This window comes from Cryptomeria japonica, chromosome 6, assembly GCF_030272615.1.
Source record: "Cryptomeria japonica chromosome 6, Sugi_1.0, whole genome shotgun sequence".
NCBI classification, from domain to species: Eukaryota; Viridiplantae; Streptophyta; class Pinopsida; order Cupressales; family Cupressaceae; genus Cryptomeria; species Cryptomeria japonica.
The window spans coordinates 667824930-667897018 of NC_081410.1; the positions used below are offsets into that span (position 1 = coordinate 667824930).

General features: G+C 35.1%; 4 protein-coding genes across 4 annotated transcripts; all 4 read right to left on the reverse strand.

The window, feature by feature from the left end:
• Positions 1-1128: 1128 nt before the first annotated feature.
• LOC131041254 (G-type lectin S-receptor-like serine/threonine-protein kinase At2g19130) lies at positions 1129-2157 on the reverse strand. The gene has a single exon (XM_059222261.1). The coding sequence runs from the start codon at positions 2155-2157 to the stop codon at positions 1129-1131; it is 1029 nt and encodes a 342-aa protein (XP_059078244.1).
• On the reverse strand, positions 1959-3836 carry LOC131043694 (G-type lectin S-receptor-like serine/threonine-protein kinase At2g19130). The gene is made up of 3 exons (XM_059222262.1): positions 3151-3836; positions 2777-3066; positions 1959-2741 (listed from the first exon to the last, which is right to left on the reverse strand). Exons 1-3 carry the CDS (start codon positions 3548-3550, stop codon positions 2163-2165), a joined length of 1269 nt encoding a protein of 422 aa, XP_059078245.1. The 5' UTR covers positions 3551-3836; the 3' UTR covers positions 1959-2162.
• A 35777-nt stretch (positions 3837-39613) lies between these two features.
• LOC131043729 (G-type lectin S-receptor-like serine/threonine-protein kinase At2g19130) lies at positions 39614-40883 on the reverse strand. Its single transcript, XM_059207075.1, has one exon. It carries the CDS (start codon positions 40866-40868, stop codon positions 39669-39671), a length of 1200 nt encoding a protein of 399 aa, XP_059063058.1. The 5' UTR covers positions 40869-40883; the 3' UTR covers positions 39614-39668.
• Positions 40884-40940: 57 nt separating this feature from the next.
• LOC131856018 (G-type lectin S-receptor-like serine/threonine-protein kinase At2g19130) lies at positions 40941-41814 on the reverse strand. The gene has a single exon (XM_059207076.1). It carries the CDS (start codon positions 41592-41594, stop codon positions 40941-40943), a length of 654 nt encoding a protein of 217 aa, XP_059063059.1. The 5' UTR covers positions 41595-41814.
• Between the last annotated feature and the right edge of the window lie 30275 nt (positions 41815-72089).

Sequence of the window (72089 nt, forward strand, 5' to 3'; positions counted from 1 at the left end):
CAAATTTATAATATAATATTTTATAGATATTAAAGAGCACATTGCATACTTTCTATATAACACAAATGTTTATATTTAAGTAATATTAAAAAATATGGAATTTATGAACCTACACTATGATTGGCCCGAAGAAATTTATAAATGGTGAAGAACAAATGCCACTGCATGGTGAGTAAAAATCCTAAATATCTAGGGTTTTGAATACTCATGGGCATTAAAAATGTGTATGTGTCAAAGCTACTCACTATGCATTAAACGTGGAACAAATTGTAATAATGGTAATGTCAGAGGAGTACATGATGAAATGATAATTTAAAAATTAAATAAAAATAATTATGCAACGGCAGTTACCAATAGAATTACAAATAAATATCATTTTTCTTATTATAAAAATATAAAAAAATAAAAACTATACAATTCCAAATAACTATTTTTAAATACACTAATATGATTGGTCAGATAATAAAACAAATTGTGTTCAACGATTGCATTCCTGAGTTTGAAGCAAACAATATCCGAGACAAAATATGCAAATGGACAAGTCAACACAAGAACCAATCAAGGTCGAACCAAAATCAAGGTTGAACCAATCGTGTAATGTTTCTATTTCGATTTTTAATACAGTGCAGTGATCCTACCTCATGTCATGATGCACTCAACAAGGTAAACAATGTTGGTCGAACAAAACAACAGATCGCAGCGACAACCAGAACAAAGCATAAAGTAAGGCAGGAATCCTGAACGTTTCCAGAGGTTTCATAGTAGTTTCAGAAGTCTCTACTTAGAATTAAGTTTTATTTTTTATAAATAAAATTAGTGGCAGTGTCCAATAGAAATTAGGATAAATAATTTTATACTAATTATTAAATTTGTTTAAAATCAAAACATTTTTTAAAAAAAATGAAATTCAAAAATACTTCAATTTAATTGGACAGTCTAAATTAACAAATGCATTCAACGGATGCTATAGTATCCTCCCAGCATGACAAGAACTAATAAATAATCCCACTACCAAAATAAACATATTAATTATTATTAAATTTACATCTACATGTTAACTAACGTTGAAGCTTTAAAAACCTACCTCCAGAATGTGCCCCGCTTACACTATGCTATCATATAATAACATCAGCTCTCACTACCGCTGTCAGTGTCGCTTCGGTCTCCTTGCTTGTCCATAAGCGCAGAGCGCTGGATCTGTGGAATTTGAGGCTGCATCTTCCCTTCCAGCATTAGGACCACTTGCCCCATGCTTGGCCTCACCTCCTCATCCTTTTCAATGCATAACAACCCTACAATACTTGCTCTTCTCACCTCTTCAATATCTCTCTCCTCTGCAATACCCTCCTGCACAATATTAATCATGTTCCCATTACAAATTTGTGCTGCAGTCCACGCTGGAAAGTAATACTGACTGGAATCTTGCACAGTTAAATCAAGATTCCTTCGCCCGGAAATGATTTCCAGGAGAGTCATACCAAAACTGTATACATCAACCTTGGGAGTGATGGGAAGACCGGAGATCCACTCTGGAGCCAAATACCCTCTCTTTCCTCTCGTTGTTGTCAGGACGCGGCTGAAATCTCTACCCAAAAGCTTTGCCAACCCGAAGTCGGCCAACTTGGGTGAAAAGTTATTGTCCAGAAGAATATTTTCTGGCTTCACATCGCAGTGAATGATGCAATCTCTGCATTCTTCGTGGAGATAAAGTAATCCTCTTGCGGTGCCTAACGCGATCTCAAATCGGTTCTTCCAGTCGAGTACCTTCTGTTTACCTTTAGAATTACTTGACAAGAGTAAGGAATTCAGAGAGCCGTTGAGCATGTAATCATAAATCAGAAACCTTCTGGATCCTTCTGCGCAAAACCCTCGAAGCCTGACCAAATTCTTATGTTGTATTTCTCCAAGAGAACTGATTTCTGCTCGGAATTGTTTCTCATCTTGTCTTGAACCCTCCTTCTTTACGGCGACAAGTGTACCGTCTATTAGGTATCCTTTGAACACCGTGCCGAATCCTCCGCTCCCCAGCTTAGACCTGAAATTCCTAGTTGCAATCTTCAACTCCATGTAGCTAAACATTCTAAGAAAAGAGTAGGAGGGATCGGCAAGCCTCTCCATCGATCGTAGCTGAAGCGTCTGCCGATGCCTCTGCCACATTATAATTAAAAAGATACCCAATGCAACGGCGAGAGCACCAACAATAATTGTAGTTGCGTTTTTTTGGAGGAGGATTTCTTAGTCTTCGGAAGTGCAGAGGCAGCTACTCGAATAAAAACATTTGAATTGCTTTTTGGTGGAAGAGACGTACGCATATTTAACAAATGTCCGTACCAGATTTGGCAGAGTCCTGAAGATAGATTGAAAGTAAATGCAGTGCACGAGCAGTTGAGGAGCAAGACTTTCTGGCAATCTTCCTTTGTGGTTACAGGGTATGAGGAAGCGGAATCAGCGTCAGGAAACGTGACACTGGGCTCCAGGAATCCGTCGCTGCTGCCATTTTCGGCAACACAGTTTAACGGGCTCTGTCGAACACAGCCACTTGACCACGAGTCTCGCGAATACCAGGCTCGAGTGTCTTTGGGAGTGAACCCTTCCACGCAGCTGCAGAACTGAAGATTGTTGGAGTTGCAGATTCCGTAAGCGCCGCACAAACCATATACGGCACATTGATCTCTCGGTTGAGACCAGAGGAGGGTCCATTTAGCGTCATCAAGCAGAGCATATAATTGCATTCTTGATAGCTATCGATGTATATAGCTATCGATGTATATGTGACGGAACGCGAGAGCACATTCTTGATAGCTATCGATGTATATGTGACATGGAAACCAGAGTTGATAATTTCAACGCTGATATTGTATAAGGCTTTGTTTGACATTTCTGGAATTTGACTGAAAACATTGCCATCCCAAGGTCCGCTTGCCCAATACTCTACAGAATTGTTCCATTTTAGCACTAATTGTTTGACCCCAGATGATGGATCCACTTGATAAGAGAAAAGCCCAGGAGCAGGATCCAGTGAACTTTTCCAAGAGACTAGTTTTTTCTGTCCACCGAACCTCATACCTGGCAAAAACGTGTCAACAGGATAGTCGAAACTCTGCCAAACAGTTTCAGATTTATTGTCATTACTGAGCATTACAAAATTACCAGAATCTAATATCAAAGCCTGGGAAGGCTTCTTGGTCACATTCACCGACCAAAGAGATGCACCCGTTGCGTCGAACAGTCCCAGATCACCTTCTTCTGACAGCTTCAAAACGCCACATCTGTTTCTCGCAGGAGTCTCCCTGTTAGCCACCCAAACAACCGTCTTCTCTGGGATATTGGCATACCAGATGCCGATATACCAGTTATTGGTTCCATTTGGACTGAAGAACCCCAATTCAAATGTGCCATTCTTTGAAATTAGTGTCTGATTTCCAGTAATGGAGGCGCCCAAGGAAAGAATATCTTCACCCTCGACTACGACACCATAACTTTTCAGTTGAATAAACACTATAGAAACAAAAAACAGGCTTAAGCAGAACTTTTCCCTGATTTCTCCCATCGCTGAAGTGTTAAAATGCAGGGGAATGAATTCTAAGATGGAAGTTTCCCCGAAACATCACTTAAATTTAGAAAGGAGTTCACTAAAGAGGCCCAGTTTCCCAACGCGTAAGCTGCCGATTCATACTATTCAGGGGAAATGAATTCTAAGATGGAAGTTTCCCCGAAACATCACTTAAATTTAGAAAGGAGTTCACTAAAGAGGCCCAATTTCCCAACGCGTAAGCTGCAGATTCATACTATTGAATGCATGCATATTGCAACATATAATAATTTTGACACGAAATTAGGACCACTCAAAAGCAATGCTTCAAATTTAATGGGCTGAAATTTTTAAAGAGAACCACATGGAAAATTCGTTTCTTGGGTTGCTTCGAAAGTCCCAATTTCCCAGACGTGAAAGGTGAAAATTCATGCTTTGTGCATGCACACCGTCCCGTATAAGTTACGCAATGGTGGAGGAGCCTATGACTCATAGGCCATGAATCGCGATATAAATTTTGAAGCTGACAGCCGTTGACAAAAACTAAGTTGATGGTTAAAATTATAGTGTTTCGTTCATTTGTGCTGCGTGGAGTTGAGAGGAACATTGCACGGCAGGTAGTTAAAATAGAAAAGCCTTTTGGAGCGGTGATCACGGGGTGAAGATTTTTGGCATGGGCTTTTTATCTATTTCGCTCCAGGGCTTTTTATATACTACAACTGTTGTTTGACATGTCTTAAATAATTTACAAAAGAAAATTTCTATACCGTCGAAGCATAAATGTGATTGGTCATACGTTCTAGTATTTCAAGGGTAATTTTAAAGGGGTAAATGTGATCGAAAAATTGTTTGACAAGTAAGATTGACTTAAATTTATATTCTAAATTGTAAGCTAATGAGTCAATAAAAGTGATAATATTGTAAATAAAAAAAAGCGTTCTTTAATATTGATTTAGATTAATTAAATAAATACACAGATTAATATAAATTAATCAAGACTAATTAATGTGACTATTGAATATTGATACTTAAATAATTAATTTATTATAAGAAATTAAATGCAATAAATTAGGGTATTTAAATTTGAGAATGGTGATAGAAAATTGACTCTAATATAACATTCAAATGTGTTGCTTTTCTTTAAAAAATAAGTATTCTAGATATGTCTTGCTCTTCAGTGAAAGTGAAAAAGGGCTTAAGCTAAAAAAAATGTTTATTTTATCTATCACTAAAGTGTTAGGGCAAATCCCCATGCGAATGCTAAGCTTATTTTGGCTAACAACTATTTCTCAACTTATTTAGGAATTATTTATGGAACTAAGAGCACCATGAATATTTAATTTCCCTCCTTATTTTTTTAGCAATTAACTAAAAATTTTATTAATAGTATAAATAATAATATGTGCTCTTAAAAATTGAAGAAACATTTAGAGGCAAATGTTAAAAAAGAGAGAAACATGTGTGAGGCCACATTGTATTTTTTATGATACGGAGTTGCTACTTATTATTTGCTCATCCTTTTTTCCACAACTTAATTTCAATTTCTAAATAGTAGTTGTTCATTAAATAGAATTTTTTTCCAAATTACCATTTTCCCATTATTGAAAATTGCATGGGAACACTCCAGGTACTCAAATTTAATTAGGAAATTAATTTGAGAAACCACATAGGAACATGGATTTAGTGTTGGAATAAACCTTCTTCCATAGTTAAACAAATGAAATTTTAAAATAGAAACTCCCTCATAAGAGAAATGTTACCTTAAGGAGGCTATAAAATCTAGAAAGGCTTTCGTCAAAATATCGTAGTTTCCAAACTTGTAAGGTGTAGATTCATAGCAAGAACTTGGAGCGAAAGTGCACATATATATATATATATATATATATAATATATTTGTCATAAAATTTATGCTACTTTAGGAAATTGTTTTGAGTTTAATGGTCATAAAACTATATTTAATCTCTTTTAATTTTAAATTAAATCATAGCCTTGTACATGAATGATGATAGAAAAAATAATTTGATTGTAAAAAGTATAATGTTGTGTTATGTGTGGAAGGATAATAACTAGTTTAGTGTTTGAAATCAGTAAATGACTAATCAAGTTGAAATGATAGGCTATGGGCTATGAATGAATGAAATATTTTTAACCGTGTTCACGAGGCCAAAGCAATTTATGGGATCCAAGAGAAGCGGATAAACCCCCAACACCAGAGTCTTATAAAGTATGTAATTTCCTCTCAAGATTACCTTTTTTGCAATGAATTTCCTGATGTCAAAGTTGTTGGAGTAAAGATTGTGCTCTGATACCATTTCAATTTTGAGAAAGTTTTTTATTTTAGGAAATTTAATATTTTTAAGTTTCCCTTTTCAAAAAAAAAATCATTTCTAGAAATCCTTCAAGCCCTAATTAGCATGTAGTTTGTTTCTTGGCCATGTAACATGGTTAAACAGACTCTGTTTTTTGCCAATAAGATTGTAGATGAGGAAAAAGGGGGTTAGTTTTGAAAACCAAAACATGCATGCAATATTTCCTAAGCTAATCATGACAACTCAAATTGAAAGCTAACTTTCCTAATCCAGCCAACAAAGTAATTGAAACAAAACACAAAGTAAATGCAAACCATTAACTATGCTCCTTCAATTAGACCTGGGAGTACTTCTTTTCAGCTCTAATGTTGATATGCCACTCTCAAAAGACAAGGTGCATGAAACAACGAAAGCGAAGTGGATGGTGTATGAGCTTTATTCGAAATATGTGATTAAAGATGACTTAGTAATGATTATCTAGACAAATTGACAGAATAACAATGCTCAATCTAAATGATTACTCGAAATTAGGACAAAATAAAATTACTAAAAAAAGGGATGAATTGATTGAAGGGGGGGCCCTCAATTTATAGAAAAATGGAGACTTGATGGACAGTTAGGATTGAAAATATTTTTGATCGAGCAAACGGATGAGATCGGATGCATGACAGAGCTATCTGTTAGATATTAGAGTTGTTGGGATACATTGTTTTCATTTATGTCAACATATTCCTATGTTGCAATGAACTAGTTTGTTGCAGAGAGTTGCTTTGGTGATCTATTGTAAATGTGCTGATGCAAATTATTGGATTTTGAGCTACTCATCTCTAGTTGATTTAGTATGAGTTTCATGATGCTATGTGGTGATTTGGTCAAGTTGTGAGGCTCAGTATGCGAACTGATTTTTTAGTATTCTATGTTGCAAAATTGATCCATATTGCTCTGGAATGGTTATATATTGAGTTACGGATTTTGGAGAATGTTTGGGATGCTCATGTGTGTCCTCTGATCGGGTGGTTCATGATTTAGAACTTCACAAGCATATCTTTTAGTTTGTCAGTTGGTGTTCTTGAGCTCTGGTGATGTAGTAATGATGAATCTTGTTATCTGAGGTATTGTGGTGATTGTGATGGAATTCACATTGCTTTTTGATATTCTATGAACATGTACTATACGTTTTGGTGGTTCACGTTGATCATGGTGCGCGTTAATGAATATTTTATTGATCTGGTGGTATTCTTCATGTTATGCAACATATTTGATGGTGTATTGTGTTGCGGATGATCTTGGAAAATTATTGTATGGTCTAGCATGTTCGAGGATTTGATTTGGGTCCATGTTATGTCCTTGCTAACATTGTATTGGTTCAATTATGGATTTATGTATCATTTTATGTAATTTAATAATTAGGTCTTATGTGTTGAACCGACCTTAAGGGTTAAGGTTGATGATTTGTATAAATAGGTATTGTAATCATGTAAATCATGTGTCTGCATGAATGTACAAGCTATATGAGGGTATTGTATGAGCGAACAAGAGAATCTATCATTCAGAAGTGTCAAAGAGCAGAGAAGAGTTATTGTGCAGATAGTGTGTTTAACCATAACTATAATCAAGCATTTGGAAATGTTATTCTTTCGGTTCATGTAATTAAGATTGTTGTCCAAAGGATCTTTGTAAGGCACTGAACCCTCTTTTATGTTGTAGCCCTTCTTGTTTTTTAGCAGTGAGCTCTAGGCAGTGTGCCTGAATGCATGTGCATTCCCCATTGTAATATTTGCACATACTACTCTAGAGTATCATCTTATTGTGGGTAGATTCCCACCATGGTTTTTCCCTTAATCTGATCTTCCATGTTAAAAATCCTTGTGTTATGTGTATTGTTGATGTGGTAATTAGTTATGTTATTATTGTTCATAATCAAATTTGAAGTTGGGATTAATTTGGTTGAGTTTGGTGAAAGTCGATTCACCCCCCCTTCTCAATTTTCTTACATTATTGTTGCCCTAGTATAAACAATTGGTATCAGAGCTAGATTCTCTAGAAGGAGCTTGTCCACTTGAGGAGATCTGAGATGGAAGTTGTTATTTTCAAGAAGGAGAGTCTGAGATTTGATGCAACTAATTATTAAATATGGAAGCATCGGATGGAAGTTCACCTAAACTATCTTAGAGAAGACTATTGGACGATTACAAAGAATGCATACATTGTTCTTGTGAATGGTCATGTTATTGTTGATGAGATCAAAGATGTTGAACATAATATAAGAGCTAAGGAAGCATTGTTGAGGACCCTAATTGATGTATAGATGAGTAATGTGATGGGATTGCAGACTGCACATGAGATTTGGGTGAAGCTTGAAACCTTGTATGAAGGATATAAACATGTGAAAGTTGCTAAACTGTAGAGATTGAAAGGTGTAGTGTCATTAAATTGCACCCCTTGCAATTTTGATCGTATTTTGGGCCCCTACCTTGGCTATATCATCTCCAACACTTGATCGGGATCCATCTATGCCTCCACCATGGAACTGGGCCTCATTTCTGCACTTTAAAACTTGTTTAGACCCTGTTTTAGGCCCCAAAAATGGGCACGACCATTGTGTGGCACTCTTGTCCCCTTAGAATAGGACCTTGGCTCCCTTATCCCCTTAGGATAGGTGCATAGCGCCCTTGTCCTCCCTCTTTGTGTGGCCTCGAAATGGGTCCATCTGACCCTTGGACCTAATTTTCTCTTCAGGATTTAATTTCCCCTACATCGGCCTTCAGTGAGATGATAATTAACCCTCTAAGGCAAGTATAAAAGGGATCCAGTCCTCTCATTTTCATAAGCAAAGATAAGAAAAAATTGGGTAAACAAGTGGAAGGTCTCCATTATTGTCATCAAGCGTTCAAGTCTTCAAGTCTTCAAACATCTTCTTCTTCATGTGTCTTCCTCATTCATCGATTGGAGAAACATTACAACATTCATTTTCAAACATGTGTGTTTGTTAGGGTTTTGTCATGTTACATACCATTTCATGCAACACTTATGATTACATTCAAGAAGAAAAGCAACCATCATCAACAAATTGTAGATCTACAAGGTATACAGTTTCATTATTTTCATTTAACCATTTGCAATTACTTTCTTTCAAGGTTGATTCCTCAACCGGGGTTTGACTAAGACAAACCCCTATCCACAACCCTTCTTTTCTTCTTTTCTATGTGTAGGTTATAGGTGTGTGACTGTAATTGTAGATTTAGGCTTCATTTTTAGATACGAAAAAACCCTTTTCGACTTGCGGATTTTTTCGAAGGACCGTGTGCAAGTTGCACATGGTCCCGATGACTTTTCTCCAAATTTGTAGGGTAGGTCTATATCAGTCTAAATACCTCATATCCGAAGTTACAGCGCAATCCCAAATCAGTAGCTCCTTATTTCGCCCATTTAATCTTCATTTCCTATATAGTCAACAAGTCAAGTCTTGATTTCCCTTTATATTCATGGTTATGTGGATTCAAATTGGGTAGGTGATATTTGAAAGTAGAAGATCCACCATTTCTTATGTGTTTACTTTATTTGGTGGTGCAATTAGCTGGATGAGTAAGCAATAGGCTATGATTAATTTATCCACTATGGAAGTAGAGTATATGGTAGCTACCCATGCTTGTAAAGGAGTCATTTGGATTAAGAGATTGTGTTCAGATATTAGAATAAAACAAAGTGCAGTGATAGTTTATTGTAACAGTCAAACTACAATTTTCTTAGCTAAGAATGTGACATTTTGTGCTCAAACCAAACAAATTGATGTCCAATATCATTTTGTCAGAGATATTCTTGAAGATGATAGGGTGAAGCTGGTTAAGGTAGAGACTTTGACGAATGTTGCAGATTCTTTAACTAAGGTCGTGAGCACATAGAAGTTCAAATGGCGTTCAAAGTCTATGGGTCTCATGGCCCTTATAAATTAATTTATTGTGTAGATAATCCATTTTCTCTTACAAGGTGTTCGACAAGTGGTAGAATGTTGGGAAAATGGTGTCTCAACCTTGCATTTACCTGAGGTTACTATGTATAGTAAGTTTTTGTTTGAGCACAAAATGGTGTGAAATTCTTCCCAAAGCTTTGGATTGGCTAGATAACCATGGTAGTAAACTTTCATCGCAAGATCATAGCTATTTTTGAAGATATTAGTTTTTGTTTTTGGAAGGTGTGATGAAAGGTTTAAATTTAATTTTGAGGACTTTAGACCCTCAATAATACCCTAAAAAGTGGGCATAACTAGTGTAGCGGGTTACAAGGTGATATATCACTTCATGAGATTTTTGGTGCTTCAAACAGTTCATCAATCAGACACCCAATTTACAAGTTATGGCCTTCGAAAGTTTGGACTCTTGGAATGGGTAAGTGCAAGAAGTTGTGTCCACTTAATGTGGAAGTTTTGGACTTAGTTAAAAAGTCAAAATTAGGTAGAAAGAATAGGAGACGAATCAGGATCCTGTTGGCTCTCAGCATCCCAAGCCTAAAATCAAACGGGATCCCGTGGGCCACGAGATCTTGAGCCTAGAGCTCCAAACGAGATCCCATTTTGAAAACGAAATGGGATCCCGTGTTGAAATGAAATGGGATCCCGTTTCATTTCAACATGAGATCCCGTTTCAAATATATAATTGTTTTTTTTAAAACATAATGTTGTTCATTTTTATCATACGAGATCTTGATTCAAGGTGTGGAGCCCTCACAGGAATTGCCAGCAACTCGCCTCCTAGTCTTCCAGGTATGCCCAATACCCATTTTTATTTAATAATTAATGTTTAGATTAATTTTTTGTTGAAAAATTAGATTTTTAGTTTTAAAATTATTTTTTTTGTTAATAATTTTTAGTTTTAAATTTATTTTTTTTGTTAGAAAAAAATGTTTTAGTTCAATAATTTTATTTTAATTAGAAAAGTATGTTTTTATTTTTAAAATTAGTTAAATTTAGTTTGAATTTTTTTTATGAATTGATTAGATTGGGATTTTTTTTAAACGAAATGAAAACCCCAAAAAAAATCAAAACCAAAACATTTAGTTTACAAGATCAAAACAAAAACAAAAATGAAAACCAAATCCAAAAAATTACAACAAAAATGAAACTATTTAAAACATCTTTAAATTGTATACAACATACCCCTTACGACCACATAGGATCACATCACGTCCAACCCCTTACGACCACATATGACCCCATAGGATCAGCCATAGTGTCCAAAGGGGTCATGTATGTGGTCTTAAGGGGTCATGCATGCACATTCTAATGTACATGTGTGACCCCTTAGGACCACATACATGACCCCTTAGGACACTATGCACGATCCCATGGGGTCGCACATGTACATTGTAGAACACATGCATGTATCCCCTTAAGCCATCTCCTATTTTCAAATTCATTCCCCTTTTAAGCCACATTTGTCCTATAATTTAGTTTGAGCCATTTCTATATTATACCTTGAGTTAGAATGCGTGTATGTGTGTGATGATCCTTTACTAGGACCACATTCTGTTCTAATGGGTCATAATATGGTCCTAAGGGGTCACACATGTGTTAGAACACATGTGTGACCCCTTAGGACCACATATGACCCCTTTTACCATCCTAGTAGTTGGGGTATATTGCATACACTAAGTATAGGATGTTAAAAGGGCTCATATGTGGTCCTAAGGGGTCACGCATGCGTTAGAACACATGCGTGACCCCTTACAACACAATGTGGTCCTAAAGGCCCGTCACACACATGCCACTTTTTTAACATTTATGTACACAACATGTACCCCTTATGACCCAATTTGACCACATAAGATCTCCTATATTGTGTACATACATCCATCCCCTTAAGTCGAGTGTCTTAAGTACATGAAATTAACTAATTAACTATTTATGACTATACCCCTCTTAAAACATACTATTACAATCATACCCGTTTTAATGTATACTAGTTATGACTATACCCCTCTTAAAACATACTATTACAATCATACCCGTTTTAATGTATACTAGGACCTATTAACTGTATTTATAGTAAATCTTCTTATAAAATGATCCCCTTAACTATATGTATACTAGGACCTATAAACTATATGTATACTAGGACATTTTAAAATGTATACTAGGACCTATTAACTATATGTATATACTAGGACCTTATAAAATGATCCCCTTAAGCCACATGTGTGTCCTATATTTAAAGTGAATCTTCTTTCCTTTACTTGCCACATACATCCTATAATCTAGGCAAATGGTATTAAGCCACATACATCCTAATTAGGCCTATCATCTTAAGCCACATACATCCTAATTAGCCGAATCTGTTTAAGTCATGTGTCTTAAATGATTAATTACAAAAGTTGTAGATGCTAAATTTGAAATTCCTATTCTAAACTTACATGAAATTAACTAATTACAACCATACGGGCCTCTTAAATAGCATGTAATAGGTCCTATTAACTATATATTTAATTTATTAAACTTAATTATGATCAAATGTAATATAATTTGGACCATGTCCCCTTAAGACACATTTAATTAGGAAATGTTGCACATACATCCTATAAATTCTAGGCATGTCCCCTTAAGCCAGATACATCCTAGAATTTATGCCTCTCCCCTTAAGCCACATACATCCTATAATTTGTAGATGCTAAATTTGAAATTCCTATTCTAAGTACATTAAATCAACTATTTACAACCATACGGGCCTCTTAACATACTATTACAACAATTCCCCTTTTAACATACTAGGACCTATTAATTATATATATTATTAAATGCCATATATATTAATAGCATGAAATAGGTCCTATTAACTATATATTCAATTTATTAAACTTAATTATGATCAAATGTAATTTAATTTCGACCATGTCCCCTTAAGACACATGTAATTAGGAAATGCACATACATCCTAGAATTTATGCTCGTCCCCTTAAGCCACATACATCCTATAATTTGTAGTTGCTAAATTTAAAATTCCTATTCTAAGTACATTAAATTAACTATATTTACAACCATAAGGGCCTCTTAACATACTATTACAACAATTCCCCTTTTGACATACTAGGACCTATTAACTATATATATTATTAAATGCCATATATATTAGATAGCATGAAATAGGTCCTATTAACTATATATTCAATTTATTAAACTTAATTATGATCAAATGTAATTTAATTTCAACCATGTCCCCTTAAGACACATGTAATTAGGAAATGCACGTACATCCTATAATTTAGGCTCCTCCCCTTAAGCCACATACATCCTATAATTTGTAGTTGCTAAATTTGAAATTCCTATTCTAAGTACATTAAATTAACTATATTTACAACCATACGGGCCTCTAAACATACTATTACGACAATTCCCCTTTTAACATACTATTACGACAATTGCCCTTTTAACATACTAGGACCTATTAACTATATATATTATTAAATGCCATATATATCAAATAGCATGAAATAGGTCCTATTAACTATATATTCAATTTATTAAACTTAATTATGATCAAATGTAATTTAATTTCGACCATGTCCCCTTAAGACACATGTAATTAGGAAATGCACGTACATCCTATAATTTAGGCTCGTCCCCTTAAGCCACATACATCCTATAATTTGTAGTTGCTAAATTTGAAATTCCTATTCTAAGTACATCAAATTAACTATATTTACAACCATATGGGCCTCTAAACATACTATTATGACAATTCCCCTTTTAACATTCTAGGACCTATTAACTATATATATTATTAAATGCCATATATATTAAATAGCATGAAATAGGTCCTATTAACTATATATTCAATTTAGTAAACTTAATTATGATCAAATGTAATTTAATTTCGACCATGTCCCCTTAAGACACATGTAATTAGGAAATGCATGTACATCCTATAATTTAGGCTCCTCCCTTTAAGCCACATATATCCTATAATTTGTAGTTGCTAAATTTGAAATTCCTATTCTAAGTACATTAAATCAACTATATTTACATTAAATTACTATTCTTAACATACTATTATGACAATTCCCCTATTAACATACATTCAATCTATCCCCTTAAGCCAATCTATTAACATACATCCTAATTAGGCCTACACCCTTAAGCCAGTTGTCCTAGTTAGAGCAATCCATTTAAGTCATGTGTCTTAAATGATTAATTACAAAATTTAATTACCACCTATTTAGGCCTATAACCTTAAGCCAAAATTATCCTATTTCTAGTTTGATCCCCTTAAGCCACGTGTCCTAACTGTAGGCCAGTCCCCTTAAGTCATGTGTGTCACTTGATGATTAATTATAAACATTTTCATGTAGATGTTAAATTTTAAATTCTTATGTACATGATCATATATATTATATGTAAAATCGTGCATGTTCTTGATTTCATACATGTACACATGTAATTTTTTATCATTTATCTGTTTGTAAAGTTTGCATATGTATATCTATGTTTACAATGTATATATATGTAGATTGTACATGTTTTAAAATTATTTGTAATTTAAATTCATGTTTTAGTTTCAAAAGTTAGAATTTAAATTCTTATTTGATTTTTAATTAAATGTATTGAATGTGTACATGTGTATATATATATATGCAGAGCTCAGATTACATACACATCATCACATGGATTTGTTTGATATAGAAGATTTGCTTAATGAAACAGGGCCTGAGCAACCCCTCCCTAGATGACCCTGCCCATGGTGCACCACCTCCACCCCTACCTCCTCCTCCACCTCCAACCCCACCCCCACCTCCTCCTCCACCCCCACCTCCACCCGATCATCATCCTCCACCTCTTGATTTTGCTGAGGGTCGATTTCGAGCCATTATTGATGAGAATGTTATTTTCATACAGGGGAAAGTTAATGAGATCCTTAGAGCACCACATGTATCCCTACACATGCACCATTTTGCATCGAAGATGCAAAACGTTATTGATGTAGTTAGGTCTATAGATGCAGAGCTCAATTCACATCGAGCATGGAGAGAGGAGAGACGCCAGTTTTATTCTGATGGCCTCTCCTATAAGGATATTTTGAACCTAAGAATAGACAAATCTCACCTTGTTCCATATTTTTCAAACCCCATCATAGGTGAACCCATTCCACCAAATAAATCCCGCATATCCATGGGGTCGTGTACACATCGAGGCATGGCCGATAATTTTTGGGATCGATGGCAGATGGTATTTGATAGTCCACCACATGCCAACTTAGAGTGCCCTTTATACTTCTTGAGAAAATTATATGCAGAGTTTGTTTGGGGTTTAAAGCCCAATTATTTTGATATAAGAGCATTCCAGGGTGTTGGTGGTGGCATGCCATAGGATAGGTTGGGGGCACGTACTGACCCCAATAAACCTGCTCGTCGCCAAGCCATTGTGGCTCCTATGCCTGTTATACTTATGACTATTCATTAGCGATCCGTTATCTCCACATTGGACTCATTGACCACACTCACTGGTAGCCTTAGTCAGCTGACAGCCGATTTGTTGGACCGTGGTGACATTGACACTAGTGAGGATGATGTTGACATGAGTACAGCCATTCCACATACATCGACACCTCATTTTTGTATGAGTTGCCATCGACTATGCTATGGGCCTTGTAATGGTCCACACCTTGCTTCGAGTTCACATCATGGTCCGTCCTCTTCAGCTACTTGGGGAGCATCCACTGATCATGATAATATTTGTTCATATGTTGATTTTCTTTGTGCCGATGACCATCCCATAGATCATGATTTACGTGGTAAACAGGTATGGGGAGATCCAGTACATACATTTACAGTTTGCAGTTATATTATATATATATATATATATATATATATATATATATATATATATATATATATATATATATATATATATATATATATATTTAAATTTACATTATTTATATAGATCTCTCTATCTATATGTCTTCACTATTTACACATTTGCATGTCTCTAGCCCATGTTTGGGGCCACTACGACACCGACTTCCACGTCGGATTACCCATCTACCACTGTGGTGAGTGCAGCTCCTCCAATATCGGTTGTTGCGGATGAGCAGAGAGATTCGGTACGTTGACACTCTATCTTAATTTATATATATATTTACAGATTTAATTAATTTTGTTCATCAAACTTACATTCGATATTTTAAATAAATAAATAAACATCATGTACATTTGATTTAATATCTAGATTTAATTAATTTTGTTGTACAGGTGGACACGACCATCAAGATGAGTTTACATGCAGATGGGCCATATGATCATCCTGATCCACTTGATAGTTTTGTACAGACATCATCATCATTTCAGGTATTTAATGTTGATTTAAATTTAAAAAAATTGATACAAGTTTCAGAATCATATTTTATTTAAAAATTAAATTAATTGATACATATAATTGACACGTGCAACTCTTTTTTAAATACCTTGTAGGATCTTGTTGATAGTGGCTGAGTTTTTTTTTATGTCGCCCCGGATACTGTAATGCCTAGAGGAGATGACCTGAGTCAAGTATGTATGCGTATGAACATTAAATTATCTCTAGTTCAAAATGAACATTTTAAATATAAATTAGGTCTATATTTCTATTTTAAATCATAAATTGATCTTGATCTGTGTGTGTGTGTGTGTGTGTGTGTGTGTGTGTGTGTGTGTGTGTGTGTGTGTGTGTGTGTGTGTGTGTGTGTGTGTGTGTGTGTGCGTGTTCATGTACTATATATAGCATGAGATACCAATTCCATCGACTGCCCCTATAGCACCTAGAGATGCAGAGCCCTCAATAGAGTCTAGAGGAGATGAGCCTAGTCATGTACACGTATGTGCTACTGAACTTATAATTGAAAATTTTTAATTTTATATATATATATATATATATATATATGAACATGAACTACATAGAACTCTCACAAACTTGAACATTTTTGTCTTGCAGAGTGGATCTTCTTCTCTTCGTCCGCGTGGCTTGAAGAGGAATCTAGATCATATTTAGGGCTTACAGTCATCTTCATTTTAGGGGCTAGATTTGTTACATGTTTCATGTCGTTTACTAACATTTGATCATTCCATCCCATGGGACTTGTTTATTTTGCGCACTTTGATTATATATTTCATTTTGAGCATGGACTTGATACATACATGTGTGTACATGTGTACACACTCGGACTTGTTTATTTTGCGCATACACATGGACTTGTTTATTTTGCACATACACTTTGATTATATTTCATGTTGACCACATGTGGACTTGTTGATCATCACACATCTAGACTTGATATACATATATGCAGTGCTTGTACATGTGATATGTGTGTGTGTGTGTGTGTGTGTGTGTGTGTGTGTGTGTGTGTGTGTTTTACATTGGAGTGTTCACTTCTCTAGTACACATACATACATGTGTTTCATGGACATTATATTTATACATATATTTATTTATTTATAATCATCTCGAGCTATATGTAAATTTCATTTATTTTTAATCTAAATCTATATATGTATGTGTATGTGTACTTACATGATACTAAAACCAAATAAATAGATTAAAAATAAATGAAGCAAGTGCAATTTTGAACACATATATGTAGTATGAGCAATGCAATTTTGAACACATAGATTAAAAATAATAATTTAGAGCTTCATCCACATCTCAAAATAGCAAGTGAAATTGAACACATACACACACATGAGGAATTGATATTTATAAAAATAGCACACTTGTACACATGTACATATATATCATTTATTAAAAATAAAACACTTGCAATTTTGACATTTTTCCAAATAACACATGTTTACACACACAAATGTTGTATACATTAAAAATTTAATTCAAAGCAATTGATAATTTCTAAAATTACCATGTACATGCACACATATATACATACTAAAAACTTAAATATAAAAAAGTTTAATCCAGGTGCATCTCTTGAATATATAATAATTTAGCTTCATCCGTGTATCTCAAATTTAAAATTTTCAAGATCCACACGTCTTAAATATATATATATATATATATATATATATATATATAAAAGTCTAACTCAATATTTTGAAATCTAAAGTATTATATAAGTTTGATCCAATCTAAGACATTTAAAGTAGGTTCAAAAGCAATCTAGATAAGTTAGATCGCCACAATTTCAAAAGCAATCTAGAGATTTTTAATTAGATCTCCACAATTAAAAGCCTGGTAACAAGATGTACCTACATGCACACAAAAAAAAATTAATCAAAACTTAATTAGAAATAATTTGTTAAATGCATGTATATTAAGTAAGTCAAATTTAATTTAAAATACCAAAATAGGACATGACTCGGCTTAAGGGGATGGGTATACAATTGGGACATGTGGCTTAAAGGGATCAAACTAGAAATAGGACATGTGCGTTAAAAGAGGATCATTTGAACTAAATTATAGGACATGGATTAAGGGGAGATTAATTTATTAGGACATGACTCGGCTTAAGGGCATGGGTGTACAATTAGGACATGTGGCTTAAGGAGATCAAACTAGAAATAGGACATGTGGCTTAAGGGGGTCAAACTAGAAATAGGACATGTGCCTTAAAAGAGGATCATTTGAACTAAATTATAGGACATGGCTTAAGGGGAGATTAATTGATTAGGACATGACTCGGCTTAAGGGGATGGGTGTACAATTTTGGACATGTGGCTTAAGGGGATCAAACTAGAAATAGGACATCTGCGTTAAAAGAGGATCATTTGAACTAAATTATAGGACATGGCTTAAGGGGAGATTAATTGATTAGGACATGACTCAGATTAAGGGCATGGGTGTACAATTGGGACATGTGGCTTAAGGGGATCAAACTAGAAATAGGACATGTGGCTTAAGGGGATCAAACTAGAAATAGGACATGTGCCTTAAAAGAGGATCATTTGAACTAAATTATAGGACATGGCTTAAGGGGAGATTAAAATTGATTAGGACATGACTCAGCTTAAGGGGATGGGTGTACAATTTGGGACATGTGGCTTAAGGGGATCAAACTACAAATAGGACATGTGCCTTAAAAGAGGATCATTTGAACTAAATTATAGGACATGGCTTAAGGGGAGATTAATTGATTAGGACACGACTCGGCTTAACGGGATGGGTGTACAATTGGGACATGTGGCTTAAGGGGATCAAACTAGAAATAAGACATGTGCCTTAAAAGAGGATCATTTGAACTCAATTATAGGACATGGCTTAAGGGGAGATTAATTGATTAGGACATGACTCGGCTTAAGGGCATGGGTGTACAATTGGGACATGTGGCTTAAGGGGATCAAACTAGAAATAGGACATGTGCCTTAAAAGAGGATCATTTGAAGTATAATTTTAAAGCAAGTATAATCATTTCAAAAGACATACATAATTTTAAAACAAGTATACGTACCTCTATATATTAAATAGTTATTCCATTACATGTGACACAATTGTGTAAGAGCTCTCAATAAGGGGATGGACCTATATATATCAAACAATAATATTTAAACCATCTATATGATCAAATGGTATGTAATAAAAAGAAATTATACATGTACACAATATATAAATACATAAATTTAACATTTATACATACCTCTTTATTTAAATACTTATTCCATTGTACCATCTGCATCCTCTCTTTTTTCCAAAGTGTAGATAATTGTCTCGTGATCTTCCATAGAAATTTTCCACAACTTTTTATTACTAGGTCTGTCGCTATATCTCGCTAGTTGTATATTTGTTGCAACAATCAAATGCGAGTAGTGTATTATCTTCTTATGTGTTTCATAATCTTCAAAAGTAGGAAAACCATTCTTCCTTGTCAAATATTTCCTTAGCCAAGTTCCAACAACTACCACTGAACTAGTCGAATAATGAAAACCATCGTCATCTTCTCGAGGATTAACTAGTTTGTGTTTAGTCTCAACACATCGAGCCAACCAATATTCTGTTTCCTCTTCATTGTCCTCAGGTGCAACAATGACATACACATGTCCTAGACAAACAAAAAGTTAATAAATTATCACAATTTAGAATTTAAAAAATGCCATTTTTAATTTACACCAAATATAAAAAAGTTGGAAACTAATTTTATTAAATGGCCAACAAAATAATAAAAAATGATTACCTTTTTGTAAAAGGTCTGAAACACGATCATAATCATCTTATGCAAATAGTTCATCATTATCTTCAATTGTGTTAATCTGATCTTGTGCTTGAGTAGGAGTCAACAATCTTTGATTCCAATCTTCAACCCATTCAGTATCCTCACATACATCAGAATCACCTGAAATATAAAACTAACAAAAACATGCAAGTTCCCTTATCCATATAGTCCATGTGCTTGCATTTGAACTATTAAATGAATGCCATTTCGCTGATCCACTAATTGTCTCACAATCAAGTTTCGGCACAATGTTTTCCTCTTCAACTAACCAAAAGAATTGTTGAATCGTATAGTTCACACTTGATCCAGTAGATAAGGTTGTGTTGCACCAATCTACAATTGCACGTGCATCTTTAAATTTTACATTATCTTCAAATTTTAATTGCTCTCTAGCAAGAATTCTTTTAACACATGCACCAACTCCATCATGTTTTCCTTTGCCATGTCCAGCTTCAAAAAAACTCCATATATGTTGGATATTGTATTCCTTGTGAGCCTTGCTAAACTAATAAAACATTCGAGCATTCTTGAATTGTCCAGTACAATTATCTGACCATATAAGATGTTCTGTCATCTGGATTCCTCTTTCTCTTATATTTCTGTAGAATATGCTGAAACAATATTGAACAAACTCTAAGGAGTGCATCCTATTATCACTCACATAGAAATGATACTCCCTTAGTATTTTTCTATCATCCTCTGTGCTATCATTTGCGTGTCTATAAACAATATGAACAAAAATAGCAACTTGAGTGGAATTGTAATATTGAGATTGAATTTCCTCTTGTGGCTTAAGAGTATAGTTTTCTGTAAAGTCCACCACTAATAGTATACTTGCAACTGGAAATGTATTTCTACATGTGTGAAATTGAGAATCAAGCCATCTAGCATGTTGAGAGTGTATCACATATTTTGGTACAATCTTACTTTTAAATTCTGACATGAATGCATGTACACTAACCTTCGATGTGATTAAATCGACACACTTTCCTATTTTCCCATCCTTTAAGGGATACTCAACATTCTTAAATCTTCTAACATCCACTAGTTGTTGTCCAAAATTAGTTTCACTACTCTCATGCATACATTCTACTAGTGATGAAAAATTGCCACAACTAGAACATTGTCCAGAAATACATGAATGTAAATAAAATAATTGTCCATCGATTCTTTGACAAAATAAACTTGCTACAAATTCTTTGATTGATTCAGGTGACATATCAATACCACATTCCTAGACAAGCATGTTACTATGCAAAAAACAACGTATGTATCGCAAAACACAATGTATGTATCGAAAAACATCATAATAGTAATGAAATTGCACATGCATTTTACAACAACAAGAGACTCTTTGCTTGTTAATTTTCACATACCAGGGCTTGCATTTTTCAAATGATCTTTGACTTATAGTGATATTTCTAGGTAACAAAACTTCATCCAAAAAATTTATATAAAATTCAGTTTGAGTTGTGTCTAATAGGTGTTTTGGAAGAGGGTCACGAATTTTACACCCCACTCTCAACTTTAGAACATCTCTAGCATTAGATGATACCCTTGTATTATCATGCCAAAACTTTTCAACCAAAGATTTCACTTCAATATTCAATTTCATATCTAACCTGCAAAGTCTACCACTAAAACTCCAACTTTGTTTGATTGGATCACTTTCAATACTTTCTCTTCTTTTAGCTACTCTAACCAATGTTTTACGATGCATCTTTAAAATTCCACTAATGTTGCTTACCATCCTTTTATTCAAGGTTGCTTTATTCACTATGGCAGTTGTTATAACTCGTCGCGTCGCATTCTTATCTTTAGATCGACTCATTGTACCAATAGATTCAATGGCACTTGCAACAATAGACATAACATGCTTAACAGATTCATCTTTTTTTTATGCTTTCACATAGATGCCTATTTTTTTCATCACTTTTCTCATTTTCCACATTCTCATCAATTGCATCATAAGTTGACATTGAATTGCAAGTTTTTTTTGATAAAAAAATTCTTTGTATATTCTATTGGCATATGTTCTTATCTATCTCCAAGAAATCTTACCACGAAGATTATCCAAAATATTTTTTTCAATTTTTATAAAAAAGTTTCCCTGATCTTCAACAATTGGAGGATTTTCATTTTCACCATGTTCAAAAGGATTTTCTGTCTCAACATTCAAAATAATTTCATCTCTACCAACATGAAGGTTTTCATTTTCATGGACAATTCTATCAATCTCAACATTGGTATATCCAGCTTCTACTAAATCAGCAATATGAAGATCACCTATAATCACATTATCCATGTCTTGCAGAGAAGGATTTGAAGATGTACCTGGATAATTTGAAGATGTACCTGGATTTGAGGATGTTGTAATTGGCATATTCTTCATAATTATTTCATTTGCATCGTCATCATCCATAATTGCATCATCTATGTCCATCTGATCCCCTAAGGCATCATCTTGAATGTTTGTCTCTTCCATTGTTGTGGATCCAGAAGCATCAGGATTATTCATTTGTCGAATCGTCATTCTTCTATCCCTTTGATGTTTGGCCTCCTTCTCTCGTTCTTCTTGAATTTCCTCGATGGTCAATTTCCTCCTTTGACGTTGTTTAGACCCCATGACTAAAAACTTATGCAATAAATGCCACCTTCAAAAAATGGATCTAAAATTGCAACCAAAAACCATCCAAGGGACAACTAGATCATAATATATCATTTAAAATCTTGCACATTTGAATTGACATGTTTTATTATGTTAAATGATCATATATTTATATAATTCAAAAAAAAAAAATTAATGTTAAAAGCAAACGGGATCCCGTTTTAATTCGAAACGAGATCCCATTTGTTTGTTTTTTTTAAATAATTTGCAAAAAAGAACGAGATCCTATTTTCAACACGGGATCCCGTTTGTAAAAAGATTTTTGGGGGGCCCACTTTTAGGTTTGGAAATAGGCTTGGTAAATGGTTCAGAAAGCCGAACCTGAGGCTCAAAACTGGTTTGACCTGCAACTTCAAGCCTAAATCAAGTTTCATACAAAAAATGACTTCAAAAATATATCTGAACACCTAATTTTCAGAATTTTTTTAAACAACAAAAACCCATTATAGTACACACTGTCTAGATTCCAAATATATATTTTTTTAAGAGAATGGATCAATATTTTTAATTTTAAAATAATTTCTAATGAAAGAGATCCATAAACTTGAAATAACATGGTTTTTTAAAATTTTAATAACTTTTTTGTCTTTAAGTTTTTTGAAAAAAAAATTATATGGCATCAAACTAAAGACAAATCTATACAGTTTAAAAATAAAAATTAAAAAATGTTAAGTTTAGGTCAAATTATGTTTGTCATACACGCGGATTTTTCAAAACAGTGATTATGCCCAATTAAAAAATAACAAAAAAAATATATATTGAAAAAAATTACAAAAAAATATCCTCATCAAAGATGAGTGAGTTATAGATCTTTTCCTAAAAGGATAAAGAAAAATAGTTTCATTTAGGTCAAATTATGCTTGCTGTACACAGGCATGGTATGGTCCTAAAAAGTGACTTTTAAACTATAGGCTTTACTAATGCCTATTCAAACTTCTTTTTTAAGATCTGGGTATTAAAAAAAATTACATATTTGGAAAGTAGACTTCAAGCACTACATTTTCTATTATTGAATGTTTTCAAGAATCATCCTTTAAGTGCCTCAAATATTTAGGTCAAACAGGATGAAATCGAAAAAAAAGGGAAAAAACTTTGACTTTTTGGCCAAAAAGTGGACACAACTTCTTGCACTTACCCAAATAGAAAATATAAAATTGCATTGGAGACATAAATGAGCCATAAAAGGAAGGAACATCTGTTCATGTGTATTTTGACACATCTTAGGAAATCTATATTGGAGATAAGGTCGACTCTACTTTATTGGATGGTTTTAGCCCATGGTTTCTTAATATCATTTGACGATTTCTTTCATTGTATCTCTTATATGTGAGGTGCATGAGATTCTATGTTGTCTAAAAGAGTTTGATATCTATTGAGTTACCTTTGTATCTCTGATTAGCGGTACTCCTATGAAGAGCTTACTCTTCAAGTATATTGTAATCTATTATTTATTTCTAAATAATATATTGGGTGGCTTTTAGAGTGTGGGGTTTTTCTCCCAAAAGGTTTTTCCCTATATAAATCACTTCGTTGTTGTATGCGTACTATTATGTCTATTTTTATTAAGTTTATATAACTTTTGTAATGATCTATAAAAGTTTTTATATTATCCTCCTCTTAAGGTTAGTGTAGGAATTTATTCGGCTACTTAACTTCCTTACAGATCCCTAAGAAGGAGAATTCTAAAATATTGGATGAATTTTGACCAATCTCTTTATGAAATATGCTATACAAGCTATTGGCCAAAATCGCAACAAACAGACTTAAAAAAATTATGCCAACGATCATCTCAGAAGAGCAAACTGGCTTTGTCTTGAACAAATCCATTTTAGATGGTATCATCATAGCCCAAGAAGAAATTTATTCAATGCAAAATAATAATGTCTCAAGTATGATCATCAAACTAGACATTAGAAAACCTTATGATAAAGTAGATTTGAGATTCCTTTGCAAATATCTTGGGGCATTTGGATTCAATAAATAGTGGGTTAAATGGATATACACCTACATTTCTAGTCCTATATTTTTACTCCTAGTAAACAGTGCCTAGAGGGGTTTTTTGAGGTGTCCCCAGGTTTAAGACAGGGGGACCCATTTTCCCCATTTCTCTTATAATAATGGCTAAAGCCTTAGGAAGATCAATCACTCATGCCAAGATGATTGGAAAGTTGGAAGGCATCAAGATATCCAGTAGATTGGGTCCATGTTTTCATCAACAATTTGCAAATGATACCTTTCTTCTAAGGGATAGGAAGCGGAAGGAGGCCAAACAATTTAGAGCTTTCCTAGACATATATGACAAAGCATTAAGAAAAAGATTAAGTAAAGAGAAATAAGCTATCTCTCATAGTTACATATTTTACTCCTGCATCTCATGCTTTTAGTTTGTCTCCTTGTTGTATATAGTTTCAAGTTTTGTGCCTATATGGTTATTGTCCATATCTATGTATACACATACATATATATACACACATATACATATATATGTATATGTATATATACATGTGTACATGTATGTAGATATACATGTATATGTATACATGAAGAAACACACACAATAGCATAATATGTTCTATAATGATGGTTGTTTTGAGTTTTGTGGCTATATGGTTATTGTCTATATATATTTTTATATGTATATTAACAATAACCATATAGCCACAGAACTTGTTGTAATCAACAACAGTTTCCTTATTCAAGGGTGCTCGTTCAGATTGGTACACACTGAATTACTAAATTCCTTCTATAGTCAATGTTAAATTTTATAAATCTTTCAATTTAAATTATACTATTTTCAGTAAAACAACATTTCTTTCAATATAGTCAGTGTAAATAATATTAATAGCCATATTGGATGTCCAATGACGGTTTATGCTCCTTCATAGTTGCATTATGCTTTATATATTGACGATTTCTTTGTATGCGGTTTACAGTTTCATTTCAATGCTCTCTTATAGTTTAATGTGCCTATATGGTTATTTTCCACACATACACACACACATACATATATGGTTATTATCCATACACACACACACTCACACATATACATGTGTATGTGTAGATGAAAACTGAACAATTCAAATCAATGGAGGACTACATATTCAATATGACATGAACGACTGTTTCCTACAAAAATTCAAATTTGAAAATAGCTAGCTACCACAATTGAATGCATTGCACATTTGAATTATATTATAAGACAAAATTTTCCATGTCACTTTCATTACAATCCAATTCATTGCATATTTTTGAGTTCTACAAATTCTCTTTGCACATTCCTTATGTAACTATTTGTTTGCAATAAGTATGTATGTTATACATATGCATATGCATATGTATGTACATGTGCATATGTGCAATTCTATGTACATGTGCATATGTATGTAGGTGGATATGTATATGTATGTACTTATGCATTTAATATGTATGTATGAATATGTAAAGATTGTATGCATGTTGTCAAATGTTAAAGATGGTCAAAAAGTTGTTTTGCATTCAATAATGTATGGATGATTTGTTGTTACAACGTTACGCTACGCTTGATTATTACTATTTTTTGCAGGCGTGCTAGAGCAATGAGAGAAGAACCATACTTGTGGAAGATCATCATATCAATGTAAATGTGTTTATTAACACACTTCAATTCTTTGGACATTATGCCTTTAATGCTTACATTTTATATCAATTTGTGTAGATATCTTAGGTAGTTATGCATTTCTTATTAAATGTGTTCCTTAACACACTTTAGTTTGTTTTGCATTTTGTTGTGATTGTTATGGCAGGCAATGATCTAGAAGTCACTATGTCGAAAACAACATGCATTCCTCTCAGGTAAAGTCAATATGACTTTACTTTGGTAATGATCTAGTAGACAATGCAATTTGTGATTTAGTTTATGTTTCAATTTGTGAATTGTTTATGTTTAAATTTCTAAATTTTTTGTGTTTCAATTTGTTTAAATTATTCACTTATTTCATATGTTTCAATCTTCTCTTTGCTGGACTAGTACTTTCGCAATGATCTAGTAGACAATGCAATTTTTTATTTGTTTATGTTTCAATTTCTGAATTGTTTATTTTTCAATTTCTGAATTATTTATGTTTTAAATTGTTTAAATTCCTCACTTAGTTCATATTAATGCAAGAAACACACTTAGCTCATATTGATCAAAAGGAAGTGCCCTATTTGAGAAAAAAATCAAACAAAGAATTGTTTTATAGTGCCTTAAAAGATATTTTTTTAGATACTGCCAACAAGGAAAACTTGGCAGCTAACAAGATATCTTGTAAGGCAGTAGAAAATAGTTTTTTGTCTAGTGCCTTTTTACAAATAGGACACTTCCTTTTATCATTTCAATGCAATGACCTAGTAGACATATTAACCATTGCAATTTATATATGATGATTGCAATTTGAATACTTATAAGTGTTCAAATTTCTCACTATCAAAAGAGGACATATCAGTGGCATTTGAATAATCAGATGACATTGATATGGCCTTTTTGATAGTGAGCAATTTGAACACTTATGTGGCCTTTTTTGATAGTGAAAAATATATGAGATCAATTCAACTGATATATGAAAAATATCACATCACAAAAAACAAACATATGAGATTTACAACACCATCAATTCATTGGAATATCCATCTGAGATATCTGAAAACAATGGAGTTCTGAAAACATTACAAAATATGGCAGTATGTCATTCTATAATCACATCACAGTTATATCAAAACTCAAAATCTGCTCTTTGGAGGGCTCACAAAATATAATTCATCACAGACTCGATCAATTCTCCCTATGGGTATTAAATGGAGCATGTGTCACAAATCCAACCCCAACAAACTGTGGCCTACGAGGATCTGGCCCAACAACATTGTTATCTTAGCTAGGAGGGGTTTGTAAGCAACTTTCTATTTGAGCAAGGAATGCCTGGTTTACACCTGAAGTAAGTTGCATGGTGTCTGAGGATCCAGGTGCAGTCCCAACTTGCATAGTATTAATAGTTGCAAAGGTCGGGGACAAGAGGTTCATCATTTCCATGAGAATGGGAAGAGGTTTTGCGACTATGGCCACATCTTTCGTCCTCTTTGCACGCTTGGCTACCTTTTCAGCTTTCATCCTCTCCTTCTCAAGCTTTGCTTCTGCATCTTTCTTTGCCTTGTCTTGTCTTCGAATGAACTTGTCTTGGGAATCCTACAATTTTTTGTCCTGTTTTTCCACCCTCATAGCCTCATTTTCTATTGCTTTTGCTTCACGTTGTGCCTTCCTCTATCTCATCTATTCTTTCTTTGGTTCTGTCAATTCCTCATCTCTTTCCCTTTTAGACTCTTTATCTTTTTTCCTTTGAGTGTACTCATCAGATGTCAAGATCTATGACTGGCTACTAAGACATAGCACCCCTTTCCTACCTCCACGTGAATATTGATTCATTCTCTGCACTGGAAGTCTTAAGAATCTACTAATTTTCCTTGGCACTTGTTGCCCATCCTCTTGTATGCATGGTATAAACTCAGGTTCGTCTTCACTTATGTGAACTTCATCTTCACAATCAACACCATCTTGTTGCTCCCAGTTGACTGCATTGGTGAAGTAATGTATCACATCTACTGGGATCAATTTTTGGCAAACTTGGCATGGAAAGGGTTACATACCACAATTGGTGGCTTCTTGGATCCACTCTAGTATGTCATCTTGTGTTGGAAAAGACATGCCTATTGATGTACTTTCAAAACCCTCATTTGGTTGGCTGGTTTGTGGGGGCAGACCTGCTTTGATAGTTTGTGGTGTCAAACTTGTACCCTCAACCGTTGCTTTTGTTCCGCTATGGCACTCTACAAAATCTTGAATGTCTTCCTCATTAAAACCAGCTAACCGCAAGCAAGCTTCCACTGCCATATACTCTGGTTCTTCATCCCTTGAAGTGGCATCATGTTCTGTTCCAACAGCTAGCTGTATATCAACTGCAACCTCAAATGCCTCACTTGGTCTCATATCATTTTCTAATGTGTATGGTTAAGTGGCCAAAACCCTATCGTACAAAAGCCATTGATTATATTAGCTGGTGTCAGTTCTTAGGCAAAGGCCTTGCTCACAAGAGTTGCCAACTCATCCCTTCCAATTTCAATCTGTGGGAACTTTAACATCCATTTACTCCTCTACTGTTTGAAATGATTCTTGAAAAGTGAGAATATAGAGACATCAAGTGGCTGCAGTTTGTGGCTTGTATGAGCCAGAAGGGTTACCAAATCTATACCTATCCACCTTTCTTCTTCAATTGTCTTGAAGGCTACATGGCTGCCATGATCGTCAAACGTCAGTAGGGCCCTATGTGAGGGTGAAACTCCACCAGGGACAGAATGTGCAAAATGTTCCAACCAATTTAAGAATAGCTCCTTTGTCATCCATGCATGTTCTTGGACTGACATGTATGCTCCTAGCTCGCAGTTTGCAATGTAGTTTTGGATATGCCTCTTAGATTTGAACAAATAAAATCTAGGAATGTTGAAACCACATGCCCTAACACATGCCAAAACAATGATCCACTCTCTACTCTTCGAAATTAGGTGCGGTACACACCTCTGGCCCAATTTGGATATCACTCTCATTCCACAATTCCTCCCAACTTGCACACTAGTCTCATCATAATTCCAAATCTGACTGCTACCATAGTGATTGAGGTTGTACATTACCTCCAAGATGTCATAGAAAGAGGCAATAATAGAAGGTCGAAGTATGATATCCCTATCGGAGTCCACTCCTTCTGTTGTTCTTATCGTCAGATCAGGGTGCCTTTGTCTAAAACTTGCCCACCATGAACTCCCTGACATCCCATTTTTTAATGGATTAGGCCTATTCTCAGTAATTTGGGCAACGGCTGATTGAAGTTGACTGATTTGGAGACCATGACCAATTTCAGCCATGTCTTTGCATCATTGGACAACTTCATCCTCCTCCTCTGCTGATAAAATGGTGTGTGGACCCTCACAGTTGTGGTTGTGGTTCCCATTAGCCATGCCCTCAAAAAGGCAATGGGGATACCATACTTGATTGATGTGCCTCTAAGAGACATGTGCTTGTCTTCTATGCATAATATTGCTTCTTTCATGTTAGATATGCTCCATTTTGGTTTGGGAACCTTTGAGGCCACCTGTACTTGTGGTGTTTCTGGAATAGGATTACAATCTGCAATAGGATGGTCATGTACAGCAGTAGTTTCCACATCAATTGCATTGTTAGGTGAATGGTCATCTACAACACTAGGTCTTCATTTTGGACAAAACTATCTTCATCAGGGAAGTGTACCCCACAAGTGACTCTAACTGTTCGACGTCTAACACACCTGTTTCCCTTTCTACCTCATGTCATTATGTTCAGTGAACCTACAACGATAAGGTACCAATGATAAAATACGATTGTGTGTGCCTATATATATATATATATATATATATATATATATATATATATATACAGAGACAGATCATTGAAATGAAACCCTCAATGCCATTGAGATAAATGATGAAAAACAAATCTATTTCTGTAACTCATAATTGAACATCTTTGAACAAAATAAAATGGTATTGTGTCTCTATTTTTGTATGCATGATAATATAGACAATAACCATATAGGCAAAGAACTCGAAAAAGCCATGCAGGAGTTCAGTATGTAACTGTGATGTGATTGAAAATTGGATATTGTTGATATTCTATTAGATAGTGAACAATTACATCATTGAACATGTTTCAACAAAAAAAATGGGGGTGTGTGTGTGTGTGTGTGTGTGTGTGTGTGTGTATAAATACACACACGTAGTTACAAAACTTGAAACATTATATAGCAAGGCGAGAAACTAAAAGCACGAGATGCATGAGTGGAAGATGTAACAATGGTGTGATTAAAAACCGGATATTATTGATATAGTATTAAGATGTAGATTCATTTCTCAAATGAGTAAATGGTTGAATGATGTTGTTGTATTTCTCATACGAAATTTATTGGAAGTAATATATGGTATGCCTGATAATATTATTTATAGTGAGTATATTAACAAATTGAAGGCAGAGCAAACAATGAAAATGCCACAAAAAATCTTCATTTCCCTAAGCTTTTAGGGCAAAAAAGATAGCGGGAGTTCATGCAACGTGGGGCCATAACGTGTCTGCAGGTAGGCTTTAATAGGTGTTCAACATATTTTTGACCACCCATTTTAAAATTTATAATAAAAGTTGTGTGACCTGGTGTGTGTGTGTGTGTGTGTGTGTCTATAACCATATAGCCAATATATAGTCACTGTAAGTAATAGTATCAGGCATACACATTATTGTAATGATAAATAATTAGGGGGTTTCGAATAATTATGAACACTAATCAATTTTTTTTTGCATTATCTGTAATGATTTTGGCATTATAAATAGAGAGACACCATTTAACAGCGCACCCATAAAATGAAATGATAAATAATGAAGGCGTTTCGAAGAAAACAAAGAGATATTCAATTATTTTGTCATTCTTTGTGAGGATTTCGGCATTATTAAATTGTAAGAGAGCATTGAAATGAAACTGTAAACTGCATACAAAGAAATCATCAATAGACAAAGCATAATGCAGCTACGAAAGAGGTAAATCATCATTGGACATCCAATATGGTTGTTAATATTATTTACAATGACTATATTGAAAGAAATGTTGGTTTATTGAAAACAGTATAATTTGAATTGAAATATTTATAGCATTTAATGTTGATTGCAGAGGGAATTTAGTTATTCTGTGTTTACCAACCTGAATGTGCGCCCTTGAGTAAGGAATGTGCAGAGGGTATTTGCAGAGCTCAAGAAAATGCAATGAATTGGATTGTAGTGAAAGTGACACGAAAAATTATGTCTTATAATATAATTCGAATGTGGAATGCATTCGATTGTGGTAGCTAGCTATTTTAAAATTTGAATTTTTGTGGGAAATAGTCGATCATGTCATATTAAATATGCAGTCCTCCATTGCTTTGAATTGTTCGATTTTCTTCCATGCTTTAAATGAAACTTGGTTTTTGTAATTTGATTTTATGCAAATTCTTGGATATTGGGGAGCCTTACACCAGTTGTTGCAAATGTAGGTACCAAATGCAGATCCATTTAATGCATGAAGTTGTGAAGTGATATTTGGAAGAATGTACACTTGAGTGTCTAAGAAGTCTAAAATTGATTGTTTTTATGTCATGTAATGCACCAATAGTTGTGCATATGTAATTGTAATTGGAGTACATTTGTACTTTTAAGCCACTTGCATAAAGTGGCAAATGTAAACATTAAGTTTTTAAAAAAATAAAAATGTTTATTATTTGTGCAAGTTGTTTTGTATTAAAATAGGAAATGTACCAGTAGTTGTTTATTTTTTTTTCTTTTTTATTTTCAACTACTAATTCATTTGTGAACATGTATTGGTGTTAAAATAAATATTTACTGATATTTTTTTATTTATGTACTGATAATTTTTTTTTATGTTTTGGGGGGTCAACATGGTATTAAGGTGATGTTTATTGGAACTATTTCAGCTATTGGTACTCTTCCCCTTTACAACCTACAACTTTGGGATACTGTTTTATGGGTATAAGTACATGATACGAATTATAAGTCACTTATTGGCACTAATATCTACATCTAACATAAAAGTGATTTTATTTGTTTCTCACAGAAAAGAAAGATTTATCCAATGTTTTGTTGATGCCTTCCCTGATGTAAGGGTGACTTGTGAAATTTTTAGTGTTTGAATATCTTATTGGTCTCAAGTATAAATAGTTGATTGAGCATGTTTTTTAGCTAATCTATTTGTTAGCAACTCCATATAAGGCAAGAGGAAGACGGTATGTATTTGGATTGAATCCCACAATGTATCTATTGCATTGTAGCAAATAGCTTCTAAATTATGTATATCACATTGATGACAATCACAAGCTAGAGAGCGTGATTGCAAGGCATCGCAACATACATGGAAATATTGATTACTGATTCTTACTTTGTAGTGTGATAGAGACGTGGGGAATACGTTGGTTAAATGAAAGCCTCTATGTGAAGAGAGCTCACCTATTCAATTGCATCAGAGAGGAAACATGTAGATCTCTTCTTGATTTGGTAAATGGATGGTAGGGGAAGAGGATTAGTATTCGTCATAGTTAACTTCGCGCACCCACAGATCTTAAATGGTACATCGGATTTTGATTTTTTTTTAAGTTGTCTTTGTATGCGACTTAACTGCTTATTGTTGGGATGTGAAGCCCAACGGTTGCATGACTGTTCATCTTCCCAGACTCTTCACTTAATAGTTGAATATGATTGTATAAGTATATGAGTGTAGGCCATGTAAATGTCAGTTGATTAATGAAGTTATTCCCCGCTTTGAGTGTGGATGTAGGCAAATTTGCCAAACCACGATAAATCATGTGTTGTCTCTTATTATTGCTTTATTCTATTTTTGCTATCATTTTCTCTGCTCATTCTAATCTTTACAATTGGTATCAGAGTCATGTTGGCTTAAGCAGAGATGAAGGAAGAAGGAGAAGGTAAAACTTATAACTTCTATGACATTTTTACGTTCCATGTAAAACTATGCTTCAAGCACCGCATACATTGGTGGGATGGCTGGAAGAAAGGGGGGAACTCAATTGAAGAGGAGAATCCAATGAAAGAAAAGGATGTTGGGATTCTTATTTTCTCTCCCCTTGAGCCAACCTTGGCACTTATTGGCCAAACTGTTAATGGTCGGCAAGTTATTGGCATTCGTGTGGTGAAGGTTGAACGTCGTGATAGTTCCTATATAAACGCTGGAATTTCTGACCAAAAAGATGCTAGAAAAGTGGTTGTTGTTGAAGAGGATGAACTCAAGAGATTGTGGGATGAAGAATGTATGTCGTCGGAGACCCAAGTTGAATCTGTTGTTGACTCCCGAGATGAGGAGGGCATAGATTGGAGTGAGGTAGCAGAGCAATGAGGCCTGTGAGAAATTTTGGCTTCAGAAAGCTCTACAGATGGCATGGCCTTGGCAAAAATAAAGAGGCACTCCCATGATGATGACAACCTTTGCACATATAATTTCATAGAAGCCTACGAGCCTATGGACTTAGATGAAGAAGTGTAAGATGAAAGATGGTTTTCTGGTTTGCAGCGGAAGAGGTCTTTGATAGGAGCAGAGGACAATGGGAAACACTCCAAGCGATTTAAGATGTCACAAACAGAGAAGGGAGATATCGTTCCCCACCCTGATTTGATGGATGTGGATGAAAAGGAGACTACCTTGTTAGTAGTAGAGAAGCCGTTTTATTTTCAGCTAATTGAAACCATTTGGCAGGAGGTTTTGTCCTTGGCGTCAGACATATCGGATTATCTGTTTGGCTTCGATAATTTTGAGGATTGGGATCAAGACAAGCGCACTTCGAAACCTGCGCCTGCGAATAGGAAGAGTCGCTCTCCCATGTTGGAATCATCTCCTTCCACTTCCTCCGCTCTTCCTTGTATCCATTTTGGAATCATCGATTTGCCGCCGATGAAGCGTGAAGGATTCAACTGCCAGACCTTGGAGATCCATGAGGAATTACTCCCACAATCTTTAAGCACGGTGGCGTCACAGGTGATCAAGCAACAAACTCAGAACTCACGAGTGGTTTTTGAGGATCACATGACCCCCGTCGCGAAGAACATGGTGGCGATGGATTGCAAGAGTGTGAGTAAAATGATGAAAAACATTCATTAAAACTCACAGAGACAGGGTGTTTCGTGTTGTGGCGGATGATGCCCAACATGTGGTTGGTCGAGATGGTGTTGGACGACAGTGAAGTGCACGCCGCTAGCAACGTTAAGATTGTGTGGTAGCACCCACCCTGGCTCAGCTCCCACCTCACCAAAGGCCCCATTCATCTCGTACCTCATGCTCTCAAGGGGATGGATCCAGTTTCAATTGTGAGGTTGTTTGCAAATGGGAGATGCATAGGAGAGCATAGAATTGGAGAAGAAGTTGTTGTCTATATTTGTGGGAAACCATTTGTGCTTCGAGAACTTTATCAGCCAGTAGACACGCTCAAGCATGTTGGAATTAAAGGCCATGTGGTTGAACATATGGAGGCTAGACTGAAAGAAGAAATTTTGTCTGAGGTAGCATGATCAGGTGGGCGTGTGAATTTGCATCGTGAGGAGTTAAATCCTATCAAAAACCAGTCAGACATCATAGGATATTGGGAGAATATATCACTTGAAGATGTTAAAATACCAGCATAAGTTTATGTTGCTCTCAAGGTTGATGAGCACATGCCAACATTTTTCCCATCATATGTGGTGAATGATAATGGAACGGTCGGAGCTGTAAATGTAGCGATTGAGCAAAACAGAGGCTATGATCCTCTGGCCATTGCAGTGGTCGAGAAAAATGACAAACAAGGAGGTGTTCACATTCTTGTGGACATCTCAATCTTTAGGCTTTGGAAGATGAACCATATGTCCATTGCCGCTGCCTGGGCCCTGCGAGACTTAACCGCAGTGGAATTCATGATGGGAGTGGAGGACATGGTACCTCTAAGCACCTGCAATAGAACTTGTAACGGGAGAGAAATTTTAGTTTTCCTACCCGATTCCAATGATGATATCGCCCACATCTCTAACAAGCAGTCTAAGTTTGAGGGAACAATGGAGCTTGTAAATTCGTTACATTATGATTGCAATAGGCATGAGAAATTTGATAGTGAATCCTACTTATGGGCCCTGGCACACCTAACGGCTCGAGAAGATGTAACTATTTTTGGTAGCCTGGTACCAGAAACTGCTAGTGGCATGATGACCACATATATTCCTTCCACGTTGTCCTCTTAGTCTAGGATCAATTCACCTCTTGTAATGGCTATGCAGTGGCCAATTCATAAGACTCTTTTCGAATTCTCAAGGTTTTTGCCACTTTTGAGAATCAAAATAAGCCTCATAAGGCCTTTACAACAGAGCGTGCAAAATAAATTGGCGTAGCAAATGCAGCTAGTGGGTGGATTTTTGTTACTATTCCACTAGATCATTTTGGACCAATTCTTGGAGAGAATGGTCCAGATCCAAATCAAGGTGTCCGTGTTGATGTTTTTCTGCAAGATGACGTAAATGTCTTGGTGTCTAAGGCAGATGACAAATTTTTAGATTTTCTATCATGGGGGAGAACAGAAACAAGAGCCTCTGATGGAGAGTGTTTTGCACCTGTCGGAAGTTGTGTTCCTGAGTATCAATCAATGGGTGTGTTTGTGCTGGGTAAAGAAATAAGAGATGAGTTTTTCGACTCTAATTTGGTTTGGAGAAGGCTCATTCGCAGTGTGTTGGTACAGAGTCTAGCGAAGTTAAAATCTACCATGGGTCTGGTTTCGTAAGAATTGAAATGGAGAGCAGGGGATGTCACAGTGCATGGCTGTGTCGGTTGGTCTTCACAGTGGAGATTTTTGGGATGTGAAGCCCAACGGTTGCATGATTGTTCATCTTCCCAGACTCTTCTCTTGATAGCTGAATATGATTGTATAAGTAGATGAGTATAGGCCATGTAAATGCAAGTTGATTAATGAAGTTATTCCCTGCTTTGAGTGTAGATGTAGGCAAATTTGTCGAACCACGATAAATCGTGTGTTGTCTCTTGTTATTGCTTTATTCTGTTTTTATTATCGTTTTCTCTACTCATTCTAATCTTTACACTTATAGCTATTGATTTGGCTTTTGGGTAGTAACGATGCACGTTGTGAAATCAGTTATGCGCACAAAGGTCAAAAAGTACACATTTCAAAGTGTCGTCTTATACTTAACTAAAGATGTTCCAATAATCGTCAACTCAAAATCACTAGTACTTGTTGACAAATGTCCCAATAATGGTGCACAAATGTCCCAATAGTGGTGAACAAATGGGCCAATTATGAACAAAAAATTACAAAAAATGATGGTCTATTGGTATAAAACAAATTTAATGGTGTTTTCACTATGGCGGCTATTGGAGGGTCAACATGACAATAAGGTGACGGTTATTAGAACTATATTATCTATTAGTGCTCTTCCCTACCTAAATTGACCAATAAAATTTAATTCCCCCTATTTGAATTGCAACTTGCAACAGTCGAGCGCATATCAAATGTAGATTTTTTCATGGGGAATGCAGCATTTTAAATGGAGAATACAAGATTTTTTTCTCTGTGTAAAGAATTGTAAGCTATCATAGTCTTTTTAAACAAAGATTATAGCAAAAGAAGGCGTACATGTTAAATACTGGGTTAGGGGAAAGGACCCGGTAGTTGTGCACCCTAACTTCGCACTTCTCAAAATCCTACTTGGAAATTTCAAATCACTCCGAATTTTTTACAGCAGCTTACTTGACAAGTCCCCTGCTTATAACTAAGGTTTCAAGGCCACATCATCAAATATGATGCCACATCAGCATGCTTTTTGCCAAAGTGTCCAAAACAGTGCCCAAAAAAAGTGAGACCAATAGGCGTGCAAAAAAAACCCCAATAGTTGTGCAGCTGACATGGCATCACCTGATTGGTTACTTTTTACAATATTAGTACATTTCTTAACAACTATTGATACATTTCCTAACAACTGGTGGTACATTTCCTAACAAAAAATGATATTTTTTGTTTCAAACAATAGGTTTTATTTGTTCAGTTTTTGGAACAAAAGGTATCAACAACCCTCACAACAGTTGGTACATGCTCAACTATTGAGTCTTTTCCCCTACTTACCTTCAGTAAAGCTTCGGTATCCGTTGGAAATCCTCTGTTCTATAAACAAAGAAATCCACTATTTTCCAGTACGTTTCTTTCTACCCTTTTCACTGTGTCGATACTCGTATGCCAGATTTAAGTAGGCGTGGGAGTTATTGTGTTTGGGGCGGCGCTAGCGAGTGAATTTAATGCCATTAATGGAGGTCATTGTTTCCTCTGTCCATTGTTAGTTGTAAACAAATGTGAGATGTACACAATCATTAATGAATTTGCTGTGTCACTATAAATGCTCATGCATATCTTTGAAGAGATCGATCATCAAATTTTGAAGGTTTCGAGCAATATTTTGGATTGACAGCCTTATGAACAGTTTGGAAAGCCATTTGTATGAGGCAGTATTTTCAAATCTCAGTCCAATCGAGTCAATTAATATGCTTCCCAAGGTGTGCTTGTGCCGTACCGAAAGATTATCGGCTGTCCTGTCAATGGATATGCAGTGAGATGAGGCGGCTTCACTGTGGCAACTCTACCGAAAACCTAGAACACAGCGTGGAGAAGTTTTCAGGTGACGACAATTTTTGTACCTGTGTCAGATTGATCGAATAAAAAAATCAGGATGAGACATCATGCAAATCCGGCGCACTTCTCCACCTATAAATAGCCTATCGGTTAATAACCAGGCTTGATATCTACTGTGTAGATAACGAGTGTACATATATAATTTTTGTGATCAAACCTTTTTGCCTGAAATCTAGAAAATAATAGTAATTACAATATAGATCTATGAACTATGCTAGCACAGGACAATCATCTCGTAAATTCTGCACAGTAAGATGACAAGGTTCGATGCCTCGAGATCGCACAACAATTCATATTAGTAGATTGCTGAATTAATTGTGCCCTGTCATGGTCATGCAATGAAAATGGTACTCAACACATTTCTCTTTCATATTAAAGAATGCGACATAAAGATGTACGTTGCAGCAGTAGTTATGGCTACACATAGTAAAATAAATAACCCGCTCTGAAGATAAAGAGGAACAAGGACATTTGGTCAGATGGATGTGGGAAAGTAAATTAATCCTGCAACAAAAAGTACTCAAAAGGAAATTAAGAATTTGATATGCTCTTTATTGCCTTACCTATCTATCTACTTAACAGTGCAATTCCTATCCCCAACTGATGAGTTGAAAACGGGTCTTCTTTCATAAATTGATCAGGAATTATATGTAGGTACATAAATGAAATTACAAATATGATCATAATCACTTTCCCCTGGATTTGCATAATATTTTGGTTCCAAATTCATAGTCAACATGGAGTTAGGTAGGGGTGTAACACTTAAATATCATGTTGCGATATAATATGACCTCCTTATACAATATCTCAAGCGATGTCAGTAATATGTTTCCATCTGTATTAAACAAGTGATTGTAGTAAGGAACAACATAACTTTAATTCTAAAAAAAAAAATCAAATGAGACAAGGTTGTTTTACTCTCAAAGGTGTATAGATCTGCAAATACTTGATATGATTTATAATAGTAGCAACAACAGTGAAACATAAGAACCCTCTTGACCTTTATTTTTTGTGCACTTTCAACATCTCATCTAGTACCAATTGAATATGTTTTAGGGTTAAGAGTACACCTTTAAATCATAGGTTTACTTAAACCAAACTTTAAGGTCTTGATCACATATTGATGTTGGACTAGAGATACTCATAAAACTAGTACCTTCTACACTTTAACCTCATATACTCCCCTTGCACAAAAAAAATCAATATCTACATATAGCTTATATTAAGAATTAAAATCGCACTCTCTTATGAGATAATAATTAATGTCATCTTGAGGTTCATATTTCAATTGCTCACATAGTCAAATTTTATTGAAAACAAAATCCTATCTTTCTTGATAAAAATTATATTGTAGGTAAGTTCACCCTTATTCTACTTAAAAAAATAAGGGAACTACAAGGATACCAAATATTTTGCATACAAGTAAAATACATAACTAGAGCATTGAAGAAGCATTATAACAATCATTTAGTGATTGCATTCCATTGTTTTTCTGACTAAAAAGTAAGTTCTAAGACACGAAAGGTTGAAATTCAAGTTACAGTAAATATGGTACAAAGTGTAATCAACGAACATTTGCTAAATTAGATAATACCATTGTGCTTGATTAACCAGGAACCTTTAAGCTTAAATATAACCTATCTACAGGATGTGCCCCGCTTACACTATTCTATCTAATAACATCACCTTTCGCTACTGCTGCTGTCAGTGTCGCTTACGTCTGCTTTCTTGTCCACGAGCGCAGAGCTTTGAATCTGCGGAATTTGAGGCTGCATCTTCCCTTCCAGCATTAGCACCACTTGCCTCATGCTTGGCCTCACCTCCTCATCCTTTTCAATGCATAACAACCCTACAATACTTGCTCTTCTCACCTCCTCAAGATCTCTCTTCTCTGCAATACCCTCCTCCATAATATTAATCATGTTCCCATTATATATTTGAGTTGCAACCCACCCTGGAAAGTAATACTGATTGGAATCTTGCACGGTTAAATCCAGAGTTCTCCGACCGGAAATGATTTCCAAGAGCGTCATACCAAAACTGTATACATCAACCTTGGGAGTGATGGGAAGACCGGTGATCCACTCTGGAGCCAAATAACCTCTCGTTCCTCTCGTTGTTGTCAGGACTCGGCTGAAATCTCTACCCACAAGCTTTGCCAACCCGAAATCGCCCAATTTTGGTGAAAAATTATTGTCCAGAAGAATATTTTCGGGCTTAACATCACAGTGAATGATGCAATTTCTGCATTCTTCGTGGAGATAAAGTAACCCTCTTGCGGTGCCTAAAGCGATCTGGAATCGAGTCGTCCAGTCTAGTGCCTTCTGCTTGCGTTTGATATTATTTGTGAAGAGTAAGGAATTGAGAGAGCCGTTGGGCATGTAATCATAAATCAGAAACCTTCTCAATCCTTGTACGCAAAACCCTCGAAGCCTGACCAAATTCGCATGCTGTATGTTTCCAAGAGAACTGATTTCTGCTCGGAATTGCTTCTCATCCTGTCTGGAACCCTCCATTCTCTTTACGGCGACCAGCGTACCGTCTATTAGGTATCCTTTGAACACCGTGCCGAATCCTCCACTCCCCAGCTTATACCTGAAATTCCTAGTTGCAATCTTCAACTCCATGTAACTAAACATTCTTAGAAAAGGGTCCGAGGAATCTGCACACCTCTCCATTGATCGTAGCCAATGTCTCTGCCGATGCCACCGCCACATTAAAATTGAAAAGATACTCAAAGTAACGGTAGCAGCACCAACAATACCTAGCACGATACTTGAGGTTATGCGTTTGGAGGAGGACGATCTATCGGTCTTCGAAAGTGCAGAGGCATCTACCCGAATAAAAACGTTTGAATTGTTTTTGGATTCACTTTTATGCATGTTTAACAGATCCACTGACCAGATTTGGCACGGCCTGAAGGTGGATTGAAAGAAAACGCTGTGCATGAGCAGTTAAGGAGGCAGGCTTTCTGGCAATCTTTCTTTGAGGTTGCCAGGGTATGAGGAAGCGGAATCAACATCAGGCAACGTGACGCTCGGCTCCAGGAATCCGTCCGTGCTGCTATTTTTGGCATAACAGTTTAACGGGCTATGCCGAACACAGCCACTGAACCACCACTCCTGCGAAGCCCAGGTGTAATTGTTCAGCGGGGTGAAGCCTTCCACGCAGCTGCAGAATTCAATATTGTTGGGGTTGCAGCTTCCGTAAGCGCCGCATTGACCATATACGGCACACTGATCTCTTGGTTGAAACCAGAACAAGTTCCATCTACTGTCATCAAGCAAAGAATATTGTTGTATTACTCCCAACTTCACTAGGACGAAACGTGAGAGCTCATGCTTCAGAATCATCCATGTATATGTAATATACAAACCAGTGTTAGTATCTTCAACGCTGATATTGTGTAAGGCTTCGTTTGTCATTTCTGGAATTTGACTGAAAACATGGCCGTCCCAGGTTCCGCTCGTCCAATACTGTACAGAATTGTTCCATGTTAGAACGAATTGTTTGGCCCCAGATGGATCCACATGAAAAGAGAAAAGACCAGGAGCAGGATCCAATGAACTTTTCCAACAGGCTAGCTTTTGCTGTCCACCAATCCTCATTCCTGGTAACAAAGTGTCAACAGGATAGTCGAAACTCTGCCAAACAATTTAAGTTTTATAGTCATCACTGAGCATTACAAAATTACCAGAATCTAATATCACAGCCTGGGAAGCCTTCTTGGTCACATTGACCAGCCAAAGAGATGCACCTGTTGCATCAAAGAGTCCCAGATCACCTCCTTTTGACAACTTCAAAACGCCAGACCTTTTTCTCGCGGGACTCTCCCTGTTAGCCACCCAAACGACCGTCTTCTCTGTTATATTGGCATACCAGATGCCGACATATCAGTTACTGGTTCCATTGGGGTTGAAGAATCCCAATTCAAATATGCCATTCTTGGAAATTATTGTCTGGTTTTCAGTAAGCGAGGTGTCCAAGGAAAGAGTATCTCCACCCTCGACAGCAGCACCATAAATTTTCAGTTGAATAAACACCGCAAAAACGAAAAACAGGCGCAAGCATGAGTTCTTCCTGATCTCTCCCATCGCTCGAGTGTTTGGTATGGAACGAAGCTTCTAGCGTTGAAACACAAAGGAAATAAATGCTAAGGTGGAAATTTCACCGAAAGCACAATGTCACTTCTAAGAGACCCAGTTTCCCAAACGTGTAAGCTGCAGATTCGTACCAAAGAGCTTGGAATGAATGCACACTGTCACATGTAATAATTTTGACACTATATTTGCACCACTTAACACAAAGCTTTAAATTTAATGGACGGAAAACTGTATTTAGGCTTTACTAACCACGTTTAATCTCAGCTTTATAATGCAATCAAAGCTCTCTGGATTTAATCTCACTAACCACGTTTGGAAATTTGTGCAACTCTATTTCTTGCGACTAGCTGGTGTGTGGGTACATGCACCATGCAAACGTCGTCACTACCTGAATAACAGCTGGATCCTCTCTGTCAAACCGTACATGTTCCAGCATGAAGAAAAACCGCCGTGAGAAATCAGAAACCTTCCAAAAACTGTGCAGATTGAAATTCAGTTGTGTCCTCTTCAAAATGATTTATCAGTCGGCCTGAAAATGTTGGCATTGGCTATCCCTGTAGCAAAATGGCCCCTACCTTAGGCGCTGGCTATGGGGTGCTGTCCCTTTAAACAGCACCCCATAGCCCCCGGCAATGGCTATGCAGTGGACAAAACGGCCCGCTCATGCCATGCCTTCCCCTTTCCATGCCCCCATGCCATACGACTCCGTCCCTTCAAACGGTCCAATCAAACGTACATCACCGTAGTGGGCTATGCGCAGGGGTATCCGTGTTGATGACCATTAAAATTTTATTTTTATTATTAACCTTTAATGTTTTAATTTATTTTGTTTTAAGTTTTACTCGTTTAACTTTTTTTAAAATTTTATTTTTATTGTTTTATTTTTATTAAATTATTATTTTAATAATATGCTATATATTTAAGTTTTTTATTTTTATTTATTTTAATACAATTGTATTATAATATATAATTATGTGATTTTAATATATAAGTAAATTTTAATACCATTATTTTATAACTTTTTAAAATACATTAGGTAAATAATAGTTTAATTTTTAAATTATATATTTATTTTTTTAATAATAATTCATATGTTTAATTTTTAATGTTAATTTGAATTTATTTATTTTAATATTTATTATGAACTAAAACATCGCTAATATATTGTGTTTTTAAGACATATATTAATTTAAAATTTTAATAATATTATTATTTTATTTTTAAAAAGTACATATTAAAAACATTAAAAGTAAGAAGTTCTTAATAAGTATAATTATTTTTGTAAATATTGTATATAGATTGAAAATTTAAAATATATTTATTCAAAATTTGATTTGATAAGTTTATTTTTGGTGAATGTTTAATATTGGAAGATTCTGTATTTTTGGTGAATGTTTAATATTGAAAGATTGAACTTTAAAGATGCCATGCCTTCCCTTCTCCATGCCCCCATGCCATGACGCCACCGTCCAATCAAACTGTCCCGTCAGAAGCTCTACCTCTAAAATTCGTACTGTCCTGCAGCCTCCACTTATTTTAATATATTTTTAATTTATTATATATATATATATATATATATATATATTTAAAAGTTCCAATTATTAATATAATAAATTAATAGTTGATTATATATTTAGATTTTTAATAATAAGTTATATGTTTTTTAATTTTTTATTTCTATTTATTTTAATAAAAATCATATTATAATATATATAATATGTAACTGATGATTTTAAGATATATGTACTATATAGAAATTTTAATAATATTATTTTTTAATTTTGTACATACATATAAATTGGTAAATAATAGTTTATTTTTAACTGAAATATTTTTAACTAAGTTATCCATATTTAAATTAGAAAATATTATCAAATTTACTAATACTAAAAATAAAAGTAATTAATTAAGTTTCTTAGTTAAAAATATTATAGGAAAGTAATTAAGTTAAACATATTTAAGTTAAAAAATATCAAAAAAATTTACTAAAAGTAAAATTAAAAGTAACTAAGTTATTTAGCTAAAAATATTTAAGATAAAATATTAACTTACAAATATTTTTGATATTTTTTCATTTAAAAATAAAAGTAAAAATATGTGTAATTAAGTCAAAATTTGTGTTACTAATATACAAATTTAACTTATATATTAAAAATAAATATTAATATAACTTAAAAATAAAAATAAAATATGTGTAAGTAATGTAAGTAATGTAAAATTTTAACATCCATAATCTATAACTAAACGTAAAAATAAAAGTAATTAATTTACTTAGTTAAAAATATTTAAGTAACTAAGTTACACATATAAATATCAAAATATCAAAAAATTTACTAAAACTAAAAATAAAAGGAACTAAGTAACTAGGTTAGTTAAAAATATTTAACTAAGTTACACAAATTTTTTATATTTTTTAAAGCTTCTTTTTAACTATATTTTACTTTTATTTTTAAGTTATATTAATAATTTTTTTAATATATGTGTTAAATTTTTATATTAGTTACACAAAATTTTGCTTAATTACAACTTTTTTACTATTATTTTTAAATCAAATTTACTTTGTTACTTAGTTACAAATATTTAAGTAACTAAGTTACACATATTTAAGTTAAAGAATATCAAAAAATTTACTAAAACTAAAAATAAAAGAAATTAAATAACTAAGTTAGTTAAAAATACTTAACTAAATTACACATATTTTTTATATTTTTTAATTATGCATATTTAATTTTATATCATATTTATGAAAAAATATTAAATAATACATTATATACACACTTAAAAATTCATATTAAAAATAATAATAATAATAATATAAACATATAAAAAACTTCATATAAAAATGAACAAATAAGAAAAAAAAAACCTCAAAAAACATCATATAAAAATGAACAAATAAGAAAAAAAAACCTCAAGGCATGGAGTAGCCCACACATTTGATTGGACAGTACGATTTTTGGGGCGGAGCTTCTGACAAATTGGACCGTTTGAAGGGACAGGGGTCGTATGGCATGGGGGCATGGAAAATGTAAGACATGGCATGAGCAGGCCGTTTTGTCCACTGCATAGCCATAGCCATTGCCATAGCCCCCTACTTCCTAACCTTTTGTGCCTGCCTCCTCCTGCAGCATTGTGCAACCCTCTCCTATCCGTGCAACCCTCTGCGGCTTCGGATAGTGTGCACTCCTGTGCTGTCGTTAAAGGGATTCCGTTGTCCCTATAAAAAATATTACTCATATTTTTGTTAAATTTTGTATATATTATTTTGCATTGTGCAACCCTCTCCTATCCGTGCAACCCTCTGCGGCTTCGGATAGTGTGCACTCCTGTGCTGTCGTTAAAGGGATTCCGTTGTCCCTATAAAAAATATTACTCATATTTTTGTTAAATTTTGTATATATTATTTTAAATGTATTTTATTTATATTATATTTTTTAATATTTTTATTTATTACTATATTTTAAATTTTATATATTTTTAAATATATTGTTATAACTTTTTAAATGTATTTAATTTTGAATTTTTACTTTTTAATGTATTTCTATATTTAATTTTATAAACTTAAATTTAAATTATATTATATAATTCATAAATAATTACATATTCTACATTTTATATAAATTAAAAAATATTTTTATGCAGTTTATAGTTTAATAAATTTTATGCACTTTTAATTTTTGTATTAAGTATCATAGAATCACAAAGCTCATTTTTACCAAGAGTCACAACTTAGAATTCTACACAAAGGTGTCCCTCATGGGAGTTGAACTTGGGTCTCCACATTGAAAACTCAATGCTTTAACCAACTAAGCTCAACCCCTTGGACTTATACACTTATAATTCAAAAGTGGGTAAAGTTTATTATAATATAAACTTTATATGCTTTTTTATTATAATTCAAAAGTGAATAAGCTTTCACTTCTAGTTCAAAAGTGGAAGTTTATTTTTCAATTGTGGAAGACTAGAGTCACAACTTTGAATTTCATATTAGATGTCCCTTTGGGATTTGAACTGTGATCTCCACAATGAAAACTCAATGCTTTAACCAATAGAACACAACCCCTTAAACAACTTTATGCACTTTTGAAAAAACTTTCTAAGTTTATTAAATTTAATTATAATTTAAAAGTCAAAAAAATTTAAAACTTTATAAATTTATTAAACTTAATTATAATTAAAAACTTAATAAACTTTCAATTATAATTCAAAAGTGAATAAACTTTCAGTTACAATTTACTTTAGTGATTTTTAATTATAAGTGAAAGCTTATTCACTTTTGAATCATAATAAAGCATATAAAATTTATATTATAATAAATTTTATGTAGTGCATAAAATATATTATACTATAAAGTACTTAAAAAATATAATATATTTTATATTATATAATTCAATATAGAATATGCATTTATTTATGAATTATATAATATAATTTAAAATTTAATATATATAATTAAATATAGAAATACATTTAAAAAAATATAAATAAAGTGCATTAAAAATAAAATAAAATATTTATTAAAATATAAATAAAATATATAAAATTTAAAATATAATAATAAAAATATATATATAATTTTTTTTTCATGTTTATGTAATGGTAATTATAATTAGTGAATCTGCAAATTTTCGATGATTAGTGAGAGTTAATGCTATCAATCAGCACTCTATCATACGTCTCACGGTTTTTCCTCCTTCCAAGTGTAAGCCAACCAGGAGCGAAGTGGATGGGGCTTGGCAAGCAGTGTCCAAGGGAAAAAGACCAAGCATTGGAGGAAATCCCTTCAAACCCTCACAAGCCCTAATTCGATTCCCTTAGGGCATAGAATTGCTCTGCAATTTTGAACAATCTGTTGCTCAGGGGCACTAAATATGCTTGCTTTCCCCCATCCTCCCCCCATCCCTTAGGCCATTTCAACAAATTGGTGGGACAAGCTAGGGAATACAAAAAGGTGTTGAACCAAAGATGGCTTAAGGCGAATCCTACAAACCATGGAATTTCATGGCAAACTATGGTGGATCTTTCCATGGTTAACAAACTCGGGAAAGCAACTCCTCCTCATACTATGAAGAAGGAAGAGCGGCTGCGGTTGAACCCATCAAACCTAGTAGGTCAGAAAATGGAGATCGGCCTGGATTTAGAGATTCTCCAGTAGAACATCAGCTTTCACCAAAGAAAGAGATTCATTGCTAATTGGCAAGGCTCTCATTATTCCTTTGAAGATATGAAAGGTTGGTGGGAAACTAAATTTCACAACCTAGTAAGCACCTATAATCTGGGTTCTCATTGCATTCTAATTACATGCATAGACTCAAGTGTTAAGCAAAATTTGCTTAGAAGTAAGGAGAAATTGCTTAATGGTTGTATCTTTCATTGCATTGATTAGGTTCCTAATTTTAACCCTAAAGCTTTTGAATTCAATAGCAAACTGCATTGGGTCAACATTGGTCCCCTTCCTGTCAAATTTCATGTTTCAGAAATAATAGAATCACTTGCGGTAGGGTTAGGGAAATGCCTGGCTATTGAAGGTATTCAGGATAAAAACTTTGATAAAGACATTAAATTACTTATTGATTTCAAAACTGTTGGTGTAAATAATTATTCATCTTGGATATTATTACACTTTACTTAAGTTTACTTAGGAAATGCATTTCATATTAGTTTGGGTATGAGACACTTGGGTGTTTGTGCCACATTGGGATAGTGTTTGTAGGAGAATTTCGATCTTTTATAGTGTTGATCTTGTTGTTACACTCCACATTCAATGGGCAATCCACCTAAGGTGGACTAGTATATTGTTTCTCCTCCCTACCCACACCTATTTCTTACCTACCCTTGTTTCTTATTAAGTCAGATGTCATGTTGTGTGCTCACATATCCATATAGCCCTGCCTATATAAGCAGGCTCATATTCATTGTATGTAACGATTGATGATCCAGTTGATCAGTATTTTCATCTTGATAGAATACAGTTTATTCCTATCATTATTTTGTCTCTCTATTGTATTTTTCTTTGAGCCCTAGATCTTGGCAAAATATCACATGGTATCACAGCCTATAGGGCTTCATTGATTTGTCTTTTGGAGACATTTAGGAGGCTTCAATTTTTGGATTTGGGGATCTTCATTTTTGGGGGGTGTCATACAGCGATTTGGACATCACGATTGAATCCAGGAAGCCGTTTCCATGAATTTTGGTTATAAAGTTGGCCTATTTTGGTGAGAAATTTTTTTTTACCCTTTTTGGCTATTATTGTGCAGATTTCGAAAAAAAAAATCTGAAAATATATATATATATTTTCTGAAAAAATAAAAATTGAATTTTTTTTTCGAAAAAATCAAAAAAATATATATATTGTTTTTGGGGGGTCCGCAGACACCCCCCCCCCCATGACCTTGTCGTACCCTGCAAGTCTGAAGGCCCATGTCGTCCCTCTGTTGTTGACCACCGCTGATTCTCATGCTCCAGCCGCCTGTTGACAGGCCCTGCTCCTGCCACCGCTCGTCATGCTCCGGCTGCTTGTTTACGGGCCCTACTCCCATCGTCGGTCGCCGAGCCCGCCGTCAGTTTGGACGCCTCCTACCGGCAGCCGCCTTCCTTCGGCCCTGACGCCTCCCACCGCTGGTATCTCTCGCCAGCAAAGACTGTCGTTGGCACCTCCCACCAGTGCAACCAACCACCAGCAATCCTCCTGCCAACCACTATCAAGCCACCATTTCAGCACACAGTGCCACGTCACCGTGCACCACATCACCTGCCAATCAACAATGCCATGTACCTGCACAGTCATCATATTTGCCATGTGTCATTAGTCCGTACGGTACAGACATCGATTGGGCAGGGAGGCAAAAAAAAAATTTGACGAGTAGATGGGCGTCAATTTTAAGCCCGTCATTTGTTGACGTCAGTGCCATGTCAGCAGTATTTTGAAAATTTTTGCAAGCCCCTCTCATTGAGCTTTTTAGTTTTGCAATTCAACTTTGGAAGGCCATATCTTGCTCATTTTTACTCCTTTTTTTGGTGCAATTTTTTTTGAAATGGGCTACAATTTTGTGCTCTACACAGTGTCGAAAGATTTTTCTGATTTTGATGGACGAAGTTTTCAGAAATTGCAGATCTTCATGACTGTACTTGTCTAATCCCTGATTTTGCAACTTCAAAGACTTCGTTTGGGGTCATACAACCTCCTTTTCAGGTGCTGTTTTTTTTTAAAGTGCATGTTTTTTCCTCTACTTTCATAATCTGCCATTTGTTTGCAATGATTTTAAGTAGAAATTGTAATTTCGGTATTTGGCCATTCTTGGCATATTTGGTACTTGCATTTTGCTTGGATCTCAGTTTAGATCACTAGCAATATTTATTGAAATCTCTTAGATCTCATTTTGAGAAGTTGGAAATTGAAATAAGAAGTCCACTTTGCCTTGTTTTGCAAGTGGCCCATTGTATACGCACTAAGTATAAAGTGCCAAAATCAGCATTTTGGGGGGGTTTCTTGATTGAGTATTTTGGGGGGGTGTCTTGTGTGATTGTGCCTCTCTCTATCTTGTGTTTTTTTCATTTTGGTGCTATGGGTTCTCCTAAATTTCCACTTTTAACTTATAATTATGCATCATGGAAGATTAAGGCATGGAGTAAACTAATGGAAAAGGACTCATTCATTATGTAAATGAAACTATTACAACACCACCTGATCCTAAGGCTGATCCTAATGCTCAAATTGAATGGCTTACTAAGAATTCTATGGCACGTGGAACTCTTAGAAAGTATGTATCAGATGACCTCATTTTTCACATTCATAAGTGTACAACAATTAAAGAGGCTTGGGATATTTTTAAGAAATTGTAGGGTCAAGTTGATGAGATTAAGGGCTACAAGCTTGATAGTGAACTCACAACTTTGGACCCCAAGGATTTTGATACAATCCAAGATTATGTCACAAAAGCAACTGAGCTAAGAGTAAAGCTAAAGGATTGTGGAATTGACAAAAAGGATGCTCAATTGGTTTATAACTTGTTGGACAAGCTTCCTTCAGAGTATGTAGCCTTTGATTCTAGCTTTCACACCCATAGGTTAGCTCAAAGTTCCTCATACACTTCTCCCTCATTTGATTCATTCACGAAGATGTTGATACTTGAGCAATCTAATTTGACCACGATGGGGATTCTCAAATCTTCAAAGTCACAAGCTTTGGTGGCTAACAAAGGGAATCAAAGTAATCAAGGAAAATGCAAGAATCAAAAGCAACCTAAGTCAAAAGCACAACAAGATGGAGCACAATCTTCCTGTCCACAACAAGGTGATTCACCATTCTCACCTAAGAGGAAATCATATAAGGACAATCTTTTATGTGGATATTACAAGAAGTCAAGACATGATGAACATCATTGTTATAAGAAGGATATTGATGAGTTGAAGAATCTTCTTGAGAAGAATAGAATCAACCTACCTTCTAGAATGTCTACATAGGCTTCTTCTTCCAAGGATAAAAGAAAGGATCACTCTTTTGGGATAGATAAAGGAAAGGGAAAAGCTCTTTGTGCTACTACAAGTCCTAATTCAAGGAGATGGCTTCTAGATTCAGGGGCTTCTCATCATATGGCATCTTCACAATCTATGTTTTCTACATTTAAGCCTTGCCACATGCCGCATATTTTGATGGGCAATCATACATATATGGATGTAATTGGGAAAGGATCTATTCCCATTGGAGATACCTCCTTCAATGATGTGTTGTGTGTACCCCACTTGACAAATAATCTTCTTTCCATCAATCAAATCACACATGGGGCAACTAGGAAAACTATGGAGTTTACACCTGATTCAGTTATCATTAGAGACTTGGAGAGTGGATCTATCATTGTGACTGGGGTGGTTGGTCATTCATCTTGCATAGTTGGGACCCATCTTGCATTTCTTAGTTGCATTGTAGACTTAAGTGTATTCCCCTAAGTTGCACTTAAGGGGGGTGTTGGTGTAAATAATTATTCATCTTGGATATTATTACACTTTACTTAAGTTTACTTAGGAAATGCATTTCATATTAGTTTGGGTATGAGACACTTGGGTGTTTGTGCCACATTGGGATAGTGTGTGTAGGAGAATTTCCACCTTTTATGGTGTTGATCTTGTTGTTACACTCCACATTCAGTGGGTGATCCACCTCATGTGGACTATTATATTGTTTCTCCTACCTACCCACACCTATTTCCTACCTACCCTTGTTTCTTATTGAGCCACATGTCATCTTTGTGTGCTCACATATCCATATAGCCTTGCCTATATAAGCAGGCTCATATTCATTGTATGTAATGATTAATGATTTAGTTGATCAGTATTTTCATCTTAATAGAATATAGTTTATTCCTATCATTACTTTGTCCCTCTATTGTATTTTTCATTGAGCCCTAGATCTTGGCAAAATCTCACAAAAATCATTTTCCTTAAATTGAACCCTTTTGAATTAATAACCTCAACAAGGAAATAGGAGATAAACCCTTCCATCTATAAAGGAATTATTGATGCTTCAGATATGTTTATCTACCATAAGAGCAATGTAATTAAGGACTCAGTAATCAATCATAGTTCTGCAATCCACAACTAAATCACCCATAACAACCAGCCAGTCAAAGCACCAGAGTCTCGCCCTAATCTTACCCCACTCGCGCCCATAGTCGGTCCATCTCTCTCCAAAAAAACCAAGGATGGCACACCTCCCTTTGCCCCGTCCTCTCATTCCTCAACACTGGCATCAAAGAAGGAAAAAACCTCGCTATCTACTTCAAAGAGAAAAGGAACTCACTTTCCCCCTCATAGAGATACCCATTTAGACTTAGACCATGATCCTTCCATGGATAATAGAAAATCAAGCCATCTTCTAACAGATAATCAATATCTTCCCAACTTAGTCCAAGTTAACAATAATCTGGACAAACAATCTATCTCTCTTAACAAAGAAGCCCTTAACAACTTACTTGAATTCACCAATGCCTTGAAGGCTGATATAGTGGAACAAATAGAAATAGTGGAGCACAACTTGGCTGACAAAGATGAAATTAGGGACAAAGACCTCATTTCATCTCTAGGAGGCTCAAAGTAATTCAACCTCAGGGAGGCTCAAAAGGATTCATTAGACAACACTCTTTTGCTCCCCCCAACACCATGATCCTTGATAAGATCAGATGATATTGAGGTTCTTGGAGAGGCCTCTCCCAACCAATGCATTGAAACCCTTGTGGAGGAAGGCTCGTTGGGTCTATCTCTTAATTTGGTAGGTAGACCTAAGCCAGAATGTGGATCTTCTCATAAGAGAAGAGAGAGAAGATCAAATTTGGAACTTAGACTCAAGGATGGGGAAGCTTTTGACCAGTCTAAGATAACAGATGCCTTTAATATAGGGAGGGGAAAGTTCCCTCCCACGTCGCCATGAAGATAATTACATGGAATGTTAGTCTAATGCCTCGCTAGGAAACCCCAAAGGGATAAGCTAAAACATAAGAATAGAGTGCACATATTTTGTTTTTTTTAAGTTAAAACAAGATCAAAGATACATTGAGTTAACATTAAGTTCAGATTACATAACGGAAGAATTAATTAACACCTGAAGAGTTTCCCAACGTGATTACTTGATTCAACACTTAACTCAACTCATGCTAATTAATCCAATGAAGTTAATTAAATTAATGACATGATAATATTTTAAATAAGGATAACTTCATTCGGTAAGTTAAAGATATAGATACATGATTAAGTTCATCCATTACAATGAAACCATACATTACATCCAATCTTACATTAAAACATATGCCATGCATCTACTTTCCATATATAGTTTAATTGCATTATCAACTAATGAATACATTCAATTATACCAACCTACATGCTTCATGATTCAAATTACTGCATTTAAAAGATGACTACAACATGCATTTAAGATTAACATCATCTAATCCATATTATACATTTTAACCATAATGTCATCCATCCATGCTAAATAAAGAGGAAATAGAAAAACACAAACACCACATAACACCAAAATGATATCGGAGTTCACCCCTAGTGGGCTACATCTCTGGTTCTACACAACTGCAAGACCCATCTAATAAATAATAGGGTGAAGAATACATAAGGTTCACATCATTTACATCCTTCCATCAACACATACATAAACCAATAATACATACAACCACATTGGTCCAATAAATAAATGAATAATCCCAAAAAAGGAAAAGGATCCATCTGAAACATGATAAGAAGTAATCTCAAAAAAATAACTGGAGCACTCGCGAAACTAAGTTCTCGCAACCCATCATAAACAACCCATGGTCTAGCATGAATATCAGGTTCTCACAAGGGCATAAACATATAGATATGACTCCACAACAGTTCTCCTAGCAAAGACAACATAGACATCACACTAGTGAACATAAGGGACAAGTGTCATCACATAACTTGGTATGGTTACCATGACAGGCCTCCATAGGTCCCAACCCCATCAGCTAGGTTACCCTGGAAACCTTTCTCGAACCTCCGACCCATCCAAGTCTCATGTGGACCCAACACATCCTTTCACGAAGACAAGGTTGTTGGTTTTCTATTTCAAGCCTTCTCACTGCATGTAGAGTCTGTAGTATCACTCATCCCATGCGTGAGGCATAATTATCTTCCTTAGTCTTTTCATTAACTAAACTCTCTAATAGGCTATTAGGTTATCATTTATTTAGCCACACTTTCGATGGGTTACCCTGCAACCACTTTGGGCGCGACCCCCACTCGAAAGCCACTTTCCCATATGACACTAGACCATAATCATACGAAACTCCTAAACCAGGGAATACACTAAGACAAGCATACAAAGTTCGATACAATAGGAATACCCACTTGACCAAACAAGTCTTCATACGAGGGGCACTGACTGACGGTACTTTGACTAGAGACGTGATTAGCTACAGTCAACCACATACCAACATTCAACACTCGCATAAAAGACATGACCGGATACAAAACCATCACATGAAAACAGTTCAAAACTTGAGATCAAGAACATAAGCAGATTCCAAAATAAACATATGACAATATCCAACAATCACAATCAAGGACTTGTCATTTCTTAATCAAATGTGAATACAAAAAATTAAACATGCATAGACATAAATCGGAAATTATAATCTTCTTCCATATCATTTAAACATAAAACTCGATCCAGTTTTCTAATAGATCCAAATAGATTACAAGTTGTCTACCTTGTCTAGGTATAGTTTGCTCATGGTTTACTAACTCAGTATAATTTATTTTGCATCATAAAATAATATAAATACTTCATCATGAGTTTTCAAACCAAAATCACATTAATATAATTATAATATATGCAAAACCTCCAAGGATATAATTATATAAACATTAATCAGCTAAAATATGATATTTATTTTTCAAAATAAAACATCATTTCCATTCTTGTTCGAAACAATTTATCTAAACTTATCTTTTACCAAACCAAGATACACTTTCTAGAATATGGAAATATACATTAAAAGAAACTAGGATAGATAATCATTTCTATTTCCCTCAAACTAAAATACCTAATTTAACCTTTTCAGAATCAGGTAATGCCCTTTCATAGATATAAATTTACAAAAAGAAATACAAATTAAATATTAAATTATATATATATATATATATATATATTAATTTACAATTAAAAAATATATACTAATTAATAATTAAAAATTAAAAAATACTATTTAAAACTTTTTAAATAAATAATATTAAAAAAAATTAAATAAATTAAAATTAATAAACTCCGATATAATCTTTTTTATATATTTTATGTAAACAAAAAAGAGAAATCGTGGGACCCACGTCCCATTCACAGGAGTGGAGGTTGTGCCCTCACTGTAGAGGTTGTGGCCACAATGTGGGCGCAGACCGCTGCATCCACACTGTGGAAGCGGCTGTTGTGGACGTAGGCCTCTGCGGCCACATTGTGGATGCAAACCCCTGCGGCCACACTGCAGTCGCAGAGCTCTGCGGCCACACTGTGGACGCAGACCTCCACAAGTTGTGATCCATGGGAGGGGATGTGAGTTGAGCCTCGGCTCCCCCACCCTCCAAAACCTAAAACCGCTTCAATAATAATAAAAAATTTATATTCATTTCTTTTATATAAACTTTTAAAATGGAAAACCGTAGTTAATCCACAGTCTCAGACTGAGACTAAAACAAATTTCCAGAGTACCCATGGTTTCCAAATGATAAAATTTGCTGAATAACCAGACTCAGAATATGGAAATCTTTCCAGCCAAATACCATATTTGGCAAATAGGATTGATTACACACATTTATCCAATCCTTTCAACCAATCTTGCCCAAAACAAACTAATTTCCCCAAATAAAACTTGATTCTGAAGACATTCATTGAAGTTTTAACAAAATTTAATCATGAACAACCAACCCCAATATTTGATTTTAAAAAAACAATTTGAGCAACCAAAATTTAATCTGTAGGTTGGGAAAGAAGGCAGGGAGGATTTGAATATGAGATTAAGCTACAATTCTTCCTTATTCCACAAAATATAAGAGATTTTCAACAAGCAAAACCATATTTCTTCAAAATCAAAACAATCTCTATTTAGCAAAGAAACCAAAGAGATAAACAAGAATCCTACCTTATTCAACAATCCTGGAAATGGTTTTGATGAAGAGCCCAACCTACAAGCTCCAGAAAATTGTTCTTCCCCAAATGCCCAAAATTTTCATTCCAAAAATAACTCTCCCAAAATATTTTCCAAACCTAGGTTAAAAAGGAATTTGTTTGACCAAAATTCATATTTTGGATTTAAAATATTTTCCTCCAAATAAAAATGAAAATAGTTTTTTTCAAACAATACAAATATGCAAAAAAAACTTGCTTTTCTTCTAAAATTGATTTTCTTAATTTAATTAAAACTGACATTTCTATTTCAAAATGCCAAAGAGGGTAAATTACTTCTATTTTTTAATACAATTCAACCTTTCCTTTTAAAATACATATACTGAATAAACTCATCATTTAAAATTAACCATTTAATCGAACTTGCTACAAAATTGAATTGAGCAATTCTAATTAATGATTCATCACACAAAATGGGTCCTATTTAATTTAGTCCCTTAATTCACTAATGCGTAAAAGAACACATTTAATCAAATTAAATACTTAATTTTACCACACGCAAAACAAGCAACCCAAGAAAGCCAACCAGATACATGACCCGCATATGCAATCAAAGGGGAAACTAATGGACGACTGACAATGCTCACTTGAGCATGACTAGGGTAAAACGAAGGTCTTAGGAACACCTAATCCAATTCCTTAGGACCAATGAGGTACACTCAAACCTGCAAATCCAGGTAGAGACAAACCTTGTACCTATGCAATATTGTACCTGCAATCTCCTGCAACCATGAACCACACATGCATGCATATATATTGAATGAAAGTGCTAGCCCGAGATTAATAACATGAATTAGAAGAACAAATAAAATTTCATGAGAATCGATGCGAAAACAACATTTACAGGTACGCACAAAAATCATAATATCTGACTATAACATTACATCATGGTACATCAACTAAGTTCAAACCGGGTTTTAAAATCTGATTAGGGTAGGGGTACTACATCCTCCCCCCTAGGTTCCGACTTACTCCTGGAAGTCGTAAGGCTAGACGGAAAACATGCAACACGCATTAGCCCTAAAACTCATGTAACAAATATCAAATTGCACATATGAATCTTTTCACAAATAAATGAAACATTATTGTTGAATCCTCTACGAATGCCATTATCCATTGGTAAGATACATCTAAATCCATACGTCTCTTATAACATTCTAGGAACTATCTATAATCATAGCAGTGAAACAAGAATTTTCTTCCTTTTGTCACACCAAATTAAAGCATTAAAAGAGGTAAACAACAATTACCATACTCATCTACCAAATATGACAAGAAAATATGCCATCATGATCAATTTATTTTACCAATCCATCCTCTTTATAAAATTTTCTTGCATAGAACTAGCTTCAAATTTCAAATTCTTTAACCAAGTTAACTTTCATGAAATAAGAGCAACATATAGAACACAGTTGTTTACACTTTTTAGGCATATAAAAACCTTTCCAATGATTATGTCCCATAACATAGTGACAAGATAACACATTTTACTCCATGATTACACATAATAACCATCCACATAACTGAAATGTACAACTTAAAAGGCCACATGTGAGCATGTCTAATACCTGGTCATAGATAACATGCACGATCATCATCTCTATGCCTAATCTCGGAGAAAAATAACATGATCATACATATCCAACATCTCACTCAAGGGCTTGATGGTGCTAGGGCACACCATAGCAGTGATACATTCCATACAAAACCCTTGTGAACATCCCTTGTTGCGTAAGGTGGTTAGCCTCCAAGAGATAGTCACCACACATAGGTAGGTAGTGGATCCTAGCTATATCACAGCCTCACATACCCCCATCGTCAAGGTTCCCTACGTCTACTTCCTCATATACACTCAACCAAGACCATCTCATACGTCCTTGGAGAGGAATTCACATTTCAACACAAGACCAACATACGAAAATAATAAGGATAAACCAATTTAGCCACCAAAATACAGATGAATAAAGATAATAAATCATCAATTCCAACAATAAGGCAAGAAAAGTCTAGAATTGCAACACCAAATCAAGTAAGTAAAAGATCACAAGATTGTGGCCAAACCTTCAAAGTCAAAATAGAATAAATTCCTGGTCCACAAAGAAATAAATAAGAATATCATAATTGAAAATAACATCACTATGTGACTAGCATCTAGCCACCAACAAGGAAGGAGAAAACAATCATCTAGCTATCGCAGTAGCTCATCATGTGGTGTGGCCTAGTCACACATCCACACGACATGGTAGTGTGCACCTCGACATCACCCTACATCATGTAGTCAGGCGGCATGGTAATAATCCAAGCAGAAAAGACACACAATGGACGTATCCCACATGGTAGTGTACCTAGCGGAAAAAGGCATGTGCAAGACACATCCCGCATAGCGACATACCTCTCAAGATACTCGTCGTAAGCCAATGGTACACCAAGCTAAGGTTGACCCACATGTCTACCAACGCTTGCTAACTAGCAGCTCATGTGGAAATAACATACCTTTCATGAAGACAAGGAAAAAAGATCCTCCAAGATACACCATCACTATGGTCAAGAACTGCCATCAAAAAGATCAAGTAAAAGTGGGGAATAAGCTGGTACACATAAACCATATAAGTTGGTTCATAAAAAAGGGAAAGTATTGAGTAAACCTTTAATATAGTTTCATAATATAACTATATTTTTCCTTGAAATAGATAAGCTAAGGTCACTTCGTGCTGACATTACTCGTACGCCGAAAATTACTATTCAAGGAATGGTGACTCCTAATACTACCCCTTTACATACTAAGGTACCAACAACCCACGGTTTGGTACTCAGTAGGGTAACAAATAAGTAGCATCAAAAAAATAGTATGGTTTCCCATACTCATAAGTAAACATATCCTCCATGGTTGATTACTTCACCATCCCATGGGCACATATAGAAAGCACAGGTTTCTTACAATACACAACGAAAGCACCAATACTAGTTTATTCACATTTATAGGGAGTACTTTTCAGTACACTATCATCTACTCAAGGAAGGTTTTAATTATGCTTCCCACATGAATAATTGAATAAAACTTATTCTAGATACAAGTACTGAGATTCTTTACAATTCAAAATTACATAAGGAAGTAACATCATTCCTCTATCTTTCACTAATTCCACTCAGCATTCATATTCACATCACTAGCCATGCAAATTTTCTTTTCGAATCTTAAGACTTCCATCTTTCCATATGAAACCAAAATGCAAAAATACAATTTCATATACTTTATATACATTATATTTCAATCAATGCACTCTCTAGTAGCATTTGTAAAAATCTTATGATCTAGGTAAAGAGAACACAACATACACATGGACAAAATCAACAAGATCACACAACATGCTAAAATTTTCTCTATATATGCCTATCATCTTAATTGAATGGTTTTCATTTCACTACCATTTAGAAGAATGCCAATTGGCCTAATCATGCCATTTCTAAATATTATGGTTGCAACAAAATGCCCTAATTTTTCAAAAAAAGATATCAAGGCAGACAATATTTTCGTTCATGCAAGACCTCTTGCGAACACTCACTACTCGTAATTAATACGAAATATATCATAATCAGAAACTTTTCATCGAAAACCAAAGTACGATAAGAAGGTAAACAAGGAGCTATCAACTAAATAATACATATTTATGCATGCACATCAAACAAGCTTTTCATTTGCACTTTCTATCCCTACTAAGTCAATTATATATATCCAAAAGCAAGTTCAATATAGCATTGTTAAAATAGGTCTACAATTGAATCAGTATAATGAAACACATAAAACAATCTTTCATGGAACACATCAACACACTCTTAGTCACTATAACATGTTCCCTTTTTACACATCTTATTACAAACAAGGCAGTTTCACATAACAACTATTCGTACAAAAATGCATATCACCTAAGATAGAAATTCATTATGCTACTCCTACAATACACATGGTGAATTCTTTCTGAAAACATACAATTTCCTCCCAATAACCATTATGATATTTTAAACTCATAGCCCTCTTATCATCTAAATGCATAGACAAATTCATTAGGCTCCCACAAGGGTTCAAGAAGTCGCAACCTTTCTCTTGCAATAAGAAAAGTCACATAAGTGATAAATAAACATATAACAATCATTTTAATTTCTAGAGAGAAAGAGGAGGAAGGGTGATACTCATTCAACTCACTACATAATAAGCATTAAACATATACCATACAAGTCCTTCAAGTTCACAACACTAAGATAGATCATAATCTTTATACAAATACATTTCATACTTCCAGCTTCAAGACAAGCACTGACCAACCCAATAGGTTAGTCAAAAGAGTACAACAATAAAAAAGGGAGGTACATACCACTCTCTCTCTGAATAAGAGTAATCATAGACTAAGACATCAAATCAGAAAATAAAGCACATATAATCACACAAAAAGCACCAACATCAGGAAGGTGAAAGCAAGGTGTGAACACACATGTTACACACAATTAAGGTTTTCTCAAAAGAATACGCAAAAGAAAAAAACACGAGTCCTTAAGATATTCAAGATCTTATGCCTCAATCACATGTATACAATAGGGGGACAAGCATACAACATAAGGTCTATACACCTCACACCAACTAAGGGCACAAAGCGACACCAGAGATCCCAATGTTTGCAACATTGGCTCTGATACCAAATGTAATGCACCGCCAGGAAACCCCGAAGGCATAAAGCTAAACCACAATAATAGAGTGCAAATATTTATTTATTTTAAAGTTAAAACAAGATTAAAGATACATTGAGTTAACATTAAGTTCAGATTACACAACGAAAGACTTAATTAACACCTAAAGAGTTTCCCAACGTGATTACTTGATTCAACACTTAACTCAACTCATGCTAATTAATCCAATAAAGTTAATTAACTTAATGACATGATAGTATTTTAAACAAGGATAAATTTGTTCGATAAGTTAAAGATATAGATACACGATTAAGTTCATCCATTACAATTAAACCATACATTACATCCAATCTTACATTAAAATATATGCCATGCATCTACTTTCCATGCATACTTTAATTGCATTATCAACTAATGAATACATTCCATTATACCAACCTACATGCTTCATGATTCAAATTACTGCATTTAAAAGATGAATACAACATGCATTTAAGATTAACATCATCTAATCCATGTTATACATTTTAACCATAATGCCATCCATACATGCTAAATAAATAGGAAATAGAACAAACACAAACACCACATAACACCAAAATGATATTGGAGTTCACCCCTAGTGGGATAAATCTTCGGGTCTACTCAACTACAAGACCCATCTAATAAATAATAGGGCGAAGAATACATAAGGTTCACATCATTTACATCCTGCCATCAAGGCGTACATAAACCAATAATAAATATGACCACATCGGTCCAATAGATACATGAATGATCCTAGAAAAGGAAAAGGATCCATCTTAAACATGATAAGAAGCAATCTCAAAAGAACAACAAGAGCACCCAAGAAACTAAGTTCTCGCAACCCATCATAAGAAACCCGTGGTCTAGCATGAATATCAGGTTCTCACAAGGGTATAAACATACAAATATCACTCCACAACATTGTTCCTATCAAAGACAACATAGACAACACACTAGTGAACATAAGGGACAAGTGTCATCACATAACTTGTTATGGTTACCATGACAGGCCTCCATAGATCCAGACCCCATCAATTGGGTTACCCTGGCAAAATTTCCCAAACCTCCGGCCCATCCAAGTCTGACGTGGAAACAACACATCCTTTCATGAAGACAAGGTTATTGGTTTGCCATTTCAGGACTTCTCATTGCATGCCGAGTCTATACTAGCACTCATCCCATGCGTGAGGCACACTTATCTTACTTAGTGTTTTCATTAACTAAACTCTCTAATAGGCTATTAGGTTATCACTTATTTAGACACACTTTCGATGGGTTACCCTGCAACCACTTTGGGCGCAACCCCCACTCGAAAGCCACTTTCCCATATGACACTAGACCATAATCATACGAAACTCCTAAACCAAGGAATACACCAGGATAAGCATACGAAGTTTGATACGATAGGAATACCCACTTGGCCAAACAATTCTTCATACAAGGGGCACTGACTGACGGTACTCTGACTAGAGATATGACCGGCTACAGTCAACCACATACCAACATTTAACACTCGCATAAAGGACATGACCAGATACAAAACCATCACATGAAAACAATTCAAAACTTGAGATCAAGAACATAAGAAGATTCCAAAATAAACATACGACAATATCCAACAATCACAATCAAGGACTTGCCATTTCTTAATCAAATGCGCATACAAAAAATTAAACATGCATAGACATAAATCGGAAATTACAATCTTCTTCCATATCATTTAAACATAAAACTCGATCTAGTTTTCTATGAGATCCAAATAGATTGCAATTTGTCTACCTTGTCTAGGTACAAGTCGTTTATTGTTTACTAACTCACTATAATTCATTTTGCATCATAAATAAATATAAATACTTCATCTTGAGTTTTCAAACCAAAATCACATTAATATAATTATAATATATGTAAAACCTCCAAGGATATAATTATATAAACATTAATCAACTAAAATATGATATTTATTTTTTAAAATAAAACATCATTTCCATTCTTGTTTGAAACAATTTATCTAAACTTATCTTTTTCCAAACCAAGATACACTTTCCAGAATATGGAAATATACATTAAAAAGAAACTAGGATAGATAATCATTTCTATTTCCCTCAAACTAAAATACCTAATTTAACCTTTTCAAAATTAGGTAATGCCCTTTCATAGATATAAATTTACAAAAAGAAATACAAATTAAATATTAACAAATATATATATTAATTTACAATTAATAAATATATACTAATTAATAATTACTAATTAAAAAATACTATTTAAAACTTTTTAATAAATAATATTAAAAACCTTTTAAATAAAATAAAATTAATAAACTGCGATATAATCTTTTTTTTTATATTTTATATAAACAAAAAAGAGAAATTGTGGGGCCCACATCCCATTCACGGGAGTGGAGGTTGTGCCCTCACCGTGGAGGTTGTGGTCACAATGTGGATGCAGACCACTGCATCCACACTGTGGAAGTGGCTCTGCATCCACATTGTGGACGCAGACCCTTGCGGCCACAATGTGGTCGTAGAGCTCTGCGGCTACACTATGGACACAGACCTCCATAGGTTGCGATCCATGGGAGGGGACACGGGTCAAGCCTCAACTCCCCCGCCCTCCAAAACCCAAAATTGCTTCAACAGTAAAAAAAAAATTATATTCATTTTTTTTTATATATAAACTTTTAAAATAGAAAATCCTAGTTAATCCACAGTCTCAGACTGAGACTAAAACAAATTTCCAAAGTACCCATGGTTTCCAAATGATAAAATTTGTTGAATAACCAGACTCAGAATAGACAATCTTTCCAACCAAATACCATATTCGGCAAATAGAATTGATTACACACATTTATCCAATCCATTCAACCAATCTTTCCCAAAACAAACTTATTTCACCAAATAAAACTTGATTTTGAAGATATTCATTGAAGTTTTAACAAAATTTAATCATGAACAACCAACCTCAATATTTGATTTTAAAAAAGAAATTTGAGCAACCAAAATTTAATCTATATGTTGGTGTAAAGCGGAAAATCGCAATCGAACCCTAGTTGCACTCCCCTCTTCCAACTCCGAGGAGAGAGAAGGGAGGTTCGCTAGGGTTGATGGTTTTCACTTAGGGGAGAGACTTTACATTCAAAAGAGGGGTTGAAACCCACAAGATCCAATCCCACACAATGCAAGATTGGATGCTAAATGAGTTTCAAGGGTTAGGAAAGCAAGGCTACCCTCTTTTGTAAAGAATGTTGATAAGAGAATTAAGCTAGGAATGCATAGAAAGTGATAAAGATTTGCTTATAAACTGAGTTAGGGATATAGTATGAAGCTACGGACCTGGAATTAGCAGTAAAATGTCGATACGGCACTGTCCTACAAATTTGAGCAAAAGTTGTCAGGACGATGGCGCCCGACGCCACGGTCCTCCGAAAAATCTGCGAAACGAAGGGGGATCTGTTCGTCTCTGCACAAGGATTCCAGATCTTCAATTTCAGCCGCGTACCTGCAACCTACACACAGAAAAGCGAAGATGATTGGGGGGTTAGGGATTAGGGGTTTTCCTTTAGGTCAAACCCTGGTTTTGGAATTAACCAAGTAATGAGAAATTGTGTAAATGTAAATGACTGTAATGTAAAACAAGTACTAATACCTTGTTGTAAGGATGTTTATATCCTTATGTGCGAAGGTATAGATGTTGTTGTATGTTGTATGTTGTATGTGATCTCCCCTTCAATGGTTGAATCCTTGTCTTGAATGCAACACTTAGCCTTGAATGGAGACTTGGAATGAATGCTTGAATACTTGAATGCTTGAATGCTTGAATACTGTTTTTTCGTATGTTCATCCTCTACCCAAAATGAGAGAGAAAATGTAGTTTACATACTTGCCAATTAGGGTTAAAAGACTGATTTTCCCGACCTTAGGCCGACCAGGGAAGTTTAATTTCCAATTTGCAAACAAAAAGACCCGAAGTCCAAAAGAGACCGGGCCCAAAATAGGACCCAGGGACCACGGCGTTGGGCGCCATGGTCCTGGGGGACCAGGGCGCTGGGCGCTCTGGTCCCACCTCCCGGGACAGCAAGGTGCAAGGAGGTTCAGGCCAGGGTGCTTGAAAAATGCAGTTTTTAGTGTCGTGAGCAAGTTTCAGGGTCTCCATTCAGGTTGCGTGTTGCATCGCCATCGTGAAGACCGAAATGCAGTCAAAATTGCAAGTGTCGCAATTTTAGGATGCTACATTTAGCCCCCACTTTAGTGGGAGTATGTATGCTCATACTTTCGGTAAAGTACAAGGAAACAACATTGAAAGACTTTCACCACGTCAAGGAGGCAAGACACACCAAGCCCCCAGTGGACTAAGGATCTTACGACTTCGATTGACAAAGTAAAAGGGAAGATCACGAGGGAGAACCATGACTGTCAGTAGTAAGGTTCCCTCACTATGAGTCATGCAAAAGAAATACCAAAAATTTTCAAGGCAAAGCTAAGTTCGCCAAGAAATTTTCAAGTATCTTAAAGGGATAATCAGGGTGTATGCCCCCTTACGTTAAAGTGATCACACACGCCTCAACGGGGGTGATTTTTTTAACGTAGTGATACACATAAGAAATGAGAAGGGAAAGGAGCACGTTATCACAAAGATTTAGCCCCCAAGTCTGAGTTAAACCCAAGGATAATAGACACAAACACAAAGCACGAGGTGACTTCGCTTTCCTAGGGGTCAGTATGCTGTATGATAAGTCATGTATATGTATCATATGTATGTATGCATAATTGTTCTTCATTCCCCAATCAAGGAAGGTCACCTAGAAGAAGGGAACACATGTGTCTTTTGAGTCAACATGAGAGAGACCAAAAGAGATCTCAATGCTTTGCATCGTCCTCAAGTAGACAACACTAAGGACAACAAATAGAAGAATGAGAATAACATATAGACGAAGTAACAAAAGAGAGGGGGAGAGAATCTACTATGCTAATGTAACTAGTCTAGCACGTCATCTACCCCCCGATCTTGCTGATCAATGTTTCGGGAAGGTAGGGAACACGCTAGAGGAGGAACATCCAACACAGCAGATGGAGCTATCACAAGATCCAAACAAGGGCTATGTTCATGTTCCAAGCCACGTTGTTCTTGTCTAGGAGCTAGGATAAGTGCTTTAGAAAATTCGTTAGATAAATGGTTATCAATATCAACAAGTTCATATTCACTATCAGAAGCAAGAGAAGTAACATTTTCATCATGAATAACATTTTCATCTATATCATCATCAAGATTTATAAAAATAGGATCTTTAACTCGCACAGGATCAAGATCATCATGTATCTTATGTTTAGGAGATTTTGGAGAAAATGGAATAACGCTTGTTGAAGGTGTTCTTGGAGATTGTAAAGTTTGAGAAGCAGCTGCTTGAGCCCTAAGATGACGCTTTCGTCGACGTTCGCGTGCAGAACGATTTCGTCTAGTCTTAGTAGGAAGTGGAGAAGATTGAGGAGGAGGAATGTTCTCATCCTTATCACTTGGGTGTTTAGGTTGTGGTCTCTTAGGCTGGATAATAGGAGAAGAAGAAGGTCTCTTCTCTCTATAAAAGGAAGGAGGAGGAACTGCTCCATATAAAGGAGGAATTTTTGGTTTAGGAAGAAGACCAAGTCCATCATGACGAGGAGGTATAGGTCTACTTTTAGAAGGTTTATTAGGCATAGACATAGTCACATCCATAGGGACGGGTTGGGAATCTTCTTGAGGAAAGACATTAGTTTTATCTTTCAAAGGAAGAACTTCCTTCTCAAGAATGATAGGAATATCAAGTTTAGGTGTTCTAGGTTCACTTAAAGATAAGATCATATCTGTTTTCCACTTTTGATAAGATTTGAAAAGATGATCACTTCACGAAGGAAGAGATTGGAATTGTTTAGGCTAAAAATAATCAATAGGAACACTAGAAGTTCTTTCAGCTGGTTTAAAGAGACTATGATTGACAGTAACAACTTCACCATTATGGGGAAATTTCAAACACTTATGAATAGGAGAAGCAATAGCTTTCATGGAAGATAGCCAAGGATAGCCAAGCTTCACATGAAATTGTTCGGAAGAAGGAATAATAGCAAAGTTCACATCAAGGGATTTGTTATGGACCTCAATAGGCAATGTAATAGAACCAATCGCAGGAGAAGAAAATGCATCAAATAATTTCACAATCACATCTGTTTTGTCATAGATCACTTGATTCAATTGCAAAGTAAAAAGAAATTCTTCAGTAATAACATTAACCATGCATGAAGGATCAATAAGCACTCCACGGCAAGGTGTATTCTTGACTTTTGCAACTATGTATAAAGGACCATCAGGTGCCCTAATGGTTTCACTAGAATCAAATGTGATGGAAGGTTCTTTAGGATTTTCTTGTTGCTCTACAAAGTTAATCACATTCGGAGTCATAGACACAAGACCATCAGATGAGAGAGAGGAATCATTAGCCTCAATCGCATTAGAGGTATGAGAAGTATGAGAAGGTAATGGATCAGTAAAAATCTGAAGATTTTGGTTAGGAGGAGCTATAGATGTGTTGCCTTTATCATTCACTCCAGAAACAGAGATAGTATTATTATCAATCAAATCTTGAATTTTACCCTTTAAAGAAAAACATTTTTCAGTATCATGACCAGGTTGACGATGAAAGTGACAAAAAGCTTTGTTATCAAAATAAGGTGAAGTAATCTTTGCAGGATCAATTTGTCTTATAGGAGGAAGAGTAAGCACATTTTGTTCCAATAACTTATTCATAATACTATGCAATGATTCATTCAAAGGAGTATACTTTCTTTCTTTCTTGAAAAATTTAGAAATAGGAGGCACACCTGATGCTGCATTCACATTGTTGTTGATGATGTTTTCATTGAATTTGGTGGAATCTCTGTTCGGTTTAAACTTCCCAAATGGTTGTTGACTGCTATCACCCTTATCACTCGAAGCCATAGGATGTGATTGTTCCATTTGACTCACAGTCAGTTGATAATTGTGAAGAGTGGCACACAACTGTTGGAAAGAAGTAAACTCAGAAAACAGAAGTTTGTCTCGAATATCTTTTTGCAAATTAGAAATAAAGATTCTTTGAATATCATTGTCAGGAACTGGAAAAGAAATTTGAGCATACAAATGCTTATATCTACCAATGAAATCAATCACTTTTTCTTTAACACCTTGTTTACAATGCATTAAATCAATCAAAGTAACTTTAGGACTTATATTGTTTTGAAATTGTTGAATGAAAGCATTTGCAAGTTGTTCGAAAGAAGTAATAGAATAAGAAGGCAACGAGCAATACCATTGTAGGGCTTTGTCTCTTAATGTTCTAGTAAATAGTTTCACAAGCAACCTTTGGTCATAAGCAAAATCAGTACAAATTGTTTGAAAAGTCTTAACATGTATTAGAGGATCGCCTTTACCATTATAAAGCTCCAAATGCGGGATTTCAACATGTTTAAGAGGGATAGCTCGAACAATGTCAAGAGAAAGTGGGCTCGCAACATCAAATGTGGGCACACTAAACTTAGATTGATTCATAGAGGCAATTTGTTGCTGTAAAGAAGAGACAGTCTGTGCAAGATTGTTAATGGTCGCTTCAGTCGAAGAATTCATATTAGATGTGTTAGATTAAGATGGAGGTGTTATGTTATTGAAAGAAGGCAAAGAGTAAGGTGGTGGGACCCTATGATAGTCAACCATAGGGGATGATTGAACAAGAGGAACACTACAAGGAGGAATGGAATGGTTAAATGAATTGCCCCCTTGCATCATGTTCATTCGTGAAGATGTAATAGGGACACTCATTGAAGGAATGAATGAAGAAGTCGGATTGAATGAAGGAATAGGGTTAATTGAAGAAGAGGGATTGCCCCCATGACTGGTGATCACAGGGGGAATGTCTTGTATAGAAGTAGCCATTATGTTTGATGTAAAGGTAGGTATGCTAGCAATAGAAGTTGTCAAAGGAATAGAATGATTGACTTGTGTAGGAGGTTGTGTATAACCTAAAGTTTCAGCACAACTCTTCATAGGCATCACATTCGAATTCACAATGTGTGAAATACCACGCAAAATATCAATTCCATTCTTATCACTTTGAAGCATATGTTTTAGACCCTCAATTAAAGGAAGAGCTTGACTATCGGGATACTCATGAGACATCCATTGGTGAAAATCGTCAAATTGGTTATCCAATGTCGAAAGTTGTTCTACAGAAACCTCATGGAGAGCTTCTTCATCATTAGGAGGATTAGAGGAATTACCCATGTCCTTGTTAAAAAGGCTACTCAAATTAGGTTCCATCTCCTCGGTAATTAAACCTCGGAAAGACTTAATTCTACGGCTTCGTCTAACGGGAATAGTGTAAGTAGGGCTTATTGTTGTAAAACTGATGCACTAGAAAGAGAGAGAAGATTTTGAATTTAGAGGTAGCAATTTTCAGTAAAATCAGCCAATCTTCTAGATTTAAGCTGTTAAATGCAATCACGACAATCTCCCGAAATTTCCAAAAAAATGTCCGGGACCGTGGCGCTCGGAGTGCAACACGGTCCTTGCAACTTTTTTCGAAATTTGCAAGCATGAAAGGTATGATGATTTTAGAGCTAATCTGAAAAAATCGAGTGATTTTACGATCTGTAGATAGGCCAAATTAAAGTTGCAATCTCAAAATTGAACCCTACCAAGATTGTCGAAAAATGCAAAATTTGAATTTTGAAAAAGAGAGGGAAACTGAAATTTTGAATTTTGTGATTTTAGAGGGAATGTCAAAAGCAATGCAAGTTTTGAAATTTAAAAATTGATTCAATTTCACGCAAAATTCAATTTTGAAAGCGGAAATCAAAGTTGTTGTAATTAAGCACTTAATTTCAAAAGTCACAAATTGCAAGAATTTGAATAAAGCACTGAAATTTCGAATGAATGCAAACACACTTTTCAGATTTTGGACAGTAAGAACACAATTTTGACACAAAATTTCAATTTCGATGATTTTTGAATGATTAGAAGCCCTAAACCAAGCAATCACAAGACCAACTTTGACTGTAATTTTGAAGGTGTTAGAATTGATAAAATCAGCCAAAATTCTGGATTTTAGCAGAAAAATACAGTAAGATCTTGCTCCCGAAATTTCAGAAAAAATGTCGGGGACGATGGCGCTCGGAGTGCACACGGTCCTCGCAACTTTTTTCCAAATTTTCAGGGATGAAAGATATTGTGATTTTATTGCGGAATCCAAAGTTACAGCTAATTTGGAAATGTTTTGATCAGTGAAATTATCGGACAAAGGTTGAATCAGGAGGGTTTCAAAAATTAGGGTTTTGACACTTAACCACTTAATTTTCAAAATTAAAGCACATATATGAATTGATAATTTGTAATAGAAAGGCAGATCTGAAACAAGCATTAACAATTAGATATTTCACAAGTTCAATTTTCAAAAAGAAAATTTAGGGTTTTTATGCAATCAACCTCTAAAATTTTGCAAAAGATCAAACATGGAAATGTAATCAAGGAATCAATTTTCAGATCTAATCATGAATAATCAAAAAGGATGTTCACGTCGGGTTCACCAAAATGTAAAGCGGAAAATCGCAATCGAACCCTAGTTGCACTCCCCTCTTCCAACTCCGAGGAGAAAGAAGGGAGGTTCGCTAGGGTTGATGGTTTTCACTTAGGGGAGAGACTTTACATTCAAAAGAGGGGTTGAAACCCACAAGATCCAATCCCACACAATGCAAGATTGGATGCTAAATGAGTTTCAAGGGTTAGGAAAGCAAGGCTACCCTCTTTTGTAAAGAATGTTGATAAGAGAATTAAGCTAGGAATGCATAGAAAGTGATAAAGATTCGCTTATAAACTGAGTTAGGGATATAGTATGAAGCTGCAGACCTGGAATTAGCAGTAAAATGAGAGAGAAAATGTAGTTTATATACTTGCCAATTAGGGTTAAAAGACTGATTTTCCCGACCTTAGGCCGACCAGGGAAGTTTAATTTCCAATTTGCAAACAAAAAGACCCGAAGTCCAAAAGAGACTGGGCCCAAAATAGGACCCAGGGACCAGGGCACTGGGCGCCATGGTCCTGGGGGACCAGGGTGCTGGGCACCCTGGTCTTGAAGGACCAGGGTGCTGGGCGCTCTAGTCCCACCTCCCGGGGCAGCAGGGTGCAAGGAGGTTCAGGCCAGGGTGCTTGAAAAATGCAGTTTTTAGTGTCGTGAGCAAGTTTCAGGGTCTCCATTCAGGTTGCGTGTTGCGTCGCCATCGTGAAGACCGAAATGCAGTCAAAATTGCAAGTGTCACAATTTTAGGACGCTACAGCACCTAAGTCGGTTCAGCTTGTTGTTTCCTTAGCTCCTCCTACATCTATTTTAGCTCCTCCATCATTGTCTTCTTTTGCACTGCAACATGTTGTGTTCTCTACTCCATCTTCATCTAGGGTTAAGGATGAAACTTTTTGTCAAGGTAGACCTCCCCATCCCTTGAGGAATATGTAGGCTTTGATGGTGTCTTCTATTCCTAGATCTATAGATAATACAAACTTCCCTCGCTCATCACACATATCAAAATGTTCAAACAAATCAATCTTATATATCTGCACCAATGAAAAGAATCATTAACCAAGTTGGCTTCCAAAAAATGCATAACACACAATATGAAATGTGTATCACCAAGTTGGATCAATCCATCCATAAATCCAAATGCAAACCAAAATATGAAGATAATAAGTTTCCCATAAGTAGGCCCAATCACCTCAAACACGAAACTGATCACCAAAATCATCCCAACAAATCCACATCACATGTCACACCAAAATAGCTCTGTTCTAACTGAATTACCAAGTACTGGACCTTTTATCTTGTTCATGAATTAACATCGGATACTAGAATCATGAAATAAGCTACCTCGAACCTTGAATCATCTTCCTTAATTACCACAACCAAAATTACATCACCAATATCAAGAAATGCCCAATGATCTCGTACTCTATTGGTTACTGTGTTCCACCTTCCAGACTTATGCCTTATGACTTCCGGTAAATCAAATCTATGTATACTGGATGTGATTTCCAAACTGGGTTGCCATCAATGACAACTCCTAGTCACCAATCATGCATCGATCTTCACAGGAACAGTGTCTCTTGCCAACAATTTTCCCCCTTTGGCATTGATGGCAACATTATGAAAAATGAATTGTACACTCAAGACTGCAAAGTTGCAAAATTCCAAACTCTCCAAGAATCTACAAGCTCCCTCTGAGAATTTACATCATTTTTCACTCTTCTCTCTCCCCCTTTAACAATAATTCCAAAGATAGGAATCCTCCAAAACTTATATACAAGGATATATACAAGGAATGCACCAAATAATTGAAACCCCCTACCTCTTTGTGTTTTTATTGATATTGTGGGTATCATGTGTCATCTGTTGCAAGGTGGCATTCCATGGAAACATCTAAGCTATGTTGACATGACACAACATCTCTTCTCCTTAGAATGACTTGTGTTCCCTCTATGTAACACATATCATTGTGAGCGGGGCTATCATATCTTCATTTATGTGTATTTTCATTCATGTT

Coding starts and splice junctions, on each gene's coding strand:
- LOC131041254 (XM_059222261.1), bottom strand. CDS start 2,157: ATGTGGCAGAGGCATCGGCAGACGCTTCAGCTACGATCGATGGAGAGG.
- LOC131043694 (XM_059222262.1), bottom strand. CDS start 3,550: ATGGGAGAAATCAGGGAAAAGTTCTGCTTAAGCCTGTTTTTTGTTTCT. Junction 3,067..3,150: donor GGCTTTGATATTAGATTCTG/GTAATTTTGTAA, acceptor CGTTTTTGCCAG/GTATGAGGTTCGGTGGACAG. Junction 2,742..2,776: donor AGAATGTGCTCTCGCGTTCC/GTCACATATACA, acceptor ATACATCGATAG/CTATCAAGAATGCAATTATA.
- LOC131043729 (XM_059207075.1), bottom strand. CDS start 40,868: ATGCATAAAAGTGAATCCAAAAACAATTCAAACGTTTTTATTCGGGTA.
- LOC131856018 (XM_059207076.1), bottom strand. CDS start 41,594: ATGAGGATTGGTGGACAGCAAAAGCTAGCCTGTTGGAAAAGTTCATTG.